This window comes from Ambystoma mexicanum, chromosome 5p (assembly GCF_040938575.1).
Source record: "Ambystoma mexicanum isolate Mex_15411 chromosome 5p, UKY_AmexF1_1, whole genome shotgun sequence".
In the NCBI taxonomy this organism is placed as follows: domain Eukaryota; kingdom Metazoa; phylum Chordata; class Amphibia; order Caudata; family Ambystomatidae; genus Ambystoma; species Ambystoma mexicanum.
In genome coordinates, this window is record NC_090930.1 from 1,180,170,534 (window position 1) to 1,180,242,622 (window position 72,089).

A 72,089-nucleotide genomic window follows, 5' to 3' on the forward strand; every position below is an offset into this window, starting at 1 on the left:
GTGGGTTTGCCTTCGCCCCAGGAGATCTCCTCCTTCTCATGTTCCACCTTCCGCAGAGTGTGTCTCTATGTTCTGCCTTTTATCCCTGTGGTGAGAGCTAATGGGTATCAGATGTATGTGATTAAAGTCAAGTGCCTTACTTTGCCTGACTCAAATAGTTGGGCATATCCAATGTAATGCCCGGGTGTAAGTCTGTCTTTACCCAGAGCGCACTGTCCATGTAAAAGTGTTTGTGTAGGGAAGGGGGGTATTTGAAGTCTCAAGATATCCTACCTGGTAGAATGGTGGATGGATACGGTAAGGGGGGAATACTGTGTCTGAGCATTGGTTGTCTCACCCCCACACCCTGAAGACCCCTCACCAAGGTGATCCTCCTGCACTGGTCCATCCCAAGGAACTGGATCAAAAAGTGATGACTGTTTCCTGGCCACCTGGATGACAAGTCCCCGGGGACTAGCTACTGAGACACCCTCACAGTGGGTATGTTTGTTTTTTGTGTGCTTGTGCAGAAGGGTTAGGGAGTGGATAGACATGGTTGTGCTTACGTTTAAACATCAACGGGTGGGTGGATGGACGGATAGATAAACCGACAGATGGATGGATGGTTAGGAGTGTGGCTGTGTTAATGCATTAGCATATCTATGAATGCATGCATGGATTCATGTATTGTGTGTGTGTGTGTGCATGCGTGCATGTGTGTGTGTGTGTGTGTTTGATTTTGTGACTGTTGCTTGATGATGAAGAAGCATCTAACTGCAGAGAAAAGGTGGTTTGTGAACATTGAACATATTTCTTTTCAAAGAAGTTTGAAAGAAAGGATAAACGTGGCAGTGATTTGCCCTGCCACTTTTCAAGCTCTGTTTGAACTGGTTCTACAGGTGGCACTTTGCTTTCAGGAGGCAAGACAGCAAAGATAGCATGCTAATACTTCTTGAAGATATGTACCCCTTACAGAGAGAGTTTTACATTTTTTTAAATTATTCTTTTTTTGTTTTGGTTTTTAATCACAATCTTTCAAATATTCTCATTAAAATAATAACATTTGATATAGATTAACAATATCATGATAATATAAGCGCATCACTTTACAGCCTTATAATCGCTACAATACCATAATTGCTATAAATTAATTATTCCGTGAGCGTACGGCTGAGCAGCACACATAGATATACACACATTTAAAAACTACAAAAAGATATTCATCAGATTTAAATTTAAGAAATGGGTTCACAGGGCTGGTTGAGCTCCCTCTTGATAACAATGTTAATAGTCCTCTACCCATGGCAACCAATTTGACAAAAAGCTACACAATACTAAAACAATAACTATTGATACATTTAAAACCACTTTTGTAAACATATTTTAAAAACACATTCTGAGAGACATTTTTACAAAACCTCCCTTAAAATTGCAACCCGATTCATTCAATTATAGTTGTGTGCAACCTAAAAACTGAAGGCTAGTAAAAGGTACTCTTTATGTTAATTGCAGTCGATGTTTCACAGGGCTACCACAAATTAACACTAAACCTTTCAAGAACTGTGCGACAATACTCACATTTCTAGGAACTTTCTACATATGTTGACCTTGAAGATTCCCCATGCTTCCTGTATAAGAGATTTGGGTACAAATTTTGGGTGTCCCCCCTTCATAATACTAGAGCAAATGTACCATTAGCATACTAGAAGGGATTTGTTGTGTCATAACATGCTTGTGCTGTTCATCAAGCATCACAATCCACATTAGTCGCCCGGCCCTAGATTACTTGCTTCCGTGCTTTCATTGTCAATATTTAATGCCAGGATATAAATGATGGTGGCAATATTTAAGGATATGTGCTTCACGTTAATAATCTTGGACCACATTTGTTGCTGAGATAAACTTACAAATTCACTGAAGTATTTGCAGAATAATTCTATCCTTAAGGAGCTTAACTGTGGGCATTCCACAAATAGATATTTTAATGCTTGAATTTGATCCATTTGGTTGCAAAACCTACATGTTCTGATACAAGTTGTGGCTTTGGAGCGGGTGGCAGCTTGTGCTCTTGTGGGGCATCAATGTAGGTGTGTGCTCAACAGTATTGCAGCATATCTATTATCAGGAAATGTCATTAAATACCTTGGCATTTGGTGAAACGGTTTCAAACAGAATTCTCAATTTTTAAAAATTGTGTAAGTGTTGCACTTATCCCAGGTAGCGCATCAATCCCATAGCCATAGTTCTCTTTTTGCTCTGTCGGGATTCTCGATAAGCAATTGTTCAGTGATGTCTGCATTTTTCATCAGTTTCGAACAGTAAATATGCCACATATTTAAGGATTTATCATGATTACCCAGTAGTGTGGCCGCCAGAACAGGGGTTAGATACGCCTCCTGAGATTTAATCATAAGACATTTTCTGAACAAGGATAACATTTTCCAGGCTATGATAGTCGCTATAGATAGAATGCCCAGTCTATATCAAATTATTGCAATTGGTATGCTTTTTGGTAATGATAGTATCTTTTTCCAGCACATGCCTTTGAATTGATCCCATTTTGGATGGTTCTCAGGGGGTTTCGCCTGTGCTCTGTATGTAATTACCGGAATCACTTTTTGATTGTAGAAATTTAGACCAGGACAATGTGAGAACCATACAAACTTATTTTTGTATTAATTTAGCCTGAGACATCAATATTTGCATTTTGAATTTCAGCCCGGCTTTGTATGGCTGGTCTATCAAATTATTATTCATTTTGACCAAGATATTTGTATTCTTTGACAATATTAACTGGTACGGTGTCAATTGTCCAGGTCATCTTGCTATTATTGTTATGCAATCTCAAGATATTATATTTCTGTGTTTAGATCACAAAATACTTGGTTACTGCATAAAGTGCAAGGGCAGTACGTTTTCTTTGAAGCCCTATGCGAGACTGATCGATAATGACTTCATCATCCGATATCAAAGAGAGGATACAGGAAAATTGCCAACTTTGGGTGGAAAAGCTTGAGACATGTCTAAAAATGTATTTATGTTTCTGAAATAAGAATTAAAAAGAGTAGAATCTAAAATACAGCCTTGTTTGAGACCAGAATATGTTTGAACAGATTTTGACAATAATCCACCATAGGTTAGTTTTATCTTAATGGAAGTATTCGAATAAAATGGATACAACAAGTTTAAAATATAGTTGGGCAGCCTGCCGCAATGAATTTTATCCACAATAAGTATCTCAAGACAGAATCAAAGGCTTGTTTGAAATCTTCAAATTTTCATCGCTGAGAACAGGAGCAAGTTCCCTGAGGTTCCCAATCCTTTAACAAATCCTGACTGATGGTGGTCCAACAGGTCCGCTCTTTTAAGCCATTCACTTAGGTCACGCAATACTAGTCGTGCGTGATTTTTTCCTGAAATGTCCAACAAGGCAATAGGACAGTAATTAATGGGATTGCTATGGTTCCCCTTCTTGAATACTGGAATAATAATTGACCCTTTCCAAGAAGGCGGAATCTAACCGGTAGGTAAAATATTAGCATATACAGTTTCTAAGATGATAGTGTAGCGAAGGAGTTAAGTACCCCCGCCTCAACCACTTTGCCTATATTGCCTATATGTTGGGTACCAGAGTGTGAAACTCGAGCAGTACCAGGGGAAGTGTCCATACCCAAGAGAATCTTGGAGGCAAGGTTCCTGTTGAGAAAACCATACCTGCCTCCAAGACGGTGTGATGGCTATTTGAATGAAAACCCAGAAGGAAAAGTACAAATCCACGAAAGAGCAGATTGGTGACGTCATGCGAGAGAAAGTCAATCTGACGCACCTAGAAGAGATGCAGACAGGAGAAAATGCGGATATTCCATAAGGCATCAAGAATGTATCAAAGATAAGCAACAACTTGGGCTTAAAATTAAGAGGCTTATGCTGAAGAAACGATTACATTATTAAAGTCAATTCACACCTTTACAGATGCAAAGTAAAGCAAGCAGACAAAGCTTGCATAAGGCTAGCGTTATGGTAAAATAGATTGTGGCAAGCGCCAATATAAATTCCAACGCTTTCTGTGCAACATATGTCATTACAAAAAACATTTTAACGCTGGCTCTGTCCATAGTAGCTGCAAAGCTAAATGCCAGCATTCCCGTATGAAAACATACTCATGTTTGCTTTGCGAATGCGATGGCAATAATGATACTTAACAATGTCCACGCTGGCTCTCCCAATATATGTCAGTACACAGACATAAGAACTTGCTTCTGTTGGCTTTGCCATTAAAAAATGCCATGCCACAATAAGGAAACATGCCCAATCTGTCTCCAATGTAGGCCAGTACAGACAAATGCATGATTCTCATAGATGTTCAGTACAATATGTCATGCCACACTAAGAAATAGCTCGGCTGGCAGCAACAAAATGCCAGTCTAGCCACGTAGGAATACTCATCATTCCTCCTTTATCATAGATGCCCGTTAAATAATCATGTCATGACACAAAAATAAATGGATAGACACGCTGCACCAAAATGCTTACCTAGGCACGTAATAACATATATCATTCTTACTTTATCATGGAAGCTCATTTGTGCAGTAGTTGCGCACCCCCGCACCACCTACCCCATGCCCTCACCCTCTAACTCATCCCACCAAAATCAGCTTCTCATTCCACCACAAGCTTCCACACAATCACACAACATTCACTCACTATTTACACAAACCATATATTCTCTGATTCATATGTGCACCCAGCAACCCATACATCATATACTTAATCATTCACACACACACATTACACACATAATACACACCCTTGCATTCCCAAAAGAATACATTGCAAGCAAGCAACACCCTCATGAGCACACATACACACACACAAAAGTATTTCTTTTTTTCTTACCCGTTTCCAGTCACCTGGCTTCCAAAGGACACCTCTACAGCAGTCCTCTGGCTTCATGCTCCACTGCACAGAAAGCAGCCCTGAAGCTCTCATGCAGTTTGCGTTTTCTAGTTCCTGACAGGAGCAGTGGAGCCAGGGCGACTCCATCTCAGGCCGCAAAGGAAATAATTATTATTTCCTTTGCAGAACAAGATGGAGGAGTTGGAAAGCCTCTATCTCAAGCCACTGAGGAAATAATACATGATTTCCCTCACGGCTAATGATGGAGGCACTCTTTAGCGCCTTCATCTCCTGTTGCAACACAAATATTGATTTCTTTTGCGGCACGGGTTTGAGGAGACTGAGTGTGTCCATCTCGCTCCACAAAAGTAATAATTAATTATTTCCTGTGCAGCGGGAGATGAAGGCACTCTGGAGCCGAAGCGCCTCCTTCTCTGGCTGCAGAAGAAATAATTAATGATCTTCTTTGCAGCTCAAGATAGAGGTATTCCAGATCCTGCAACTGAACTTCCTGCAGTCAATGAAGTATCTGCAAAACGACCCAAAATAATTAAAAAAATCAGAAGGAGGTACTGAAGCATGCAACCCGATAATAGTTGTTGCATAAACTGGTCGACCAAGGAGAAAGGGATATCTATTATTTGCAGAAGATACCCTAGATTAAGGGCCTCATTACACGGACGGCGGTAAGGGTTAACGGTCACCGTTAATGGCAACGGTAACCGTTAACCCTTACCGCCGTACTACGAGGTCCCTTTGCGGGTTGGAGGATTTAACGCCTGCTTCTTGCAGGCGTTAAAATCCAACCCGCTAAGGGACCTCGGAGCTAATTACGGCACCGCAAAATTGCGGTGCCGTAATTAGCGCCTTCCCCATTCCCATAGAGCCCTATGGGGCAGAAATGGGAATGGGGAAGGGCAATGGCGGAAAGGGGATTTACCGCCCCTCCAACCTTGGAATGGGGCGGTAAATCCCATTTCCGCCAAGGCGGTGCCGGTATTTTACCGGCATGAGCCATGGCGCTAATAGCTAATAGCGCCATGGCTCACCGCCTTCCGTGTAATGAGGCCCTAAGACATAGAACAGATTTACTCAAATGAAGCAGTGTCAGAAAGGATATGGCCTCTTCTTGGGCATTCATTTTTAACAGTTTTGCAACATTTTCCCTTGAGTCTGACCTTTGTAGTTTGTGTTTTAGCAGTTCTAGTTCATAATATCAATTGATGGCTCATAATCAAGGGTGCTGAAGTGATAGGTAGATCAATAGACATTTCTCTCTATCCTTTCCTTCAGATAGGCAGTACACCACTGCAATCTAAGGCTAGCTCTTTTGGGAGGGATAGCTAAGCATTTGTGAAATAATTATTTGTGAAATAATGGCATCTTCGTCTGCATCATTGACTCCAAAATCGTGGTTTAAAAAATGGCACGACTGCGGGGCTAAAATGTCCCTTAAGGATCCCCCATTCGGTGTGTCTGTGGTGCTTGGGATCAGATCATAAGATATCACAGTGTGGATCCTGCCTTTCAATGACAGTGAAAGCCCTGAAAGAACGTAGAGGGAAATTAACCGCAGCCAGGTCTCATAAATCCCCTTTGACGACTCTTTCGAAAAAGCAATTCCCCCGCCAAATCGAGGGGTGACTCTCCTCGTCGGAAGACAGCTAAAAGACGATCTCGATCCAGTAGTGGACTCATCATCGTCTTCACGACGTACGAAGAAAAGGCGTCACAGGTTGCCGTCTTCTTTGTCGAGTTCCTCCCCTGAACGGGTAACCTTCCCTACGAAATCGTCCTCTCCAGCTGAAAGGGAGGGATTCCACCAAAAAATGCTCCAACTCTTCAAGAATGAAGCCCGACCCCCTTGAAGCAGAAGAGTAGGAGCCATGCCCCTGTCAAGGAGAAACCCAACAAAGAAAGGGCAAAGGAAAAATCCTGTGCACCATCAAGCCTGGGTGTCCATGAGAAAATTCCTTGAGAACCTTTGGAGGTTCTGTCGAGTCAAGAGTCTATGCCTGTGTTGGCAAAAACTCCAACATCATCGACGTCAAAGGAGTCGACCCCCTTGCTGAAATAATGTTCGATGCCATGGCCGTTGAAACCGTCAACATCAATGGCGTCAAAAACTGATGAAAGTGACAAAGGTGTCGAAGGATGTCGATAAATCTAGGGAAACCTTCACTCAACTGCCAAGAAAAGATGTTTTCAAATCTTTCTCTTCAATATATGAATAGCATGAACCATCTGAGGAAGAAGCATGTCAATCTGGCTGAGGGTATGGAACACCAGGTGTTCCAGAGGCACTGATATCAGAAGAGTCAAGGATGAAGGACCTTTATGAGACACTGCAAACAGCAGGTAGGATAGATACATCCCCATAGCTTGAATTTGGCAGGTCAGACCCCTCAGAACATGCAGATGGGTCATATAGACAGCTAAAGACTAGAGTTATTGAATATTTAGAATGCAACAGGCCTGCACCACCTTACGAGCAGGATGACCCGATTGATATTTTGGATAAGGGACCTCAAGAGGACCCTATTTTACTTTTTCATGTAGCTTAATAGAGGTGGGTCACTGCCAACTGGGAAACACCAGAAGTAATTACGGCAGTTAATAAAAGGTTGTCTAATAAATACAGGACCTCTAGAAGTGATCCAGCTTACCTTTTTAAACATCCCACTCAAGAAATCCTGGTGGTAAATGCTGCCACCTCTACTTCAAAACAGACTGCTTACCCGACGATTCCCCCAGACAGGGATGAAAGACACTATGTTGCCATGGCAAAAAAAGTCTTGCCTGGTGGGAGTATGGCCCTTAAATAAGCAAATGCCACATGTGCACTGGCTACGTTTTCGCTTACCCTATGGGAATGTATAGCGATGGTGGCTAATCATATTCCCAAAGGGGAAGAAAGAGACGTTTTTTAACATTGTTAAAGGTGGGAAGGAAGCTATGTGTGAGTCCCTTTAAACTGGTCTCGACTTTGCAGACAGTATCAGCAGAGCAAAGGCGGTTAGCACAGTGATGCACAAATTTGCGTTGTTAAGAAAGTCTGGGTTTGCTTCGGGTGTGCAATCAAGACTTCTTAACATGACCTTTGACGGTACACACTTATTTGGCGAGGCTGACGAAAGCCTAGAAAAGCTGCAGACCTCCAAAGTGGCCACCAAATGCATTGGTGCTGCGATCAGACAACCACAAACTCAACCCAGTGGAACAGCTTGGAGGGGCAGGTCTTTTTTGTTTTTATTCCTCAGCTGGAAGAGCGAGAGGACTGTCGAGTCAAAGAGGTCAGAGAAGATTCCCCCATGGTGGACGGGGGAGAGGTGCGAAAACCGCCCAGGAAATGGCTACTTTGCCCTTAGCAACTGCATCAGCCACCTCAAAACCTCTCTGATGACTTAGTCCACAAGACCCCTGTGGGAGGCAGATTCTTATAGCATCTGCAAGAATGGAGGGTATTCATTCAGATGCATGGGCTTTGGAAACAGTAGCCCATGGTTACTGCCTTCCCTTTCTCAAAAGGCCTCATGATCATCCACCAGGGAGCTACTCTTTCAAAATTCCAGACCCGCTACTTGTGCAGAAAACGTTGACCCTGCTAGGGAAAGGTGCTATTGAGACCTGTAGTGGAAAGGAACAAGGGTTGTTACTCCTCTTACTTCCTAATTCCCAAGTAGGACTGAGGATTCAGACCCATCTTGGACTTAAGAGACTTGAACAAGTTACTCAGGAAGAACAAGTTCAAGATGTTTACCCTTTCTCAGATCCTTAAAACACTCCAGCTTCAGGACTGGATGGTACCATTGGACCTTCTGGATGCTTACTTTCATGTGGCTATCCATTGCAAGCACAGAAAATATCTGAGGTTTGAGGTTAGCGGTTCTCATTATCAATTTTGTGTACTGCCATTCGGGCCGACCTCTGCCTCCAGGGTTTTCACCATGTTGATGGTGGTTGTAGCATTGAGTCTCAGGAGAGGGGTGATCCACATCTACCCCTACCTGGATGATTGACTGAACAGGGCTCATTCTCCCGAACAGGTCATGCAACATCTCAGTAACACCTGTCACTCCCTCCACAGACTGGGCTTCACCTTAAATTTCGATAAGTCCCAAATGATACCATCTCAAAGGCTCCAATTCATTGGAGAGCTCTTTGATGCATCCTCAGGCAAAGCCTCGCCCCCCGAGGTGAGGGCTCAACACATTCTGCAGACGGTCATCAAATTCCAGTGTGCCCAGTGTCTTCCGGCTTTCAGCTTTTTGAGGTTGCCCAGCCTCATTGCATCCTGCATTTTCCTGGTGGCAGATCTCACTTGAGAATAATATATCTCCAATAGGCTCTCAGGACTCAATGGTCCAAATTATCGGGCAGGATGTCAGGCCTTCTTCAGGTTCAGAGCAGAGTCACACAGGATCTTCTGTGGTGGGCCTGCAAGGACACTATTCTGAAGGGAGAACCTTTTTGGTGCCTATAGTCGGAGATAACAGTAGTTACGGATGCCTCACCCACTGAGTGGGGAGCACATGCCAACAATCTGACAATCATCGGTCATTGGTCTTCATTGGAGTCCAAACTACATATCAATCTTTTGGAGCTGAGGGAAATCAGTCTAGTACTGAATGCCTTTCTGCCCTCTGTACAGGGAAATAATATCCTAATAATGATAGACAACACAGTGACCATGTACTACCTCAAAAAGGCCTGTGCAGAAAGGCAATGCTGCTCTGATTCTGGGCAATTCAAGAACCCTATCAGAGGTTCACCCAGCCCGAGAGGAGAACACGACGGCAGACACTCTGAGCAGGCAGAGCACAGTCTCCCACAAATGGGGAAGTAGTTTGGGAAGTCCTTCAAGAGATCTTCGCCCTTTGGGGAACCCCTCAAGTGAATCTGTTTGTGACCGGTGTCAACCAGAAGTGTGAGTTGTACTGCTCCAATGAATTTCACCAAGAGGAGCTCTAGGGCACACGTTCATAGTGGACAGGGAGTTTTCACTTCTGTATGCGTTTTCTCCAGTCCCTGTCATTCCTCACGTGATCAGGAGGTTGAGAAAGTTTGGAAAATCTATGATCCTAACTGCTCCGCATAGGGCCAGGAGGACGTGGTACCCTGAACTTCTGGACATGTCCATCTGCCCCCCAATACGTCTTATGCAAAGAGAGGATCTTTTCACGTGGGAGGAAGGTCGGGTTCTCCATCCAGAGGTGAAGACACAATATTGCACAGGCTTCACCCAAGATGTGCACTTAGCTTTATACTTCAAGGATGCCAAAGTTGAGACAAGATGATCAACTGTTTGTTGGTTATACAGGCCATAAATTGGGGATGCAGTGACAAAACAAGCCCTGTTTAGATGGATTAATTTAGGAATTTCTGAATGGTATTGGTTAGCTGGAAAAGATCCCCCTGAAGGTCTAAGGACTCATTCGACTAGGGGCATGGCTACATCCTCTGCTTTACAGAGAGGAGTCCCAATCCAAGACATTTGTGCGCTGGCCACATGGTCATCTTTTCATAGATTTATGAAGCATTATTTTCTGGGCTCTTCCTCAGGCCAAGAACGAGGATTTGGGAAGGCAGTGTTACATTCTGTTCACTCAAACCCATAAGGAACTCCTAAATTCTTACTCCCCTCTCCAAAATCAACCTGCTTTGGTAGTCTATCAAAAGATGAGCAATACAAAGGAGGACACAAACCATTCGAAGAACAAGTTACTTACACCTGTTAATCATCTTTCGGCTGGATGTTCCTCCCAACCGATCCTGCAATAGAATTTCCTTGTTTTTAAATGTTACCTTCTTTCAGGGCAAAACACTGTCTTACGCAAGGTACACCCAGAAAAAGTATTGAAAGTATGTATCAAAACGGAACAGAAGACAACGGTCGCTGCATGTACTTTATGTTCCAGTGATGACGTTGACATAGAGACGGAGGCCCTCGAGGAACATCGAGTCAACCATCATCGAAGCTTAGTGCCCCCTGCTGGAAACATTTTTCAAAAGCAGCTAAGGTTGAATAGGATATATTAAAAGATGAGGAATACGTGGGAGGAACATCCAGTCGAAAGAACATTACAGAGGTGGTAACTTGTTCTTGTCAGGCATCAAAAATGGTGTAATATAAATTTGCTCCATGTACAGCAACAGCAAAAACGTTATACAATCTCTTGTTAAAGGTGAAAAATACAGATATCTGTGGATGACGTTGTCCATAAGGTATGTCAATTGTGCATGTTTCATTTGAAAAGGTGAAAGGGCACCTAGTGCTAAGGTCCATAGTAAAGCATAAAGATTTGACAGAACGTTTTGCGAATTAAAATTTGAAAAAGAAAACATCTTCATTTATTTGAAATACCCCTGTCTTCAATTGCTAAGTTTCCTGAAACACAGGGGATGAAGCAGCAAGGAATAACACGGGAGCAGACATCTGTTGCTCAGCAAAGAGCCTCATAAAATCTGATAATGAATTCAGCACACCTTCCCTGACTCTACACACCGCAATGCAATATGAGATGAGTCTTTCATTGAATCAAAAGCAAGCAAATAGCCTATGACACAAGGCAATGGGGGTCATTACGACCCCGGCGTTAAGGGGTTAACAACGCTGTAAAAGGGTGCAGCGCCGTTAACCCCTTAACGCCTTACTACGAGGTCCCTTTGCGGCTCCCGACCTTAACGGCTGGTCTGGACCAGCCGTTAAAGTAGGGACCCGCAAAGGGACCTTGATGGCAATTACGGTACCGCAATTTGCGGTACCGTAATTGCCGCCTTCCCCATTCCCATTGAGCCCTATGGGGCAAAAATGGGAATGGGAAAGGGCCATGGAGAAAGAGGGAATTACCGCCCCGCCAACCTTGGAATGGGGTGGTAATTCCCCCTTTCTCCATGGCTGACTCCGGCATGGACCATGGTGCTAATAGCACCATGGTTTAGCGCCGGAGTCCTAATGAGGGCCAATGTAGTTGTGCTGCTGTACAGTTCACGGGGCAATCCTACCGAGTTGTATCGTCTTGTTAGGAACAACAACACTAGTAAGGACACGTTTATTACGCTGCCTTATTTGTTCGTGTCAAAAACAAAACTATAATAGATGCAAGTGTTTTTGGAGCAAGTATTCTTCTGTGAATCACACTTCTTGACTCGCTTCGCCCTGGGTTGCTGAATTGCACGTGTGCCTGTGGGGCTTTATCATAGGTTTTAAATCTAAGCTAATATTGAAGAGAAATAACTATAAGAGCAGACGGATCCTCTGAGGTGTTCAGTCAGCGGAATGGCTGCCATAATTCTGGATCAGGATTCTCTACAGCGCACGCTGTGTGTCTGCCAAGCAGTCCCACTGGCACCGTTTGTGTCGCAGCTTGCCAGAAGCCTCCTTGACGTAGAGTACAGTTTATCCGCACATGAAACGTCGTGTCATTAGGTCGCTGTTTTCCATCTCCCAGCCTTGACAGCTAATAAAAAAAACTTCACCTTTCATAAAGTAGACAGCCCAAATGACTTTAAAAAGAGCTCCAGAAACAGCTGTTAGGAAATTAGTTCCGATTTTGTTTTCAAATCTCCGTAGCAGAAATTAGCGACACATTTCATTCAAGGCATCACCAGGAATAAGCTCGATAAAGTAATTATAAAGTTTATGAAATCTGCGCGGCTCAATGAATATATGAATGTGCTTGATTGACAGGTGTCAGACCACCTCCCATTTAATGGCTCCAACTCTATGTCGACCAGATGGAAACTGCTCAGTGCCACTTAGGTCATAGTATTCACATTTCGTAGCTGTCAATTCTATAACTAAAAAGTTCATAGACAAATTATGAAATATAAGATAAGGAGGGGACCACCCAACAAACTGCTCCATCTGTTGGGGTAAGGGGACAGTGACTCCCATCCTGGGGGTGGGGAACACAATAGGGCTCAAGCTACCCAGTGGCAGAATTCTGCCTCCTGGTCCTTAGGGCTGCTGGACAGAAATGCCACAGCAGACAGAAAAACGGGTCTGGCTGACCTTGTTCGGCTTTGGCTCATAGGTGTCACTTTAGTTAGACCTAGGAGCTCCATGTGGCAGACATCATCCTAAAAGCAGACATTCCATTGACCACACAGTGTTTTGGTGTTTTATCTTTATGCTGGTGTGTTTTTAACTTGATATTAAATCAAACATATAGTGGCCCCACAACATTATGGGTTTAACACCCACCCTGCAGGAACAGAGGCAGACGTATTGAAATATCACATGCAGTAAAGGTACTTGTACTCTAGTAAAACAAGTTTAATTCCATTTACAACGGATCTATGTGATCACCTCGAAAAACAAATGTCGAGTCATTTCACTGCATATATATGCGGGGGGGAGACCCCGAAAGCCCCCCCTACTGCACCAAATGTGTCATTCTCCGCAACTACCCCTCCCCCATGTATACGCAGCAAAATGCAGATTTGTTTTTTAATTTTTTGCATTTTCGTCCTCAGCATTTTCACGTTCAGTATTTTGGTACTGTGCCTTTACAACCACTTTTGAGAATGGTAATGGCTTCTGTACAGTCGGCTAGTGGATCATAGCACACATGTACTAGAGAGCCAGTACATACGTTTCTGGACATCACAAAATAAAGCGAGTGAAAAGATGGGTATCAGAGATGTGCAATGTGTTCACCCCCTTTGGGGTCCATAAGCAGGACTGTTTTTTTCCATCAGTAAAGTGACATGCTTGCTTCACTGCAGTACAACAACGTTTGTACTTTAAGACAACGTTACCTACACCTTGGGGTGAAGTTAAAACTTTGAATGTGTTTGCAGCATTTTACATCATAATCAGGTGCTGTTTACCACAGCAGTGTACCGCGGGTGTACTGTATGGAGTAATACCGTAGATCAAGGTTCATAACATCAGGGGTGGACTGGGAACTAAAAGAGGCCCTGGAAATAATTACTGGGGACCAAAAGAGGCCCTGGAAATAATGTTCAAAGTGGCCCTAGATGACACATTTTCAGCAAGCCCAATGCTTTTCCTATGAGAACATTTGGAAATGCCACACAAAAGAGGCCCAGGGTGCAGAGGCCCACCGGGAAATCTCCAGAGTTCCCTATGGGCCAGTCCACCCCTGCATAACATGCAGGTGGCAAAAGCATGTGTTGTCATGCAAGCCTTAATCGCAAGAAGAAGTACAAGGAGGACCAACCGCTTCTTTTCCCTGTGCTTAAACTTGAATTACAATTTCGTATTACAATAAAAGAGGTTACACAGACAAATGTAGATTGTATACCCCGTTTCTTTACCTTGTGTAGCATTGGCTGAGGGAAGGCTGTATTCTCCAGAGTAGTGAGTCAGGAGAGCAAGCAACATAACAATGGCAGTACAATACATGTTCATTAAAAGGAATTTCTAAGCAAAGTCTATATAAATGTAGAATTGCTTACTAAAACACGATGAAAATTAAACACACTATAACTGCAAAGCACACACAACTGGCAGACGGCATATAAAACATAGGCAGGCTGGATTACTGTGAATTGCAATGCAGCGTGACATCAATACTAGGCTGTGACAGAATACCATCAGGTGCGCGTTTTAAAGCCCTACCGATTTTAATTTGTATTAATATAAAATGATTTGGGTAACTGTTCCTGAAAGGGAGGCCTGCTAAACACACATAAACACACATTCCCTTTCATTAAAGCTCTTTGCCAAAAGCTTAGTGCACCGATGTCTCTGTGATTCACCAGTATCCTGATGTCTGCAGCACCTGCTCTTCAGCGGCACTGTGCAGGTTCAAAGGGCACATGTACATCCCGACAGCTGCTGTGACCAAAAGGCACTGTAGAGGGTGCATTTTAACTTCTACACCTATAATCTAAAATAAAGCAATTGCCCGCCTAATCAGTCTGGTAGCAGGATAATCTATAAAATAAGCAATGCCTGGTTATAGTATGATGACAGATAAATGCACACAATTATTAAAGCCACAGCAATTTATATCATTCTAGGGTGAACCCTGTAATCCCATTCCAACTGATGTCGGGGCAGTGGGAATTCATTGCTAGCCTAGCTGTCTCTGGTTAAATCAGTGAGACAATAGCCAGGATCTGCCTCCATTGTTCCGCAAGGAGGAAGGGAAAAACATTCCCTCAAAGCCTAAGACTTCTCAGTAGGAGATCTACTGGGGTTAAGTGCTTTGAAGGCAGTACTATCATAACAAAGCCAACCTCACACTGGGGTGCTGCACTACATAGGGCCTTCTAGGTCAGCAGGCATGGGAAAGGGGAAGAGGTAGTGTAGCCAGAGATACAAGGTGGCCTGATAACGGGCTGCACCATCTTGGTTTTCTATTAGGCCTCTCTTCCTTCCTGTCCCCCAGCCCCTATTTCCTTAAAGACAAGGCACTCTGGGTTGGATGTCAGAAGACAAGGGTCACTGGTTACATCCATGGGGATTGAACTCCTTACAGCATTATTGCTTTGGCCTGATCCCCTGTGACAGTTGGCCTTTATAATGAAAGGGTCTCCTGTCCCTTCTTAGATTACATTTTGGACATTAGGAAAATGAAGAATACACGTTGGAACTCTTCTGGGAGTGCTGTCCCTTCTAGAGTCCTTTGGCATAGAGGTGGCCACAAAAAGCATCCAAGAAGCAGGAGAAAACTATGTTACCTAACCATTTCCTGGGAACAGTGGGAGCAAGCTGCTGTGGACTAAGGCCTCCAATGCTGGATGCTTTGGAACTGGGATCCCCACTGGAGATGAAGAAACCTCTGCAGCTGCCAACCAAGGTTCCTGGAGCAGGAGTGCAGGGCAGGAAGGATGCATCTTATCATTGAAGCCCTTTATTGGGACTCAGAGCATGCAGGTAGCCCAAGAGCATCTCTAGTCTGCTTAGCTGCTTCTACTCGGCTTCAAGCAACTTTGTCCTTGATCAATGCCCGTCAAACTCAGACAGGACGTGCAGTTCTGCTTTTGACAGTCTCTTTGACTTCAAACTGCTTGCTGCACTTCAAGCTATGCAGGAACTGGCTTCAATCATTGCCGCCGAATGTCTCGAGTAACCCATGTGCAGTTTTGACCTTCAACTGGAGTGTTGACTTGATCTGCTGGACCTTGTTGAACTTGCATTCAGGGATGCCAACTGAAACCAGCAGAAGCCACCACATTGCTGCCAACTCAATCACTACTCAAATTGTTGGAAAGAATCGCACTTTCACCTCAAACACTGACTGAACTCTTCAGGAGCCTGCACCTTCAAACTGACTCAACGCCATTCACCAGTTGGATTTCATTGACCTAAACCATCTCCACATTAGTTCAAGTGAAGCTAAAGGGCCAGGATGTCTAGCTAGATGCTGCTGAGCCTCCTAAAGGCAGGAAACAGTTACAGTTAAGAGGCTCTGTCTGCATGGTCCACCTTCTGGGACCCCAATGACTTGTAAGTTCCCTTTGCACCCTGTTCTTCCAAGTAAATCTTTTTCAACATTGACATTGCCGCAACTGCTTATCTGAACCCAGAATGCCATTTAATCTGCATCTTTTATGTTCCGTTACATGGGTTGGTTTTGCTTGTCTTTTATTTAGTTATTTGCACATGTATTGTTTAATTAAAAGTCTATATTTGTATTGACCTTTGATTGGCCATTCTTTTCTTTTGGAGTCTTTGTACTATTGCTGTTTGGGTTACTACTACTGGGATATAAACAGTGCCTTTAACGTTAGAAACACTAGCATATTATGTATTGCATACACTGCATTTGGACATGAGCTCCATGCAGGGCTTGAAAGCCAGTGCTCTCCACCAGCTATGCCAAAAAAGGCTACTCCCCTGCAGCAAGGTTTGGAAAGCTGAAGTGCTTCGGAGCTTTTAAGCTTTGAAGGAAGCTAAGGGGGTGGAGTAGCGTTCTGCATAAACCAGCTCAGGCACCTGATCTACTGGAAGGGGGGGTTGTAGAGATGGAAGAGGACAACAATAGTGAAAGCTGCTCCGACCCTTCTTCCCAGACAGTGCATATTGTGGTGTTAGTTTCTGTTAGGTTCCAGGTCTCAGCCTGGTCCCAGATTAGTCTAACTGGGACAGAGCTGGCTGGGAGAAAGATCTTTCTAGAGGATAATGGCCCTAGTCTAACAAAATCAGAGGGACTTTGTAATGCTGTGCAAACTGGAGCTGGAGGAACAAGGGAGACACACACACATAACACTTATGAGGAGGGGAATGTTTCCAGTGGTGGCACGGAAGAAAAAGCATAGGTGCCACATGTCCAAGTACTTCATCCTACCATATGATGTACAGAGAACATATATTAATTCTCTAGGAATAAGTCACTCATCAATCTTGGAGATGAACAAGCAGGCCCAGTTTATTTGCAAGAAAACTAACAAAATAGTGGTTCACCCGCTACCCTAGCCAACCCAACCCAGCCCTCCAATTCACCTTCCCTTATAGCTCCCCATGTCTCAACCCTGTCAATCCTGATGTAACGTCCAGTTGTTTATTCCCACAACCAAAGCACAATCACATCATTTCAAAAACAGAATGAGTCAGTCATTTCTTTTCACCACCCTCAGCTCATCTGGTGTCCTTGTTCTTCTGGTTCATTCAAATCCCGCTGCCCATTTCTGGTTGCTAACCGCTGAGGTGAGGGGCATAGGTCCACTGTCACCTAACACACTTCGGCCTTGGAATGCCTTGGAATAGAGCTCCATTGTCCATTGCCATTTACAATCGGCCTAAATCAAAGAGGGCGACCAGGTGGCCTTCGCCCAGTAATCTTAGCTGGATCAAAATGCTGAGCCTGGGGTTTTACTGTGCATACCTCTTAATGAGGTGGCAGAACCAGTGTTGGCAAAGCCATTAGTCTAGGGATCTTCCCTAAAGCACAGTCCACTGAGATTTAAATACAAATTTAAATATCTTGGGCAAAGGCATTGGGTCGTGTAATAATAAGGCATCATAAAATAGGTGACGAGGCCCTGAGTGGCCAGCACCCTCCTCTTATTAATTTCACCACCCTCCCATGGAGATGATGTCAGTTTTATAATCTATCACACACGCGAGAGCTGCCACCGTCGAAACAACTTGGACTGCTTTGAGGCACTGGAACTAGCTTTCCATCTCCAGGGTCATCTCTTTTGAGCCACCAGCCAATGGCTGGTATTGATGTGATTTAATCAATTAGCTCTTGTTGAAAAACCCATTTGTGTTAATGTTAATGTTAAAGGTATTTGTACCAAACACTGTCACCAATGGAATTGGTCCCCAGACACTCAGTCAGATCTGAATATAAAAGGTGGGGTGGATTAGACGGGTAATGAGGGAGTAGGAAAGTGAGAGAAGTGGTGTGCTGTTGGCAGCTTTAGTTCGTCTTTCTACCGTGCGCTGAGCTTTGGTGTGAATATTGGACCGATGCAAGACCTTGTGTGTTGATGCAGTTTATGTGTTGTTTGTTTGCTGTTGCGGTGGTGAAGTGCATGTGGTTCAAAGGGGCATATTTGGAGCATATTCTATCCATAATAATAATACCAGTGGTAAAAAATTCCTCACTAGACAATGTAGCATCAATGATGGCTATATTTCCAATTACTTCATCTGCTGGAATGTTGGCCAGTTCTCTAACTTTTTGAGCTGACACTTGCGGTCCATCTTTTATTTCCGCTTTATCCCTCCCCCCGGAATTATCAGGGAGAAAATGTTAGCAAAATGATCAAACCATTGGATATGACTAGTCTCCTTCATTAATACACAATTGCCTCTAGCCAATAACACATCCAAGCAATACCTTTTACATGGGATGGGGCTGTTGTCAATGGTGAAAGCCCATGATTCCCCATCATTTCAAACAATTCCTTAGTGTCTGGACATTCCTAATCACTTTTTAAGTGATATGTATTCCTCAGCGGGTTACCAGTTACATTATATTGAACAGATGTGAAAAGACTATATGCACGAATAACTGGAGAAACAGGCCTAGGAAATCCAAATCTGCACTTGTTTTTACTGTTCTCTTTTATTTGACAGTACTTTCCACACGTGTTCATTTGAAACCTTTCCACATTTTTCCATAGATCAGCATTGACATGCTGAGCAGAGATACAGCAAGAAACTTTTTTCAATACATTCCATCATGCAGCTATTGCAATATTTACCAAAGTGAAGAGATTCTTTAATCCGTAAAAGCATATTACACAGCCACGGTAGTGGCTGTGTAGTTATGGTTAAGTTGCTAATCCCATAGGAAGAGCACTTTTGGGTGGCTTATAACTTCGCTGTCTCTGGACGAATACTCACCAAACTTTGCAGAAACAGTATATGGCCCACTCCGAATTCATTTGCAAAGTTTGGTGAGGTTTGGTCCAGGGGGGGCAAAGTTATAGGGGGGTCCCATCATTTCTTTTTTTCCCATAGACTGAATGGGGAGAAAATGTGCCCACGCCTACAGCTCAAACCGCTGGACGAATTTTCACCAAATTTGTGGCAGGAGCAGCGGCTTGGTCCGAAAGCGTGCTTTTGTAAATTTGGTGAAAATCCGTACAGTAGTTTTTTTTTAAATGACCAAAAAGTAGGTCTAAAAAAATGAGTGATATTTATGTCCGCTCCGCGGACACACTTCCCTGTTTGCTCCGCTGACAGGACACTGATTGGCTAATCGACTCGCGTCATGTCCATGGACATGTGATGTGTTCAGTGATTGGATAGTGAAGAGCATGAAGTGCGTCGGATTGTTCCGATGCGCCCGCCATCTTGGATCCGCCGACAGCGCAGCGGCGAACAGAGGCAAAATGCAGTTTTGAGGAGTGTTTTGGTGTGCAAGAGTGCTTGGGGAGGTTTGGGGAGTAAGAGATGTATAATAATGTATTTGTTTAGGTGGCAGGTGCCTCTGATGTATTCGCCATGACCGTGCTGTCCGGGATGTCCGTAATTAGTCAAAATGAGGGGTGTCCTAACAATAACATTCTCATCCGTGCTGTTGCAGGCAAGTTGAAACTGTTCTAAGGACACGCGCGGTGTCCGTGGACATAAAAAATGCCCATATGGCACAGTTAACATGTTTGTTTCTATGGGTGTGATATGCTGCGGTGGTTGTGGCCAGGGCCAAGAGTCTTGAATGGACTCATGGAAACATTGGTTGGAGGTGCATGCAGAACGCTGTGGATTAGCTGCAGATCTTGGATTCCCTCATGTGGAAGTGCACTGACATGGAGTGTGTGGAATTAAGTGGCTGGACTTGGTACCTCTCTGTGCTTCTTTTAGAGACAGAACATCATCCAGACATAATTATAATTCATTGTGGAGGCGACCGTTTAGGACAAGTGTCTGTAATTTATTTGCAATTTGCAATGAAAGAAGGACTTGGGAATGTCATGGACATGTTTCCAAATTCCCAAGTAATTGTTTCTCGTATTGCGCAAAGACAAATGTGGCTGCGTTCTTCTTCATTTAGTCCACAAATGGAGAATGCGAGGCGTAATGTCAATAAGGCTGTTTGTGCCTTTCTAAGAGATGTTGGCACGTCCTCTTTTCACAATGAAAATATTATCTTTCGTAGCACATACATTTTTCACAGAGATGGAGTCCATCTTTCTTATGCTGGCAATCAGATTTTTCTGAGAAATGTACAAAATGCATTGCAACCATTTTTGGAATCATAGTCATCTATTTTGCAGTAGATGTTGACGATTTAAAGTTTTTCAGACACACAAAAACACCACCAAAAGGCTCTTTTCAGAGCCACCACTTCCTCCCAGAGAAAAGTGCATTTGTTTTGCTAGGGCAGCACCCTAAAATTGTATATGTCCTAGTACTGTCCGCGGACTTCCAAAAAATGCAGTCCCTGCACTGTTTATTTGCCACTTCTGTTTTTAAACTGTGAAAGACGGCTCTGATAAAAGCCTTTATTTTTAGATGTTTGTTCTATTATATTTTTTTGGTTTTTTACACACGACACACTAGGAGAGGAGGGGAAAGGAGGGTTAGGAAGGGACACCAACAACGGGGATAAGAAAGGGCAGGTGGAGAGAGGAAGATGTAGGGTGGGCCTTACTTAGGTAGGTAGCAGGTCTTCTGGTGCTCTGTGACCTTAGTCTCGAAAGCACTTTGAAGACTCTTCCGCCTACAGAGTACTGCATCGCAGTACATACACAATATTGTGACCCTCGAAAGGTAAGGGTCAATAGCATTGTGAATGGCCTGTGATGCAGCTGGAGGGATGCGCTCTCCCACAGGAGTGTCTCTGGTGGTGAGAGGAGCGGAAACAGTGGATGTGGTAGAGGAACTCAACCTACTACGTTGATCACAAGGTGCAACCTTGCGAATGGCCCCTCTGTGGAACGACGTTAGGTGTCGCTGCATGGATGTTGTACCAAAGCTGTACGAACCATGTCTCCTGCGACTCAGCACCATTTTGCACTGTTTGCAGGGGACCTTGTTCGCACGTGGTTTTGGTACATTACCATGAATGGTAAACAACCGCCACACCCAAGACTCCCAGCGAGTGCTGGTAGTAGGGAGTAACTCTACCTCATCCTCTTCATCTTCTTCATCCTCATTCTCTACATCCTCATGCCTGTTCTCCTCTGCAGGCCCTTGGGGAGGTGGTGGTGGTGGAGGGTTTGGGGGTGGTGCTGAGGCAGCTGTAGAAACAGCAGCCATAGATGCCAGCAGGGTTGATGAGATAATCTCAGCAAGAGCAGCAAAGGCAGCAAATGTCAATCTGCAATAGCCAGAAGTACAATGTAGATCAGCTCTGGGGTGTGGCCTTTAATAGGTATGGAGGGGTGCGCTTCGCGAACAGATCGAACATGCCAAAAAGGTTCAAAAAGTTCTAAAAAGTATGTGAAAAGGCAGGGTCATTGTCTGGGACATGTGCAATGGTGAATTTTTACTGTTAAATAATTTGGATTGTCTGAAAAAGTTCTTTTCAAATGTTGGGGAAGCGGACAGTGTCCGCAAATTAGGACACACGTTCAGCGTGGGTGCGGTCACATGATGACATCGGGAACACGTCCGCGAAGGGAACGGGTGTCCGCAGGACACCAAATGCACAGGAATGGTTGTACGCATGTGCGCAGGTGTTTTACGGACAGTGTTCGGGTTCTCAAACAAATTAAAAGTGCGACACAAGTGAGACGGACAGTTACGGACAGGCGCGATGTTCGCAGAATTTACGGGTGTGCTGCGCATGTGTGTAGATGTTCTGCAGACTGTACGCACAGGTATAGTATCCTTAGGACACCTCCATTTTGTTTAACTACGGACATCCCAGACACCGCGCGTATTCTTAGGACAGTTTCAACTTGCCTGCGGACGGTACGGACAGGTATAGTGTCCTTAGGATACCTCCATTTTGTTCACTTACAGACATCCCGGACACCAGGTGTGTTCTAAGAACAGTTTGTTCTTGGTTGCGAAGGGTACGGATAGGTATAGTGTCCTTAGGACACCCCCATTTTGTTCAATTAGGGACATCTCGGACACCGAGTGTGTTCTAAGAACAGTTCCATCTTGCTTGCGAATGGTACGGACAGGTATAGTGTCCTTAGGACATCCCCATTTTGTTAATTATGGACATACCGGACAGGCACGCTGTCCGCATGCACCTTAACTGCTTTTTTTAAAAAATGAGACTGAAAGGATTTAATTAAAAAACACATGATATTTTTTTTATTATATACAGATTCACAATTTATGAAAGAGAGGGGTAAGCAGAAACTGATACAAATACAGGGGAGTTAGGGGCTTGGAGAGGATGGATGGGAGGGGATCAAGTGATGGAAGTCTCATCAAAACGTTTTTCTTGGTGTTGATGGTTTGGGGATAGTTGACTGGGACATGGAGAGGGAGAACAGGTACATGTGGGAATGGTATTTATTTGTTTCTTTTATGTGGTGCTCCACAAAATGTTTCAAAATATTGACATTTTCCATGAGCATGTCCATTTTTTGTTCCATGCGCTGCAGAGTATTTTCCAATGTGTCTTTTGGTGTATTATTTTCAATGTTTGTATGGTCTGTTAAAATATATATATATATATATATATATATATATATATATATATGTTAAGTACACATAAAGTAATGATTATTTATTTGCTTATATAGAGAAGTGTCTACCAATAGTAACACTGTCGTCAGACATTTCCGCACATGGAACATTTTCCTCAAGCCATTCCAAAGTACTGGACATTTCTGTGCAAAAAACAAAAATATATTAATTTTAGTGTATCTAATACAAAATGTTTAGTAATATATAAGAAAAATGAAGTTTACTTACACAACAGCAAGAATACAACTTACCAGAAACTAGTAAGTCTAAGGTTGCTTCTAGCTGTGCAGTTTCTGTGAGGTAATTATGTTAGAGGCATATCTTTTTTGTTTTGGTATATTCCATTTTACTACTTATGATATTTAAATGGATGGTTGATGTGTTACATATATAGGTTCCACTTCTTATTTATTCTTACATATAATGTGTTTATGTGCTGCTTTTTGAACTTGTGCCGTGTTTATATAGTATGATAGAACAATTTAAGACATCCCCTGAGAGTTTGGTTAGTGTTGATGTCGTCCGATTCCGCCGACGACATCCCGACCGACATACACACAGTCGGTGAACATCAAAATCATTAGCAGGGGGTTCAATATGTTCTATGTTACATGTATATAAAAGTAAAGGATTCCTAGTAAACATCTATCAAATTCACACTATGAATATGTATATTCAGTAAAATAACATTTGATAAAGGGAGGTTATGGTTAAGTTGCGCTACTAAAAACGTATGAAATTCAGTAAAAAAACTTTCTTAAAGGGACGTTATGGTTAAGTTGCGCTACTAAAAACCTATGAAATCCATTAAAAAAACATTGTTAAAAGGACATTATGGTTACAAGTAAAACCAAAAAAAACCTGAAATTCGCCAATTATGGTAAGCTAAGCAACCATAACTCGTGCCACCACCGTGCACTGCTAAGACTAACACCCAGGACATCAAAGATGACATCACAAATGTAATAAATGCTACCTGTGGCTTCCTGCTTCCTGCCTGCTCCTTTTATTTGGATCTATGTGTATTGCTTACGGAGCATCAAAAGGACATTGCGTCTCATTTATAGTATGGCGGTAAGGCAACAACGGTGCCAGTATCGCTACCGGCACCGTTGCTACCATACCACCATTCTATAAGTTGGGCTCGCGGGTCTTGTTCTGGCTGCCAGGTCCGACCTGGTGGTCAGTGTGGCACCCGCGAGCCCAACTCGTGGATGCACCGGCACCGTTATGAATGGTGCCGGTGTATCCGAGCTCCCCCTTCCCATTCAGCCCTATGGGGTGGAATGGGGATGGGGAGTCCCGCATTGCCGGCACCTGCGAATGGGCAATTACCGGGTCCGCCGACCTCTGCATGATGCAGTAATTGCACATTTGCGGGTGCCGGTAAAATCACAGGTGCAGCGGCAGCAGTGCCTTTGTTACAGGCACAGCTACCGCCAGACCCGTAATGAGGCCTATTGTTTCTTTAAAATGGACTGAAAATCTTGCTGGCCACGACCCCTTTCTGGCACGCGCTTATCACCTGACTGCTGCGTGCAACCGCTTGCATGCAATAGAGCGAGCGCTATCGAGGAGTTGGCTGTGGGTTCCTGCTTCTGCCCGTTACCATGCTTGTTTTGTTTGGATCTATGTGTATTGCTTACGGAGCATCAAAAGGACATTGTTTCATTATAATTGACTGAAAGTAAAATACATTACCATCTCTATAATATCGTATTATTAGCACTACGTGCATTGATATATACCTTTTTATTTTAGATCTTGCTGGCCACGCCCCCTTTCTGTTACGCGGTTATCACCTGACTGCTGCGCGCAACGACGTATGTACAATTGCGCAAGCGCTATCAAGGAGGGCTGTTGGATGTTTGCTGGTTTTTGGTTCACAGCAGCGCTCAGCCGGCAGCCCCTCCTCGCTGGCCTAACGCTGGTGAGTGAAGCGACGATTCACTGCCCTTGGCAGACACCACCTTATACAGCCATATAATATGGCATGAACATTAACTTGCCTTTGAATTTGAAACAGTCTGAAATCTCAATTTTGTGAAATATTGTGTGATGTATAACTTGACTACAGCAATGCCTGTTGACGCAGCAAACTTGTTGAATCAATAAGAGCTGGGGCTAGCCGCCTCAGATGCGTCCAATATCACTACCCTACAGAGGGTTATCCATTATAGAATGAAGCGCTGTAAAACACTACCAATGGATGTTCGCAAACTATGGAGTGCGAATGTCACGCGTAGACCTCTTCATCCTACAGTAATGTCTGACAAAGAAGGGACTTCTCTTTTAACAGCAGCGAAAACTCCAGTCACTGTGTCAAACTTCCTCACAAGATCAGCGAAAAGTACAGACATTGCGACAAACTTATATAGCAATTCTGCAAATCTTTCTATTGCAGATGCTGATTTGTTGTGTATACATTTGCGAAGTTCTGAAAAGATTGATTCTACGGACACATTGAATGCCAGCCATTGTGTACCAAAATTTAAACAACCAGAAATGTTTTCAGACAACAATCTTAAAAGAAGTATAAGAGAAGTAATTTGTCACGCACCTGAGAATTTAACATGGCCAATGTTATACTCACAAGCTGTTACGCAAGTAAATGAAACTGTTCAGAATCTGACCACACCTGCTACTAATCATGTTGCGATTGTAAATTTAATTGAATTTGATAACATCAACATGAACCCGCAAGAGGAAAGCTTGAATAGTGAAACTAGTATAGTGTTTGACACACAACTTGAAGCACCACCTGCGGCAAATGGCTTAAACTTATCCCAATCACCCATCATGAAAATCATCCTCTGAGGTGTTGAGCTCTACACCCAACTCTTTTGCAAAGCCGACCCCGATGCCTTCCTTTGGCTTGAGACCCTCCTCTGCAATTAATCAAGATTTGACCCTGTCTACCATTAACAATGGGCCATTCGCCATAACAAAATGATATGAGACGCACCATGATTAAATGCTTAAAATATTGTGCACAAAGATAGACTGGGTCGCCCAAAACATGGTTCAAGAAAAAGCTCTGTTATTAACATATTGGAGTGCAGACTCACAAGAAACACTAGGTTGCGTGCACAGGAAGGTTGTTTGCCAGAGAAGTTACCGAATGGGACAGTTTTGCAAATTGAAGATGATGATCAGATCCCAATAGCCATGACCCGTCTTTATCTAGGTTCGAGCCTTGCCAGAAGAATATACCTTATGCTCAGATGTACAACCTTCTTTATATGAAGTTGACGACCGAATGACAGACACTGTTGCACCCCAGGAAACTGATAGGGAAATTCCAGACGGGCCACTTTTCAAAGACTTCAAGACTCGTAAAAGTTGGAAAATAAAATCTAGACTCATGGAAATGCACCCACGTAAAAAAAAAAACAAAAGAACAACAACCAACATAAAAGAAAAAATCAAATAATGCAAAAAAATATATCACCCATTGACTACACCGTCTTATAAGTCACACTAAAAAAAAAAAGTACCAGTCAGAATAGAGTCTTATTAGAGCAACAAAGTCCTCCTACTGAACATTCCAAAAGAAAAGGGAGTCTGCACTCAGTCGTTGATGAGGAAGCCTTGTTGAATTTCTCCACTTAATCATTGCCGCCTGACCATACAGAGATTGATCTTCAGGGTGTACGGGTGGAGGACATAGAAGGAAGTGGGCACTATAATAGAGAATATACACTGGATCACCTACGAATTAACATCCCAATTGAGAAATGTGATACTCGGTTCCTCACATTGGAGGACAAATGAAAAAAACATTAACAGGAAAAATAAATAAATCCACAAGGAAATCACTATATTCTAAATTTCCTCCTCAATGCTTATTTTCTAAAAAAGGTACACAACCCACTCACTTGAAGATGTCAGATCTGCTATCAGTGTCTATGTTAAATCGTCGCCATAATGACCCCTTTCCCAATCGATCAACCTTAATGGCGGCTTTTTATTCATTTCCAAATTTAGAGATCATTAGATCATGCGACATTGGAACTGTGCGGTTCCAACGAACTCGTAAAATGGACAGAGTCATTCTGACAATACCCTCAATGATCATTAAAGATTTTTTATGGACGGAGAGGGTTAAATTGATTGAAGCTGGCCTTTGATTGGAGATAATAGCCGAATCAGAGGCATGGAATGAGAGGCATTGAATGAGAGTCATAGGAATCTTCCTAATAATAGTACTCACAAAAGAGATTATAAGAGGGAAGATATCTTTGTAAACTGTAAAGGTGGTAGGAATACTAGAACTGTCCACTTTGATTCTGATAACAGGGAGGAGAATACATCAGACTGGACTTGGCTGAAGAAAGAGAGTGAAAGGACCCTTCTCCGGAATAAGAACTAATACCAAATTCAGGACCTCTCAACCACCATTAAATTGGTGAGTTTGAATACTCTGGGCCATAAACATTTGTTTAAAACTGGCGGCAATACATTTTTTGCTAATGCGTAAATTATTGCATTGCAGGAAACATGGTTGCTAAAAGAACCAATCCTGCCAGGTTATGAATTAAACTGTGTACCAGCGGTTTATCACAGAATAGGTAGATCATCAGTAGGATTGTTAACTACAGTAAAGTTAGACACAAATTGTAAACTAATTGTGCCTCTCCACATCCGTGCAGGCAGTTATCTTAAATAGTATTCAAGAACCAAAGAAGCACAGTCATATCACAATTAGCAATACTAAATTTGTATTGGACTCCGGCGATGCTGTCTGATAATTGTTTGTTGGAACTATTTGTCGATAAGTTAAATCTAGTTGAACTAGATGGAAACATAAACATGGCCATAATAGTCTGTCATCTAAACTTAAAATGTATAGGTATAAAGAAATCTAAATTAGCAAAGTGAGCCAAATGATGGTTAGACTTAATGAAATTAAGAGGCTACAAAATGCTAAATGGGTCAACAGAGAAAGATACCCCCTCCAAAGCACATATGGTCCAAGGACCAACTTAAACCAACACTGGACTATATTTTTGTATCTGACTTGGCTCTATTGAGATTAATAGATTTTGAAGTACTAACTGCGCCAACTAGTGACCATAATATTCTTATGACCACATGGGTCATGGACTGTAATAAAAAGACAGAGACACATACTAATCAGTTGGAAATTTGCGGTAGGAGCAAAATCAGACGGTCAGTATCTAATATGAGGAAATTGAATGTACTGCTGTCTAAAGATATGCACCATAACTCCAGACAAACATATGTTGATTATATGCAAATAATTGATTACATCTGTAAAAAAGGGGGATGGCCGCAAATGAAATATAGATTTAAATTTGATTTGGTACAAATTGAAACTTGCTAAGAGAAAATCAATAAGGAAGATAAAACAATTAAAACCTCAAAATTGGCATGAATTGATATTCAACTTATGCTCAAAATTTAAGAACCGGCTTCATTCATATAAGATGCACCAAAAACAAATAGCAGGAGAAAAAATGTTAAAAGCCTTGTGCTCCAAACAAAGCTCAGAAATATGGAGATTATTATAAGAGCCTCCTTCAGACGCTTTCCAAATATTGTGAATATTATCAATGAGCATTCGTGGGTATAAAGTTTTTGGAAATTGTTTGCCGATGTTCCCAATGATCTACCCTTGTTATCTAAGGATGAAGTATTTCTGGAGGTATTTAATTTCACAAGGACTGATTAAAAGATTATCCACCTCAAGAGCTCCTGGCCCTGGTGGGCTCTCAAACTCAACCCTAAAAAGTAAACCAGAAGAGTGGGCAGAGATCCTGTATTTGATTTTCCAAAAAATAAAATTAACCGGTTTAATCCCACCATCATGGAGAACTTCAGTCATTATACCTCTGTTCAAGAAGGGCAATAGGAAAGATCTGGCTAACTACTGACATATTGCCCTTCTTGATATTCCTGGTAAGATCTTTGCACGTTTGATCTTGATGTACTTAAAATTGTGACTTTAAGTTAATAGAAGGATGGACTTCTGCCAATCAGGATTCATAACGTGACTGGGAACGGTAGTAAACCTGACAATTTTGACAGCGTTAAAATTCCAAGCTCTATCTCGGAAACAGAATATGTTATTGTCTTTCATTGACTTTACACAAGCCTTCGATTCCATCTCACGAAGTGTATTGCCAGAATGCTAACTGTCCTCCAGCTCTCTTATACTCAGTACAACAACTCCACACGGAAACATCGGTTAGGGTGATACTTAATCAAGATGGGGAATTATCAGAGGAAATACTGACTAGAAAGGGGTTGAAACAAGGGTGTACTCTGGCAGTACTCTTATTCAACTTTTACATTCATAATATATGTACAACACTGGGTACCCACATTCCTTCCCACCAAAAATAGGACCCACAAAAATGTCTCACTTGTTGTTTGCCAATGATCTTGTTATTGTGGAATATAAGCCTGTAGGATTACAGAGGCAGTTGAATGTTCTGAGCTCATACGCACTAGAAAATCAGTTGCAAATAACTGCCACTAAATCAAATATCCTAATATTACCCGGCTAAAATAACAAGCAGAAGTCTAAAGAAAATTGGTGGATAGGGAAGGAAAAAGTAGAAATAGTTAATGAATATAAGTATCTAGGGGTCAATATAAATTCTAGTGTACGCAAATTACCTTAGAAGCTAGATATAGCGAACAAAATTAATGACCAGATATCCCAAGCGAAAATATTATCCACAACCCATTGCAAATTTTCCTGGAAACCCTTGCTGATCTTTCACACACAAAAGGTGATCCCAGTGGTAATGTATGGTGCTCAAGCTAAAGAAAACGGCAGACCATTCTAAATGGGAACAATTAGAAGCTACATTTTGGAAAGCAGTCCTGCATTTACCTAAAGGTGTGCCTAGCTTGATCATCCAATACAAACGTAGTTTGAGCTCATTACTATCAGTAGTCGACTGGCAGACACTGGCCCTTTATAGAAAACGTTTAAACCATGAAGAAAAAAAAGGCACACTAATTCCAATATTAGCAATGGCAACCTCAGAGGTTTATGGAACTAATTACCTTAATATTTGGAAAGATCATTGCGTGTCATTATTTAAAAAAAATGGAATAGATGAGAAACTACTTATAGAAAATCTGGTGGGTGTGAAACGAAAGCTAAATGAAAGTAAATGGATCTATTTATGGGCCGATTGACAGAAATACCATGTAATGAAAGTTGGCTGCTTTGGAATAATAAAATGGAAAGATACAGCAAAATATTTATTAAAATTCCCTGACCCTATACCCTATATATAGGCATGCCCTTCTATGAGTTTGCCTGAATCTCTGGCCAACAAAATCTGTGCTGGCAATATGCTGAAGAGATGGGGAGCAATCAAATACATATCGTTTCTGTAATAATTATTCAATAAGTGAAATCTTGAAACACCTGTTTACAGAATGTGTAGCTAAGAAAAGGCCTGCTTTTTTTAATTCTTTTATGGTTTTAATTTCTTATCATGTGATAAAATGTGGATAAAAATCTTTACAGTGGGACAAATATCTCTAAAATTAGCTACAGTGACCTTTTTAAACATTTTGAATCTTTGAAAGCACAAATTTAAGTATTGGTATTGTTAGATTTATTTAGACACCCTTACGAGATATTTTTATTTTGTAATAATTTGTGCTTATTTTTATTTTCTGTGTAACTGATATAATGTACATTTTGTAAATTTCTTTAATTTTTTGTTTTCTTAAATGATTGTGTTGTTTTCGATTGCTGTTATTTTCTGATTATTTTGAAAAGGTTAATGTTTTAACCAAATAAAATAAACACATTTTAATATAAAAAATGCTACCTTGTCAGAGTTTTGAGTAATGTTAAACATGGAATAAATAGGTAACAATTGAAAACTTACCAATCACTTGTGTTAGTAGGAATAATACATATAAAAATGCACAATGCATACACATTAGAGGCACATACAGGGAAATTAAAGTAAGGAAGAAAGAAACAACAGCTCAAAAAATGTTAATAACATTCAAGTTAATCATCATGTGCACATATTAACTGTGTGTTTGAGGCCTGCTTATTGCCCCATGCGTGTGCACTATGAACTCAGATTAAACTCTAAGGCAAGTCCTTTAAGAACATATAAAAAGTTTAATGTGTAGATATATAGCACCTTTTAAATGTTGGAAATTCCCATTGTAGGTAAAAACAAAAAAATAGCCTAATCATGTCAGTGAACAAAAACAAGTGGCCCAGATATGTGATGTCATCAGGATGTCATCAATGACATTTGTGATGTCATCTTTCATGTACTCGGTGTTAGTCTTAGCAGTGCACAGTGGTGGTGTGAGTTATGGTTGCTTAGGTTTCGATAAACGGCCAATCTCTGGCAGTTTTCGGTTTTACTTGTAATCATAATGTCCCTTTAACAATGTTTTTTCATTGAATATATATATATATATATATTCAGTGAAAAAACTTTGTTAAAGGGACGTTATGGTTAAGTTGCGCTACTAAAAACCTATGAAATTCAGGAAAAAAACTTTGTTAAAGGGACGTTATGGTAAAACCGAAAAACCCCTGAAATTCGGCAGTTATGGTAACATAAGCAACCATAACTCGTGCCACCGTGCACTGCTAACACTAACACCCAGGGCATGAAAGATGACATCACAAATGTCATTGATGACATCACATGTGCATTTACTTTTCATAAAAACTCTGTACAAGCGATTCTTATAATGCTGACCAAAAACTGTCAAGGATAATTGGGATGAATATCATGAGCTAATTAGTGCATTAAGCAATGCATTGATCTAAATAGCATTCTATTATGAAGTTCTATCCAGTATACTGAGCTACTCATGCAGAAACATAGGCAGTGTGTGCAGCATGCATGATGAAGGTGCCATATTCATAATCTTGCCATGTTGAATACTGAAATGATAACTGCTTTCTTATTAGAGTTTTGCGTACTGTGAAACATGTAATAAGTAGATAATAAGACCCACTTAATACATAATTATTACAGACAAAACACAAAGAGAAAACAACAACACATACAAATATGTGTATATACAGGGACAGTGAAGTAAACAAAAAAGCAGAAATAGTCGCAGAAAGAGTTCATAACCTAACTGCTTGTCTTTATGCAGAGAAACTATTGCTCTGTTTCAAAGCTGCTACTTACCATATCACATGATGTGACTGCACCCAAAGGAAAGGAGAGTGAGTATAATGTATACAAATATGAGCATATACAGGGAAGGTAGAGTAATAAAAATAAAACTATGAGAAAGTGCTGATAACCCTAATGATTATCTTCATGCACAGAAAGGATTGCTCTCTTTCAAGCCTGTGTCTTCCGCTATGTATATGTTTCATATGATGTGACTTGACCCTAAGTCTACAAATATAGTACCTTTTCAATTTTTACTTCCTGACTGTTACTGAAGAAAACTATGTGGCTTCTATATGTCCGTAAAGGATAAAAAGCGAGAGCCAGCCATGTGATGTCATCAGTGATGTCATCAATGACATTTGTGATGTGATCTTTGATGTCCTGGGTGTTAGTGTTAGCAGTGCACGGTGGCGCGAGTTATGGTTGCTTATGTTACCATAACTGCTGAATTTTACTTTGAACCATAACGTCACTTTAACAAAGTTGTTTCACTGAATTTCATAGGTTTTTAGTAGCGCAACTTAACCATAACGTCCCTTTAACAAAGTTTTTTTACTGAATTTCATAGGTTTTTAGTAGCACAACTTAACCATAACGTCCCTTTAACAAAGTTTTTTCACTGAATTTCATAGGTTTTTAGTAGCGCAACTTAACCATAATATCCCTGACTTCATATACATGTAACATAGAACATACTAACCCCCTCGTAGTGATTTTCATGTCCGCGGACTATCGCCATGTCCGTGAACATATCGAAAATCTGAGCGTGGTGAAAGTAAATTTAAATAGTGTGCCTGCCCATTTCCCCTTTGAAGTTGGATCTGAAAAGAGCCGGTTTTTTTTACAGATGCTTGACAGACACCTGTTATTTTGTATTTTTTTTCTTGTTTATTTTCTAACTTTACTCCTAAAATCTTCACATAACCTTCTCCAAAGCAACCCTTATATTCCAAAATAGAAAGGCATTTCCAGTAAAAGATAAAGAAATGCCATCTTCTTTAAAATTAACAGCATTACTGGCATCAATATTCTCATTATTACAGAAGAACATACCAGCTCTAAGCATGAAGGCGCAGATGCCTCGGTTGATGACACACCTAGCAATGTTTTGCTGAGGACAAAAAACATAACTATTGTCCCATATTGCCCTAGGTAGTAATCCAGAAAAAATTACTTTCGCATTTAGAAGGATCTTCATTACGGCTTGAACCAAGCATTCCAAATCAGCCAAAAAAGTAGGGGCACTGACATTGCCCAAATGGAAAACACCATAGTGCAAAACTACCACATGCGGACTGTTCATCGTGGCCATATCCTCACAAACTTGTACAATTCCCTGTACATTGCAATCAGGCACAGTGCTCCACACCACCTCCACTCCTTTCACATCAAAGTTCTTTGCAACATGCCTGCATTGAGCGTACTGTTGTAAACCATGCACAAACATATCTCCGAGCACCAACACCCTGACTTTCTCCACTTCTGCCATCTTCACTACACACAGTCTCTTTCAACACAAATCCACAACCTCGACATCTGATTGGCTGATCCGTACAGTCTTCTTTCCATGTTGGATAACGTCCTCAGAACACCCCCATTTTGTGAATTTTCGAACATTTCAGGACAATTATCATTTCATTATTCAACATATTAACATTACAAATATTATACTTTCATCTTGTACTCTGCACACAATGCTATGTTTCTCCATTAGTAGCTCAGTATACTAGATAGAATCCCATAATACAATGCTATTTATATCAATGCATCGTTCAAAGCACTAATAACGGTATGATATTTTTTGGAATATCCTTGACACTTTTTTTTGCAAATTAGAATAAAAATCCCTAGTACACAAATTCCATGAAAAGTACATACACATGTGATGCCATCAGTGATTTCATCAATGACATTTGCGATGTCATCTTTGATGTCCTGGGTGTTAGTCTTAGCAGTGCACGGTGGTGGCGCGAGTTATTTTTCATAGCTTACCATAACTTGCGATTTTCAGGGGTCTTTCGGCTGTACTTAGAACCATAACGTCCCTTAAACAAACTTTTTTTAATATCACGCAAACAATATACAAACATGGCGTGCAAAAACCAACTTCTCACAGATGGCTTTACACAGAATGTTGCAAAGTAAGAATTTATGCTCGTTCACAGTGAAGGTCAGCTGCTTCCATTTTTTTCTCGGGCCCCGGAGAGGCTCACGAAGCGGACTATAAGGTTGTATTGTGTTTTGACCTTGACAGACAGAGATTGTGATGAAAGACTTCTCTTGAAGGAGTGTTGCTAAAACGTAAGAGAAGATAAAGATGAAATTTCTGAAACGAAACCACTTTTATATATTATATCACTATGCGAAAGATCGTTCGCACACGCAGAGTCGTATTTTGGGACTGCACTACTCGTAGACAATGGAAATTGCAATTGTACTGTAAGTAACCCTTTAGATTATTTTATACCAAATATAATTACAATAGCGTAGCCTTAAAGACCGCTCAAGTTGAACTTGTTTGTTGAAAGTGGCATAATGTTTTCTACCGCGCACTATCACCGCCAAATTGATCCCCTGTTGTTTAGAGGGCTCTGAAAAAGGCAGACGACACAGGGTGGGTTAATAGAAATAATTTAACTGGTCTATAGGCGGTCAAGTGCTCTACTCGCTGTGCCACTTCACTGTAGCCTGTCAAGTGGCACAGCGAGTACAACGCTAGCTTTGACATCCGTGCACACCTTGCTAACGCAAGTTCGAATCCCAGCAAGGCCAAACTCAGCCTTTCATCCTTCCGTGGTCGATAAATGAGCACTGCAGGAGCTATCTTCCTCCACCTCATATTCCTCAACCAATACTGTAACCACAGAGCCTACTTCTGTGGGACACAAAATCCCATCAGCTACCTTGCAAGCAATAAATGATTCTGTTGATTTTTTTTAAGACAACAGTCCCCTGTATATACTACAACACATCATTCTGCAGAGGGAAGCAATTTTGAAGTGCTTTTGAAGCGGTAATCAAGGTCATCAGAAACACTGACCCCTACCTTAGAAGTAACACATGTGCAACATCTTCCCCTGTCCACCTGCCCCTCCATATTAGTGCTTGGTGCCTCTTCCCTCTTTTCACTCCCCACCTTTCATTCTGTAGCTCCACATGCCTGGTACACTTTCCTCCAAAGGAAATGTTCCACAGTGCCTAGTGTACAATGTTTTTAATTACATATAAAACATAACATTAATAATAATCGGTGATGGAAGAATTGAGATACACTAACAGGGTCCATGGCACATAATTCTGCAGGTGTCATGTGTACTATACCTTCTTTAGTTGGATTGCTTTCTCAAATCTGCTCTGCAAGATCATACCAGCTATCAGCCATTCTCAGCACAGCTTAAAGCCGCAAACCTAGTTTGAGGACCCAAGTTTCGGAGCATGGATATAACCTCAGAATGTGTTCTATATGAATATGTGTTAGTTCCTCTCATGGTGACAAGGACATTGGTAATTTTCCTTTATAAAACTTCATTCTTTTGTTGTACCTGTTTCAGCATCTCATTTGAAGAAGCATTTTTACAATCTAGTCCCTGTCTGAAGTGTATGAGCAACAGAATATCACAGTGTTGAAAATGCACTTTGATGCAGTAAGTGAAAAATATATTAATGGTGTGGAATCTGGAATCTTCAGAATGCATATGTGTACAATGGAAACAATGATCTTTTAATGTTTTTTTTCCTGATACTGACTGGTGCACCTTTTGTATGATTCATTTGATATAGTTTAAGACTGTCACTTATCACTTCTCGAGTGTAGGGGATGAATAGTGTAATGCTCATACAAATTATTCACTTCTTCAACAGTTGCACACTGAAAATGACCTTCACTGTTCTTGTTTGTTGATTCTACATCCTTTATAGACAAATCTGACACATTCAGACTGGCTTTATACAGGTCATTGTGATTCACTCGAAACTCTAAAGCTCCCTTTAACTTTGCTATATCTATAAGGTGTTGCCAAACTTGTTTTTCCTTTGTAGCAATGCCATTTACTAAACCAAACAAAAAATCATTAATGTCACTGTTCACTCACAGAGTGTTTTTGTTCTCTTGAAATTGAGAGGCAAATACACAACATTGCCTTACACACCTTTCTCTAATAACTTTTAGGAAGTTGTGATGTCTTTGTTTCCAGTCTACCAATAACCCGGATTTGATGAACAGTATGCAATGCAATCACTTCAACTTGTTCAAATTTTGAAGCAAAACAGGAATTTCAGGCACTACCATGTTGTTCAAGAGGCTTCTTGCAGTAATGTTTATTCTTTGGGAATCACTCAAACAGTGTGTGCATAGAAATAATACCTCACTTCTATTGAATCACTGTTCTACAAACAAATACAGACAAAGGTCGTTCCAAACATCTCCTACAGAGTGTTTCACTATCTCTTCAATGTACAATTATTGTGCTTGTTTTCTGTAGAATGTGTGTCAACAGGAAACACAAACAAAGTCAGTTTTTCACTTGAAGAAGTTTCAAAAATTGCCATTCCTTTTCCATACTCATGAAAAATTAGATCATTTGAAAGAGGAGGACCATCATGTCCACTTCCTAGAAATGGTTCTACTACAAACACATAATCTTTCTCACATTATTTTCTTTTTTTTAACTAAGTCTCATTTCTTTATGTGCAGTAATTCTGTTGATAAACTTTTTCTATTGCCAGTGCTACTTGAAATGTGATTGATTCCATTCAGCTCTGTAGTTGACATGGCTTCTCTCTCACTTTGTACATTGTCAACACTTGATCTTTAGCACATATTGATAAATTAGGGACATAACAAGTTTGCACAGAACAAGACACATTAGTCTCCACATTTTTAGATTTAGAAAATGTACTTCCCTCCAAATGTCGTTCCATCTTGCATGTTGCATCTTGCATGTTTATCGTGCATCTTTGAAGGCATTTGTAATGCATACTGTAGGAAAAAAACATAATTAGTAAAGACATTTCACTGCTTCATCTCTACACCTGTAGCATAAGGTAATTAACATGATTAAACATTCACCTCATAGCAATCCATTCTAAATACTATATGAAGGAGAATAAAAAATGTAGAAAAGGGATATTTAGAGCACATTACATAGTATGAAGTGGACATAAAAGGTGCACTATGCATCTGGTGCAAAGTTAACTTTGTTGCACAGTACATACTAACTCACAGCTGCAGCCACATAACTCTAAAAACTACAGCCTGAAGCTAATATGGCTTTTTATGCCCCAGTAGGGGAGTGCACATGGCCAGTAATGTCCCTGCCAGCCTGAGCCCTCGGTGAGGGCTGTGGGCTGTTACCAACCATGTCCATCTCCTGCCGGGCTGTGAAAGCCATGCGTATGCCGGGGTTCATCCGGGGTGCAAATGACTTTCTATTTTTTCCTCTGCCATAAGCAGCGCCAGTCACTGACGGGGAAAACAATGATTCCAAGGTGGCTACCACCATAGGGAAAAGGGACTAAATCCCTTTTCTGTTTCTATGGCAGCCAGAGCGGAAGGTGTGGCCGACTGGAGCATAAAGCTCTGGTCCTACAGGTAAGTGTGGAGGAACTCAGTGGGGAAGGAGTTGGGATTGTTTAAAAAAAATTGTGCCACCCGATGAAGTGCCTCGGGTGGCTGGAACAATGGCTGGGGAATGTATATACTTGTCTGCTGTTCCAGCCACCTGATTGGCCAATGGCCCTTCCCCGGGTGCAAAATGTAGTTGTCCTACAACACATTAACATCTATACATGCACACACAATGCTGCTCTGTGGCCATTTACAGATTTTGGGTGAGCCTTGCCCTCTCAAGCAGTACCATGTATATACCTTGTTCTAGCTCCTAGGTCTCTAAATCTAGCCTCTGCCTACCTGGTTATCCCTCATATCCAGGACCTGCTTTCTGCTCCCAGTCAACGAAATTCCATTTCAATCCCTCTATCTGCAAAATAACTCTGATACCTTGATACGAAGCATTACAGATTATACTATTTTTCAGTTATTAGTAGGCAAAGATAATGCATTTTCTATGTTCTGCCATGCGAGCATATCATGTAATCTCCACACATATAATTAAACAGTACTTATTGTGTGCACATAACAAGCAATGTTGCCACATCAGCGTATACCCTTTGGAACATAGAAACCTTGTTTTTAATGTGGTTCAACTATACATCTGCACATTTACTGTTATAGCTCTTTAGCAATACATGAACATTTCTTTTTACATGGTTAGTGATAACTGAAAACCGGAGAAACTGATAATACTACCTTTCTCTTAGTGTTAGGTTTCTATCAATCATACTGTATGATATTAACAGAGTTTGTAATATTAGTATATGCTAGGCCTTCTGTAACATTCTATGCCTACTTGACATCAAGTGTGCGCAAAAGGAGCGTATTTCAGGAACCTAGTAAACTTGTTCATGGTTCTGTAGTTCTTTTTGCTTCCAAAGGATTGTTGTACAACTTTTGAAAACCTTCACTTGGTATTCTTGCTAGCAAGAGGTTATTGCTGTTGTACTATTAAAGCTATGAAAAGCTGCAGATTGTACTGTCTTTAAGAAATTAATACATATGCTAATACAACTGCACATTAGAGAGCAGCAATAAAATGCTACTTAAATTCACATAGCTACCCACTCCTACTGCACACATATTCTACACTACAATTCCCATGAACACTCACCATTCAATTACTAACAGAAGTTGATAGACATTCCGAGGGATTTATGTCCTAAATTAGAAGCCACCTTTTATGATCTGTCCTAACATCCGGAGTCGTGATCAGACGCAAACTGAGTCTACTGTCACTGCAGTGCACTGTCAGCTGCAACTCCATAATGCTGTACAGAAAGTGCAGAATGGCGGATAGCAACCCAATTTACAAAATGATCAATAAAGAAATGCAAGGTGACAGATGTGAACTGTTGACAAATTGGCAAAAGGAAAATGAACTCCTACTAGACACAATCGCTTGTGATGAAGAAGTGCTTATCCGAAACCCGTGCAGGGTGCTACACAAAATTAAAGATCTAGATATGGGCAAAGACGATAGAAACAGCGGCCAAAAATAAACTGATGTCGCACCTACCTCACAATACAAAAAAGTTAAATCAACTGCAAAATCTGCCAAGAGACATCGCTGAATCACAAAGAAACTATTCGACATCTGTTGCTGGTATGTTCAGGAACTCGCTTGATTAGACTACGATACCTAAGCAATTTATTTGTGATCTCCACAGGAAGAGACATGGTGGCACAGGCTAATAGACAGAGACAGAACTAGTTGGCAAATTGCAACATCAAAAATTCTTGAACATATTGTGAACAACATGTTCCAACGGAATCCACCCCCCCTCTAAAGGTGAAACTTCACAAATAAATGACAAAATGATGCAACTTTGACGTCTAGCATCGCCCAATTCACAGTGTAAATAGACACTGGACACCAAAATATCTCCAGGATTCAAAACGGCCACTACCTTCAGATATTTACTCCTAGTTAAAGTCATGGGAAACCAACTAGCACCAGCACCTACTTTGGACTCCCGTGGCAAATGATGACAACCAAACCTAACTATGCACTATTAACTGTGTATATTTGGAAAGGTAAATGTAAGAAAATAAGCAATACACCAAATGAATTTGTAGAAAACATTACAAAGTATACAGTGGTCAAAGAAGGTACCCTATGCATCAGGTGCAAGGTTACATTTGCTGCACACTGCATACTAGTTCACAGATGCAGCCACATTTCTCTATCAAGTGTGGCCTCATGCTAATGTAGTTGTCCTATCTCAGTGACATGTACATCTATAAATGCCCACACAGCACTGTTCTGTTGTCACTTAAAGATTTCCGTTGGGTCTTGCCCACTCAGGCCCTACCCTGTGTATGCCTTTGTAGAGCCCCAGCCAATAATCCAAAAATCCAAGCAAAAAAGAGCAGACCCAAGTTGGGAAAAACACAGTTTATTGCATTGCAATCGATTAATTATGGTTATATATTATTTTAGTCTATATGGTCCATTGCAGACACAACAAAGTGTTGCAAATAGGTCAACAGATAGCCTCTGACATATCTTTCTTTAATCCTCCTGTGGAATATGTTTTGCTGATTAGTTTTGGTCATTAGGGATGGAACGGACACACCTTCATCTTAAATCCTTACATACCTGCCCAACTTCAAGAAATCTGAAACTAAATTGACATTTAATTTATATCATGTCTACTCATGGGAACATTAAACATATGTTTTGTAAAACTGCAAATGTATTCTCATCATACGTTACCAACAAATTGCATAACTTTGTGAAAGAATAACTAAAAGCAGGTGAATATACCACATTCTTTATTAGAGATAATTTTAAGTCTTTCAAGCGGTAGAAGAGTTTACATAACCTATACCTGGACAGCTGTAATCGGTTGTACTAGTTCTGGCTTTTTGACACATCTCACTATGGATTCTGCTACTTGTTGTCCCACATTTATAAAGGGGAAGTAGCATGTGATAAAAGCCAAGATCGCGTGTCATTGTTCATGGGTCGGGCCATGGTTGGGCCCGGCTGGTCTTGTGGGGTTGGGTGTCTCGGTCATTGCTTGATTTGTTAGGCTCATCTCTTTGTTCCCCAGCCCTTGAGCTTCCAGTTGGTTTTCTGCCATTTTCCGCTTGCCTGAGCTCTATCAGGGCTAAAAGAGATTCAGTAGGCTGGTCCATGGCTCGTGTGCAGCGATTGATCGAGATCCGAAGCAATTATGTTGTGTTGTCAGAGGAACCGCCATCCTGTCTCTGGGTCCTTGAAAGATTGCCATTGCTTGTCGACTTGCAGGTGCCATGTTGCCGGGAACTTGAGGTAGTGGCGGTAATTGGTGTTTTTCATGGCTTCAAATATCGGATTGAAGTCTTTGTGTCTCCTCGATACTTCCAGCAAGTAATCGTTGAAGATTCGAACATCAGCTGATCCTATTTTGATCAGGGCGGCTGCCCTGTACGCTTTGAGAATCACCACTTTGTGCTGGAAGTTGAGGAGCCTCATGGTTATGGTTTTGGGTCTTTGCTCAGGTGGAGGGTTCGGAATTGGGGCCCTGTGCACCCGCTCTATGGGGAGTTCTCTGGAATTCTCCATTCAGAGGAGGTTGTACATGTAGTTCTCTGGCAGGCCCACCACCCGCAGATTGTTACGTCTGGAGCGATTTTCCTGGTTGTCAAGTTTTTCTCCTAGTGTTTGGACCTCTCTTATGACTCCGTCTAGTTCATTGCCTGTAGCGGTTCGCAGCATTCTATAAAGAATTGTATACAGCATTGAAGACCTCCACAACCCAAGACATAGATTGCTTCCTAGATTCTGTACAGATCCCAAAAATGCCACCGGATCACATCCCCGCGCTAGATGCACGCATCTCAGCAGATGAGATAAACAACGCAATATCCGCTCTGGCCACGGGCAAAGCTGCGGGGCCCGACGGACTCCCAATAGATTTTTTACAAAGAACTGAATGGGGAGATCGCACCCAGGTTAGAAGAAGTCATCAATGAGGCAACCATCACAGGTCGCCTACCCCACTCCATGCTCGCGGCCAATATAGTGGTCTTCCACAAGGAAGGGAGAGATCCTGAATTATGCAGCTCCTACAGGCCCATATCGCTTATAAACGCAATGCCAAACTTTTGGCAAAATGCCTCTCAAAACGCATAGAAAACAGCCTCCCCCACATAATACACAAAGACCAGACAGAATTTATAAAAAAAGAGGCACTCCCGTGATAACGTCAGAAAATTACTTCACCTAATAGTGGGAGAGCGAGACCCAGAGGACCTGGTCCTAGCTGTCGACACCGAAAAGTGCAATGGGAATTCATCTTTAAAGTATTACCATGCTATGGCTTCCCCCTGCACCTGATCGAACTCATCAAGCTGCTTTACACGGGTCCCAAGGCAGCAGTGGTGACCAATGGAACCACTTCCTCCGCCTTTGCACTGCAATCTGGAATGTGCCAGGGATGCCCGTTATCACCACTATTATACGCACTGTTGATAGAACCAATAGCTATCAAACTTCGGGCAGACGAAGGGTGGACAGGCATCATACAGGAGAGAGAAGAACACCGCGTATCTCTATATGCAGATGGTATGCTACTATACGTCAGTAAAAGCCTCACATCCCTAAACTACATCTGCTCCATTCTGCAAGAAGTGGGTCCAATGGCGGGATACATAATCAACTGGTGTAAATCAGAAGTCATGCCACTGCGCCCAGACATCCCTTGGGATAAGGGAGGTGTTTCCCGTTCTTCCTGCAGCTACATCACATCAAATACCTCGGCATAAATATTAGCGCTTCCCTGGCTGACATCAGTGACCTCAACTACCAAAGAAAATAAAGGCCATATGCCAAGACCTTAAAACATGGGACAATTTGGCCCTATCCCTGACAGGTAGAATAAACGCCACAAAAATGAACTCTTTCCCCAAACTCACTTACATAGTATCAATGATCCCGTCTCCCCCGCCCCCTGCCGCACTGAAAGAACTAGACCGGGCAGTAACTAAATTCATATGGAAAGGAAAGAAAGCTAGACTCTGCCTCTCAGTCCTGCAAGCCACCAAAGCAAATGGCCGCTTAGGAGCACCCTCAGTGAAAGCATACTATCAAGCCGCGCAGATCTGTTGGATCAAACGATGGCTGGATGATACAGATGAAGCCAGTTTGAAGCTAATGGAGGTAGAACTAATGAAACCACTCAACCCAATCGAGGTCATGGCCATACCCCCAGGCAAACTTCCCATGCACCTCAACAAACACCCAATACTAGGACCTGTGATTATCCAATGGCACAAGCTCAGGGCAGTACAAGGGATCCAAACCGAGCATTCACCTCCCTGGTCTAGCATAAGGGCGATCTAATTCTACAGGCATGAACAGAAAATCCACCATAAGCAAGACACAGACTGGGCCAACACCCGGATAATGGACATTAGTGACGATGGATACCCATTCCAAGAAGCACAAATCAAACTGGGTCTCAACAATGGGGACTGTCTAATATACCACACCATCTGCACATCTATCCAGCACCACACGGCACAAAACCCGCAATCACTAACTCCGGCCCCATGCGAAGTAGAGATGCGGAAACATATAGGCACACCACCGTAACTGCGCACCTTCTACCAAATGGCGATACCGGGAAACCAAGGGCGAAACATAAGCAAATCAAAGACATAGAGGGAACCAGGGTCGCACTTACCCCGGAGATGCTACTTAAGGGGGAAAACACCGGCAAATTGCATGCAGACCCTCAAAACGCAAACTAATAATACTATTTGCAGCAAAAAAACTACTGGTCATGTACTGGAAGGCAAAATCCCCTCCCCCAAATGCATAACGGACCGCACTCCTAGCGAAAATATTCAGACAGGAACTGGTGGAGATGGGGAGACAGCAAATAGGAGGTCCCACCAAAGCAGCAAAATTCTGCAAACTAATAGACAAACACATACACTAGGACAAAACCGAAGCCGAAACCTAACGTGTGCTCCCCCTAGCATAAAGCAAGTATACCAGAACAACAACTATGGACCAAGAACAACCGAGGCCACCAATGATACAACACGATATCTCCATCTGGAAGACACAAGGACTAGGCATAAGCTATGAATATGGGGAGGAGAGATGCCGAAAGGGAATGGACCACAAACGCGGTTAAATAGGTGAGAAGGGACAGGCAGCCAAAACCCAAACACCGGAAAGAATATAAGCATCAAGGTACAATACCAAATAGGAGAAGGTAGCAGAGCCTCAAGGGAGGACAACAATTAAAGAGAGCCCAAGAGAAGGAGCGAGTGAAAAAGGACATCATGCACCGAATGAACCCATGCACTGTTGAAGTATTGAGGGAATGTGGTTGAAACTGTATTTGATATCTTTGCACTGTCACATGTTTAAGAAATGCCAAGAAAAAGATGTTTTAAAAAAAAAAAAAAAACATGTAAATGATCGAGAAGTGATATTATAGTAAAAGGTGAGCAGTAGGTTGACATTATTACTTAGTTAATTCAGTGTCTGCATGCTACATGATAGAAGTTAAAACATGTACGACTGCAATCAACTGAATTTGCCACAAGGAGTCAAGAAAAGTCAAGAAAAGTATAGTGCTTATTAACTAAAAGGGGTTTGCATTGCCTTGTTGAACCGACTTCCCGCAAAGTGATTGCACATTGTATCTGCCAGTTAGTTACCTTACCTGTTTTCTTAAGACTTGTGACCTGATTCGTTGTTTATATCCGGACAGACTGCTTAGTGGATGAGAGTCTCAATATAAGCACTTTAGCAGCGAGCAGTCTTTATAATCAAACTTTCAGGCTCTACCACGCACACGATTGCACGCAGATGCTGACAGACATGGCCAGGTCGGAAGAGGGGAGAAGCAGGTGCCCGAGGTATGTGTTTTCTGAATTTTGAGAGTGTATGTTTATGTATGTGCGTGTGTGTGGGGGGGGGGGGGGGTGGGCGGTCATTTCAGAGCCGTTCAACACTGCAACTGTGTGTCATTATAAAGTTTAGTACTGAAAATGTATCCAGAAGCAGGATGATCATAGCAAAACAGATGCACGTCTGGCTCGAGGAGTTGGGTATTTTGCACAAAAATGTAAACGCCAAAGCAGATAATACAGAGAAAGACATTGGGCCTCAATACACGGATGGCGGTAAGGATTTACCGGTACCAGTAAAATACCGGTACCGGTAAATCCTTACCGCCTTACTACGAGGTCCCTTTGCGGGTTGGGGGATTTAACGCCTGCTTTTTGCAGGCGTTAATAACCAACCCGCAAAGGGACCCAGGGAGCTAATTACGGTACCGCAATTTGCGGTACCGTAATTAGCGCCTTCCCCATTCCCATTGAGCCCTATGGGGCGAAAATGGGAATGGGGAAGGGCAATGGTGGAAGGGGGAATTACCGCCCCGCCAACCTTGGAATGGGGCGGTAATTCCCCTTTCCGCCAAGGCGGTGCCGGTATTTTACCGGCATGAACCATGGCGCTAATAGCGCCATGGTTCTCCGCCATCCGTGTAATGAGGCCCATTAGCTTAAAAAGAACATTTAGTGAAACTCAGGCTGAATGTGTCCAACTTCATAAAGAATTTTCAGAATCAAAACCAAACTGTGAATAAATTGGGACAGAGAAAATATTGCACAGGAGGTATGTGATTGCAGTATGGAAGCTAAGGAGACAAACAATGCAATGGATGTGCTGCCTAATTCTATTAACTGAGTAGCTGGAACATGCAGCATACAAAACAGAACAGGATGTCCCGGATTCATATATATTGATTACAGGATTGACATTAGAAATGACAGAACACATGCTGGGGATTTTCAATGCGATTGCTGCTTACGGTGGTGAGCATTTCGTCATAAAATAAAAAAAGGATGAAAGCACATTCCAATGTTAAATGTAATGAATGACAAATTATTGGAAGGCGAAATCGAAATTCAAGAGTTAAATTAAAAATCAATTGCTTAGCAGAGAAGAGGGAAAGCATTAATTCGAACTCTGTGCCGTAAAAGAGGGCTTGCTAACTGAAAGGAAACACGTCATTGCAGAGGATAAATAAGAGAACAAAGGAATGACGATTACACTAAAAAATAAACATCTTTCAGAGTCCAAAGGTGTGTTATTTTGTATTGAGCAGTCATCTGAGACACACCATGTCACTGCAGCAGTGAGCGAATGTGCCTCAAGGAATACATCTCTGAGAATATAGGCACTCCTGATGCCTTTCTGGAAGGATCCAGAACTTGGCTTCCTCCGGGGAATAAACAGTATTGCAATCTTCTGGGAGAAGGGGATTGGAAAGCTTTTTTATTTTTTTGCAAAGCAATGCGTGTGGTTTCACCGTGAAGTTGTGAGCTTGCAGCTCATTGTAAAGAGCAGGTCCTCATCCTATTTAACAGTGGGTCAGTACTAGCCTATATAACACAATATCCATGTCAAAGTGAAAACGCATGTCACGACTGATGTCATTCTCTTTCCAGAAGCATTGTACAACGTGATGCCTCTAGGGCAGGAAAACATGTGTCAGAGAAGTTCGAGTAAAAAGGGATATTCCAGACAAATGCTTTAGTTAGACAGGAACGGAATCCCTCTGCTGAAAGGAGTGATTACACCAAGGATAAAGGAGTGTGACCTATGAAGAGAGTGGGAGCTACATTTCCATTAGGTTTGGTCACCCTACAACGTGCTCTTTTACCTTCCATCATAGGTCACATTTTGGCTAAGAGCCTGCCTCACCTGTATTTAACTTTGCTGTTCTCCTTATGTCAACTTTCTATTATAATAAATACATCATTGCATTACAGATAGCTCCGGTTGTCAACACATGCAGCCAATCATAAAATAGCTCTTATGATTGAAGGCAGCCACAGCAATTACATGACCTCAGTCTTACTGAAATGGGAGTAAGAGCATCACAGCCATGCCTGCCAACTACCAGTGTGTCATGCTTTACTATAACCTCACAAAAAGACATGGCACTTTCATTATACTACACATGCGTTGTATGCACACCTAATGGCTAGGTCTTGATCACTAGATCAGGGACAGTTCAAACCACCTGAATTTCCTATGGTTTGAAGTCCTACGTGCATTTGACGTTTGGCAGAGATTCTGAGAAGTTTGAGGTTCTCCTTGGGTCAACCACCAGAACTCTGCGGAGGAGGGCAGGCTGCTGCCAACCCACACAGTGCTCTAACATATCCCCCACTTTACTACTAGGGTCTAGCAATGGAGCATGTGAAGCATTTTTTTTTTCCATTTCTAGCACTCTGTAAATATATATTTAAAAATGGGTTACAATTCCGGGAGTGCTGTGGGGTTGACGCACACAGTGTAGAGGGAAGAGTAGGACTGTGGAGTGCTCTGAGGGAATTGGGGAAGCTGGTTCATTCCCCCAAAATGCCCACAAATATTTGAGATACACCACACTTTCAATATCTGTGGCTCACATTTGGGGGGTTTCACGCTGCACTACTCATTGCTTATACATAGATCCCTTTAAAAAGCACTTTTCGGTACACTGTTTTTGCACTGCCTTCACCAATCTGCCCTCAAAAGCAATCTTGATATGCAGGTCTTTTAGGCAAGATATCTACAAGGGATGTATTCTCGAAGCTTCTTTAATCCTTCAAAGGTCACACACGCACATTAGGCCCATTTATGCGACATAATGCATAATAAAAAGGAATCTGTTACAAAGTTTGTCAAAGGCGTTGAGTTATCTGTCAAGTTAATTTGCAGCATCCAACCGCTGGAACAATAAACCTTAAATATTTGATTTGAAGACAATGGTCTCAAAATTCAGAAACATTTTGTTAGGTGGAATTTCCATCTTGTGTGATATTCCTCTCACCCGGTGGGTCGCCATCACTTTTTCTTGCACTATTGGGAGTTTAATGACTCTCATGAGTGAGTGGGAACCTTTTTCCTCACTTGCTCATTCTAGTTTTGCACAATGGGCACCCCTTTTTGGGTTATTTTGATTGAGCCTACTTCCCTTCATCTTTTTCTATGCCATCTGTAATGTCCTATTGCACATCACAGCACCGTATGTGTAGTGCTGCGGGAAGCTTCCTGAGCTTCTCTTTTTGGTTTAATCATTTTTCCTTGTAAGAACTACTGTTCCCAATGATAGGGAGATAGTTTTTTCCTACCTACACTTTTCGTTGTGAGGTCAGCACACCCCACCTTTGTAACCCTTTTCTCACTTCTCCTGTAACTTTCTAGGTACAGTAACAAATCCATCTGAGTGACTGGTGGCAGTGAATGATTTTCTACAATTTTTGTGAAACTTACATTGCAGGCTGCTTTAGCAACTGCACTAAGGCACACATGGGACACCATTTAAGCAACATGGTTCCTGCCCTCTTTTTTCCCTACTCACTAAGGTTTGTTCTTTCTTGGTACTTCTTCTGCCGTGCTGGGTGGGGGAGTACCTTGTTTATCTTTTGTCTGCTCTGGGATCCCTTTGTGAAGCCCGCCCAAGGGTGCCAGTGTGTCTTGAAGGACAGAAAGCTGGGAGGACATGGAAACTCCTCAGGTCTTTATTCTCAAGTGAGCCTGCCTGGATCCAGTTCAAACTGGGTGACTGGCTGTCCCACTGGGACAGCCCCCACCTAAGTTTGGATGGACGTATGAAGGTTGAATGACTGGATTCCTGCATAAAAGGCAAGGGTCTTGATGCTGAAGCCAGAGTCGACCACTGGAAGAAACATTCCAAAGAGGAGAAGAAGAAAGACACATGCTGCAACCTTCGGAGACCACCAGAGCCATCTGAGTGACCGCTGTTGCTCCAGCCCTCTGTTCCAAGTAACAAGGAAGCCCCAAACCTGATGATTCCCTCCCTTAGACTGGTGGGAATAACCATTCTGAAGACGACCTGCATTTTGAGCCATGCCACAACGAGCTGCGACCTTCACCAGCTGCAAACCACCAATACTCTGGGAACTATGGCCATAGTGCGTCGCAACGCCTTCCGAAGATTGAATCCTCCCTGAACTTTGGTGGACTCCTTCCAGTTCTCCAGAGACAATATTCTGCTCAGTGAAGTCCCTTCTTTGAAGTACCGGACCGAGAGAGCAAACTGAATCGACTGGGCGGTAACCGTTCTTCACTGATGCTTTGAAAAGGGCACCAAAATCACAGAACCAGGAAGAATTAATTGCTGAAGGCCTCTCCACTCGACTGCTGCTGCAGGATCCATTCCAGCATCCCTTCTTCAGTCTGCCTGACCAATAATCCGGTGACCAGGTCTGCTGCTGCTGCATTGTGGGGCCATCATGCTGCATCCTCTTCTTCACGTCAAAGGTACTGTGAAATTCTTGGAAGAACTTACCTAAAGTTGCGCTGCTGCTCCTGTGTTGCTGGAGTGCTGATTCATGCGTTTGGGAGTTTTCCCAAACATGTTCGCCCAGGCCTAAAGCCTGTGTGCCTACAGGGAGCCTTCTTTGAAGTCCCTGAACACTTCTCCCCAACAAAGAAGTGTACTTACTTGCTTCAAGTTTTCTTCTGGAACTCTTGGCTTTCTACTGCTAGTGCCTAATCTGTTTCCCCCTGTCCCCCAGTCTGACGCAAGTCTTACCTGCTCTGTGTTGGTCTTGATTAATTCATTATTTCGTAAAACAGTGAGTCTTAGTTTAATTGCCAAATTGCTTTTACTTACCTTGAATTGCTGCCAACTATTCTACAAGTGTCTGTACAAGTAATGTAATGACCAGTATTATCATTCTGTTATTGTTGGTTGATTAATAATTTTGCTAACATGAATAAACTCTTTCCCTAACCTGTATTCTAACTTAAGGTTTATCCTCGAGTTGAGGTACTACTGCAAAAGTATTACTGTATATATTTATAAAGTTTCTCTTGCTTTATTTGTCTGAACTGAAAAGTGAACTTAGCACTGCCTAGTATGATTAATAAATAACTATATTTATATATAACTGCAAGTGTGCAAGTGTCTTCTTGACTGTTTGTGCTCAAAGGTCTTTGTACTCTACTACAGCCCTTCTCCCTCCTACACTAGGCCTGATGGTTCACCCATTGCTTCCACACCGTTTGTGTAGTTCAGGCCTATACAAAGTGTTGGAGCGCTCTACATAAAGGAGAGTCTTCAACAGTCCCACCATAGGTGGACTTTAGTAAATCTCCCTAACACATTTCAAGACCTGCTATTTCAAGAATGCCTTCCCTGATAAAAAAAAAAACATGCACAAAAAGCAAGAAATAAATGTAACCCATACAACACTTCATGTACAATGATCCAACAAGATACGTGATTCCAACCTCAAACACAGGTTTTGTATTTATATTTTGTGATGGTCCAGACATGTTGCAAAAATGTCAGTGATGATTCAACTCAGCAGAGGATATCTGATGGTCAGCTCTTTCAAACCATGCTATGTGTTAATGACTTATCCTGACAATCTGGAAACTTGAATTGGCCAATCTAGTGGCAGATGTTTACCAACCACTATCTTGTACTTAGATGATAAAGAAATAATATCGTCCCTACATGCATGATCTGTATATCAGAAATGTATGTGTTTGCACTTGTATTTCTGTTGTTTTTGATAGGTTGGCCTCGACCAGAAGTGCTATAAAGGGAACATAAATATACACAGTGGAGCAATTCCTTATCAGGGTTCAATTACGAAGATGTAATAATTTATTGGTATCATTTTGTTCAAGATGGTTTTCAGAACGTGGCAACCTTGTAAAGATTTGTGAAGATGCCATCTGACATCGAGAGATTGAAGAGCAGGGAGAGATGAGAGTAGGTCACAGGATCAAGCTCTTTGATCGTTTGGGGCGGAAAGTGTTTTTAGGGGTGCGGGATGGGTAAGCTAAGCAAAGGATGGGTGTCACCTCAGCAGGAGAATTGAGGGAGAAGTGAGAAAGAGCAGAGATAGTGGGGACTAAGTGTGTCAGATGGAAGGGGGAGGGATAGAGGGGAGGACAGGATGTCACACATTAGGCGATTTAAGAGGAGATGTAGGAGACGTGTTCTTGGAAGAGGCAGAGATGGAGGTGGAAATGCAGTGACGTTTAGGAGGATAACCATGACCTTGGGGGGTCATGCACAGCTGGTGAGTGTGTTTGCAGATGGAGTGTTTAGGCAGCCACTTGGCAGAGTTTAATAGCTTGAGACAGTGTAGAGAGATGGCTTTGAAGGAGGTCTGACTTCATAAATGTGGGAGCTGCGGAGTCAGGGTAGACTGTTCCATTGGCAATAGATGAGTGAGGAGACAAGAGTGGAGGAAATAGAGATGGTGAAGTGGATGAGTGATTGATCTGAGGGTGCATAATTGACAGAAGCAGAGGTCAAGAGAGGAGGATAGGAAGAATGAGGTCTAGGGAGCCACCATTAATTTGTTTGGGAAAGCTGTGCACATTTTCTAGAGTGTGTTCTGAGAGAGTGGAGTCCAAAAAATTGATTGTGGTCAAGTTTGGCAGGTTGAGGTGATCCATGCTGAATACAGTGACATATTCTCTCAGAGATTTGAGTTGTCAGATGAGGTTTGCAAAAAAAAGGTTGAGGGTGGGTTGTATATGAGAAGGATAGTGAACAGGGAAGAATTTATTTTCATAAATGTATTGTTTGATTGTTAGGAGCTTATACAGGAAGCAAATACTGTTTCAAAGCGCCCACAGGCAACAGGGAGGGGACAAGGGGATGTGAAACAATGAAGCAATTAATATAGAAAGAAATATTAAATACAGTGGGTGCTGGACGAATGGATAGGTGCTGTGGTGCTCATGGGTGAGCAATAGGTGAAGTGCAATGAAGGGTAAGTGCGAACCTCCAGGGGGCAAGGAGGAGCCGAAGAAAGCCCTTAGGACAGACCAAAGCTGGGGGTGATTTGGTGTGGGAAGGCATGGCCCCAATAACGCATAAGGGCCCTGCACACCAAAGAAGCAACTGTAAGCAACAAGCAAGATGTTCTACAGAGGTGTGTTCAAAGAAGGGGGGTTGAAGTCAGCAGGCAAGCAGGACCAATGGTGTGTCTTTGCCAATCATTAGACAAACACCAGTGCTTTTTATTTAGTGAAAGCGATTGTAAAAAGGTATCAAAGTCAGTATTGGAGGTAGCCAAAGTAGCAGTTTGGGTTCCATGTCATATCATCAACAACCTTTTTTTTCGACAGGTTTGTTCTGAAAAAACTCATTGGCATTTGTTTGGTGTTATTTTTGGGGGGTTCCCCCATAGCCCGCACTCCACCACCTATATTTTACTGTTCCCGACCCCTCTAATCATTTATATGCCCCAAAAAAATTCAATGGGCCTCATTACGACCCAGGCGGAGGACCATGGTGCTACTAGCACCATGGTCCATGCCGGTGTCCGCCATGGCGGAATGGGTAGTTACCAACCCATTCCGAGGTTGGCGGGGCGGTAATTCCCCATGCCGCCATGGCCCTTCCCCATTCCCATTTTTGCCCCATAGGGCTCAATGGGAATGGGGAAGGCGCTAAGTACGGTGCCGCAAATTGCGGCACCGTACTTAGCACCAAGGTCCCTTTGCGGGTCCCTACTTTAACGGCTGGTAAAACCAGCCGTTAAGGTCGGGTCCCGCAAAGGGACCTCATAATTAGGCGCCAATAGGTTAACGGTGCCGCAGCCTTTTACGGCGCCGTTAACCCATTAGCGCCTGGGTCGTAATGAGGCTCAATGTGTTTTTTCACACATTTATTTCAGAAAAACACCCATCGACAAAAACTATTATCGATGATTGGACATTGTACGCCAGATTCACGATGAGTGATTGAGATTTTGGTGGCAGCCATCACAGAGAGTTTGGGGTGATGAAAGTTGAAGTGAGCAATAAGAAAGGACGTGTTATTACAGGAGAATTGTGAGTTCCAGAGGCTGTAGGGAAGTTTAGCACTCCCTCCTTTTCTTAAATGAGATCCCTCACCATTGCCATATCCAGACTTGGCACCCTAGGCTTTTAATCTTACCTTCTTAGCAGCAAAAAGTAACTGCAGAGAGATATCAAAATACAAACATGCAACACCCTTATGCATTACAATATCTTAAATCATCAAATGAAGCTAGATTGATGTGAGCAAGACACAGAATTATTCTATAAAATCACTTTACATTGAATTTGTATTTCATGTTTATAAGGGCTAGGGTGCAGTGTAAAAGAGTGTGCAATTAACCTAACAGGTGCCTTAACCTAATCTATTGCATCATCATAGGAAATAAGCATTGCACATTTTTAAACTCACAAAAACAAAAATAAACATGAGAACTCTACTTTTTGTATTCCCTTGCACCATTTGCAATTGAGAAAAATGGGTGAGCTAACAACATAAGAGAATCCAGCTTTGTTGTTTTTTTTTTAAGCAGAAGGTCCCTTTTCCTCTAATTATTCAGTTTTCACACGTTGCAAAATGTATTAATTGAACTTTTGAGGTTGTTTTCATTGCAATTAAATTTAACGAACAAGATAAAGTTCTTTTTGCATGGGTGCCTGGCTGCATGCAGAATGTCTTAATTAGTGCATCAGAAATATGAGATATCACCAATCAAACAGAGCACATATATACTTTCGAAACTCCAAGGTAGGACTTACCATTCAATTGGGTCTCAAAAGGCTTGTGCCAGGCTCAGGTCCTCAATCAGGAATCTATGTGATCGATTTTTTTCCACCGATATATGTAGGGCCTGCCAGGGACTGTCTATTCAACCCGTATTCTAACCGAGATGAACAACTTTCACTGCCAACCAATGGACTAGAAGGCCCAAAAATAAGAAAAAAAACACCCAACAAACGTTAACGCCTGAAATCAGAAAATCAGAAAAAGTTAAAGAATGTAATTAGTCATTACTAGGAATAGCTGACATTTCAGAGGACCTGCTATTATGCAATCCGACACGAGCAAAAAAGAAACTATATCAACAAGATTGGACTCGAACCATCGAATTATGCAGGTCATATAAATCATATAACGCCAACCCCTTTATGGAGAAAAAACTGCGACAAACAGAAGCCTATCTTCAAAAATTCCCTAGCCCAGCACACAGACATGCTTTTCCACCGTGATGCACAACAAAACGAGAGCCTCCAACATCTCTTGACGAAATGCCCAACTCCAGCTGAACAACAAACTAGATATCAGAAGCCACATTTCAAGGACTTCAGAATACTGACCCCCGCCCCTCCAAATTCTATGGCAACATTTTTTTCAATCACAGAGACATATGGTTCAAATTGCCATTGTAAAATTCATTCTAGCCCCGAATCCTGGATAGGAGGAAGCCAAAGATGACCAAGATGTTAATTCTGTGCTGATTATGTAATGATTTAATTACTTTGTTCGCCATTTGCTTTGGTTTTAAGAACCATCAAGAAAGTAGTTCATGACATCACGGATACCACTATTCTAATCCACACCTAAGGCTCTCTTGCGTTGTCTTTTGTTATCTACATGCATTTCTAAGAACTGTATTCACAATTTAAATAGATGACCTTTTATTGTAGGAATCATTGTAACAGAAAATAATCTTTAAAGGTTGATTTACTCAACCAAAACAATAATAGAGAATATAAATTAACACCACTGTTCTTGTCTCATCTTCCTATATATTTCTATACGTTATGGGCACATTAACCTTAAATCAGCATGGCTTTCTCAAACAGTAACCTTTCTGTATTCCTCCTTATACTAACAGACCCCCCCTGCTCTCTTTTAAAACACAACTGTAAATGCATCAATGCACTTTTGGAATTAACCACTTTGTTAGTTTGCCCCAGGCATACTGCTAACATCCTCAATCCCATTCGCAATCTTATTTGAACAAAACTGAAAAAGCATTATAGTTTTCTGACAATGTTAACACATTTGTGGTGGTGTACACATGTTAGTACGCTGACCAAAGCCCATACACCCAATCAAGCAAGACTTCTATTTAGCGTGAATGCACCTACTGTGGAAAACGAATGTTCCCAATTGAATTTTCCAGCAAGGATTGGAAGAAGTGCAGTCGGAGTTTGAGTAGAGGGAGGGCAAGAGTGGGGAGTCTCTTGAGGGGGATGAGAGGTGTGGATGAGGTTTGAGGGGGTACGGTGGTGGTGAGAGGAACAATGGGGGGCTGTTATGGAGTTATTGAGATTATAGGGGTGGGGAGAGAGCGTGGAGCAGAGGAGAGGTGGGATGGTTTATGGCGATATGCAGAAGTTCCAGTTCACAGGAAGGAAGAGGTGGGTAGGGCAGGGTAACAGGAAACACCAGGGTAACACTTCGGAGTTATAGGGGTGATCGGGATGGGGAGGGAGTGCATCAGGGAGAGAAGCAATGGAACAGAAGCACAGTCCTTTTCTGCCCCTGATGAATCTTCAAGATAGCCATATTTTGCACTTAAAAGAACAACAAAGCTAGCCTACGTGTCACACACATTAGATCAATGAAGTTAGCAAATAAACCTCACCTAGATGAAAAACGAAGATAGCCAACGCATTGCACTTAGTAGATTTTTAGGGTAGCCATAGTGTTTCACTTAAAATAATACTGAAGCAAGCCAATGCGTTGCACACACTAGATTTATGAGGATAGCAAATAACCACACTTAATGAAAATACTTAAATAGCCAATGTATTGCACTTAGTAGATTTTGCGAGTACCCAATGTGCTGCACCTAAAAGAATGATGAAGCTAGCCAATGTGCCACACACAAAAGATAAGATTAGAAGATATTGAGGACAGCTAATGTTTTGCTCCTAGACACATTGTGAATCCTATATGTAGCAGTTAGAAGAGCTGTGAAATTAGCCTATATATTGCACTTAGAAGAACTATGATGGTTAGCCTACATATAGCAAAGGAGAAGTATTGTGACGGTAACCAAGCTATCGCATCTTGGAAAGGTGGAGAGTAGCCAATGATACTAACCACCCCTGCTCGTGCTCCTTTCCTGCATAACTCCTAAATACCACACATGGCTTACGGGCCAGCCAAAATTACACGCAAAACACACAAAACACACATGCAACATAACACACATTTGCAAACAGCAAACAATCCCTGACGTTGGCCCTCACCCCTCTAGATACAACCAGTGGTCGAAGGGGGCAGGTGATGGGGGTTGTGGGGAGTGGTGGCATGCCAGCAGGGATCATAGTTCCACTACTTCTTTTCATGCACTTCGACCACTGGATACAACAAGCCAGTGCACACAATCAAACTCACTTAGAAAACAGACTTGCACAGGACGCCAGTGCCTCCTGGTTCCTCAAGCATCAACAGAAGCGCACAACTTCTATCCTATTCCTCTTCCCTCACTAACCCACCCCACCCCCTTTCTTACAGAGCCACGTGAGCACCTGGAGACGATGCCGATGGTAACGGTAGGCAGTATAAAACAACTTAACATAACATAACAGTTTATGAAGGTATGCAAAGGCTCCAAGAGAGAGGAAGAGAGCAAACAGTAAAATGAGCAGCAGCAAAATGAGCAGCTATGTTGTCATGGTTTGGGAAGGGGAGGATTTAAGGGGTGGGAGCAGACCTGTGGTTGCACAGGGGTTGTTTCTCACTGTGTACTGTGTCCGGTGGTAGAGAGTGAAGAAAGAGCAGGGGGTTAGGCTCATGCAAGCCTACATAGATGCAAACAGGAGTCTCCCTTAGCCTTGATGCCTCTTGCAGAGGACACCAAGTAAGCAGCGGGCATGTTTAGCGGAAGGTGTGCCACCCTGTTTTAAGGTGTGGCACAAAAAGAACATTGTCATTCAGAACGCCAGGTTGAAATATATTTCAACGTTTAGAGCTACCAATCTGCAATTTTATGTTGTGTACTCCTGCCTTGATTCCCTTTCCATGACATGTCTCCAGAGAATAGATTTGTCAGAGGTGAAGATCGGGGGCAGAAGGGGACTACATAGAATATTAGAAATATCCTATTCAACGTCGACAGTAAAAATAAATAACTGATGTCCTGCCACCTCCCCCATTGAGCTCTTACCCTCCCTCTCTCTAGCACCCAAAATTATTATGCCTTGTTTCCTGTCACCCATCCTCATCTTCTCTCTCCTCCTCAGATCACACCTCTCCTCACAGTACAATTGTAATTGGTTATTTTTCTAAGCACAGTCCTGGGGATTGAACCTGTGTTATTCTGCATTGCCTTGCTTCCAAGGCGAGCGCATTACCCCTGAGCTATCCTCCCTTCTCTCACTCCTTTGGATCTGCGAAATTGATAGGCTTTCAGAACTGCACTTTGCATGGTGACAGGACAGACCAGCCTTTTGCAATACACAAGCTGCAGTTCTGGCAGATTCTCAAAATTGCTGCACCGGTAATATTAGGTGATTGTCAAGTCGTCAGGCTGGGACAGTGGGCCTCCTCCTCAGGGTGTACAGAGTGGCAGCAACATAATATACTCCAGTGTTGTGTTGTGAAGGCAGTGGATTGCGAAGTCCAAAATCCTCTGCTATGATTTTAAGGTATGAGGACATCGCAATATGGTAAAACGATTGTTCCTAATGGCCATCAATGGAAGCCATACGCAAACACAGACATCGAGTTTTTCGTGTGTCTTCTTGTGAGCTCAGAAGCACCACAAGATGGATCCTCCTCACACAGCACTTAGATACAGCTTCATTCTACACCTGTGTCTTTCATAGAGTGCAGCAGAAGCACAAACAGCTGCATAAGGCATGTGGACGAGCAGCACAAATCTGAAGCCTGATGGTGGAAGCAAGCAGACGAAGTTGTGCTATGATTTGGAGGATGAGAAAAACAAATCTGAATGGAAGGGTGAACTACTGCATGCATCAACGGAAGTAACTCTTCACTTCCTTCTCTCTGCTCAAAAACAGACTGATAAGAAAAACATAGCTAATTGCTACCTTGCTAGCTCAATACAGTCCTTTCTGCCTATGATCGCCTCTTGGAGACGCTCAGTGATGGCAGAACCAAGAACCTCACACCTTCCCACATATGTGAAAATAAGAGGTGTCATCCTAGGTGCAGTGACAGCCACTTCAGCTGCTAATCGTAAATGGCAAGTGCAACATTACTTTCACAAAATTAGATTTGGGTGAGAAGAAACCCCCCATTAGTCATCTTAGTCTGAGGCCTGATTAACTGCCCTTCCCCCAATGGCATGCAAGATCTGTACTTACGCCATGCTTATGTGCATACAATATCTGTGCAGGAAGCGTGCACTGCTCAGAACCAGTGGTGCAACAAGAGCAAACCCAACAGTGATAATCCAAGCGCCACCCAAGCACAAGACTAGCCAAGATAATAATCCAATAAGGATATACTGAGAATGGGATCTTTGTCTGGGTTAGTGCAACCCCTAGGCACTCCTTAATCCCCGAGGCACGACCAGTACGCATCATTAAATTACCAAATACTGCTCCTGAGCCCGATTCAGGTAATGGCAGTGGATATGAAGTAAAGAGCTTGACATAATGAGCTCCTCTGTCAAAGTCATCTTGCTTTAAACAAGCTCCTCAACAAAAATCATGTCTGTTTTAATAGTGCATTTTATTATTCCATAAACCACTGTGACACAGCGTGTTGTATTTATTCTTCTCTAAAGACTTGGCCCATGGATGCTCAATGTCCAGCCTTTAATGTCATCTTGGCACCCAGTAGTTGTTATGCACTTTTGCATTATCAGTAGCGACACATGAGTGAAGTAAGATTCTTTGTTTTCAATAACTTGCAAATAAATAATCTAGGTTGCTCTTGGGTACACGAGGCGGATCCTTTTCTCACACTTGCAAAAGAAGCAATACAAGGACTGAAAAATGGCGGCTGCAGAGAGTGCTGTCAATGGAGACAAATTAACTAACAGAAAACACGTGTGTCAAACGAGATTATTTAATTATATCACTGGTCATAGTCGTTTCCTGATTCGTGGAATGAGCAAAGTATTGCTTTACTCTTGAAACCTGAAAAATGCCTAGACAAATATGTCTTTCATAGACATATACATTTAACGACACCAACAATGAAAAGAGGAAATTTCACTTTAATGCACAAGCAGCTATATGACACACTAGGATCAAACAATTATCACAGCCATTGTTTGGACAAAAGCGCAAAATCTACTACCGGTCTTGACTGCGACCACTGGATACAACAAGCCAGTGCTTTTTTATCACGTCGGAGAGTTTATAAGGAAAACTATGAAGAAGACCATCTTTGGAAAAGGGATTTCTTTGCATGTGTACACATGCTCTTTGACAAGATCCATAACAGCTGTTCATGGAATGTCATTAGAGACAATTCCATTCACACGAAGTTTTATACAAGGAAGCTCTCTCGCTTCCTACTATTTGCACTATATCTGGAAGTGCCATTCTACAAATATTCAACTAATTCACGTTCAGGTGGTATGACATGCTAACAAAGGAATGTTCAATTTACATTGTAAGACAAGTATCTTATTCGGCTGCATACACCAATACGCCAAGGAGAAAAGCAATATGTATGCATATTCTTAGAAATTAAAAAATAACACAAGAGATTTAAAAAGAGACTTTTAATATAGTACGAGAGGAGAACGGTATGTAATGTATTCAACTGTGTGGTTATCCAAACATTCAACACATGTTCTGATTTATGTTTATCTTGGTAAATAAGTTCTTGAAGAAGGACTTTAAAAAGGGGATACATTACATTTTACTTTAATAGGCTGACTGAATTGGAGGCAATAATTGTGTTATCTGGCTTACTCTTCATTTCCTTTCCAGATAATGTCATGATTACCATTAGAGGCATTAACTATTTAGTAAAAACACTGAAATAATGGTTAATCAATGGTAAAGATTGGAGGGGGGTGTCTGTATTTCTGCCCACTATATAGATGGGGTAGAGACACAGAGAATGCATGTCAGGGCTCTCAATTGGTAATGTTTGAAGAACAGCCAGGATGAGACTCAAAGAAGGTGATACAGGCTGGTTCTTGGGTATAGTGAATCCCCAAACCCCCCACAAAGGAAAGTCAACACACTATGTTAAGGGATAGCTCAGTCCTTTTATTACCATAAAGAATACAAAGCCAGGTAGTTATTTGCAAATGAAGAAGACTCACTTTTATGTGACATCTAATTAGGTAACTTGACTTAATATTAATATATTATAGGGTCTGCAGTAGCAGCTCTGTAGTTATGGTTAAGTTGCTCAACCCATAGGAAGAGCACTTTTGGGCGGCATATAACTTTGCCCCACCTGGACAAATTCCACACATTTTTTAGTCTATGGCTGTGTTGGATTGATTCTGCAGAGTTTGGTGAGGTTTTGTCAAGGAGGGTGATGTTATAGCGGGGTCTCAAAATGTGTGGTTTTTGCCAGAGACGCAATGGAAAAAAAGATTTACTCTTGCCTACAGCCCGAACCGCTGGATGGATTTTCTACAAATTTGCAGCAGGGGCAGCAGCGTAGTCCTGAAAGCATGCTTTTTGTGCAAATCGGTCAGGTATTTTAAAAAAAATGCCACAATAGTAGGTAACAATAAATGAGTGATATCTGGGTTCTGTCCATGGACTTACTTCCCTGTTCATTCCACGAACAGGCCCCCGATTGGTCCAGAGGGCAACGTGATGTCAGGGGACATAAGACCCACCCACTGATTGGATGTTGAAAATGCGTGAGGTGCATCATATTTTTGGAAACGCCTGCCATCATGGATCCTCAGACAGCCACCGGTGTCCACGGACAGCGCAGTGGGGGAAAAGTCTGGTAAACACATTTTGGGTTATTTGGTGGTGGAAAGACGGGCTGTGACGGGTGGTGGAGTGGAAAAAATATCATATGGGGTGATTTTTGCATGTCGAAAAAGGTCAGGCAGGTGTTGTAGCTGTCGGTGGACACCGCAGCATTTTGCGGACAGAGCCGTGAACGGGTGGCTTGAACATACATTTGATGTTATTTGATGGCTGAAAGAGGATGTAAAATGGTAGGGAAGGGGAAAGTAGTTAGATACCTGTTGGCATATTCTAACTGTTAATTGTGCTATAGTTTAGTGCCTAAATCTGGGTTGAAGGAATATTGAGTAGGCATTTGTTAAATTTGCTGGTAACCTATGTTTTGGAGTAACAGAGGTATTCTTACATTCAAACCAACAAATTCCTTTTTTGAAATTTGCAGTTTAGTGTCCTGATATGGTGTGGCACCAGTGTGGTATACATTACCTACTGTTGTGAAGGTTTTATTTCAAAGAGATACTTGCCCATATCTGGAGCCTGTAAGCTTACAGTGACTTTTGGTACCCTATGCATTGTACCTTAGAAGCATTAGTATGACATATTGGCTATGTGAGTTTATTTGTATGGTGGAACGATTGTCTGAATTGCAAAAAAGGACATAATATGCCATGATTTGCATTCTGCAGAAGCTGGTGAAATGGAATGGATTCAGAATGTGTGGTCTAGTGAAACATGGTTGCAGAGAGTGCATGTATATTTCCACATGTATGACATCTTGAAGATATAATTCTTCATTCATAGGGTTGTTTTTGGTTTCCATTAGTTGTAGTAAGTACATTAGGAATTCTTGTGGATCTTCCTGTGTGTTTATGGTAACTTTTACAATTCCTGCACAGTAGTCCAGTTCTTGCCTTACACCTGAGACACTAACAGGCCGATTCATGGAAATACAGTCAAAAGTATCGCACGCGGCTGGCGCAGAGTGTTCCCGTGCGAATGTCTGCGCCAGCCGCGTGCGATAAAATCCATTTCAGCGCACATCGTATTCATGGATTAATCCTCCTAAACAAGCCGTGGCGCAGAGTGTATTACAGGGGAGCGCGAGAAGTTCTACACGCGATTACATCATGGTACGTGTATTTCAGGGGTGCGCGGGAATTTCCACACGCGATTCGGCCCGTGCGAGCAGGGTACGCGTATCTCAGGGGTGCGCGGGAAGTTCCACACGCGATTCCATCAGGGTACGTGTATTTCGGGGTGCGCGTGAAGTTCCACACGCGATATCAGCAGGTTACGTGTATTTCAGGGTGCAGGGGAAGTTACACACGCGATTTCCGCAGGGTACGTGTATTTCAGGGGTGCGCGTGAAGTTCCACACGCGATATCAGCAGGGTACGTGTATTTCAGGGTGCAGGGGAAGTTACACACGCGATTCCAGCAGGGTATGTGTATTTCAGGGGTGGGCGGGAATTTCCACACGCGATTTCAGCAGGGTACGTGTATTTCAGGGGTGCGCGTGAAGTTCCACACGCGAATTCCGCAGGGTACGTGTATTTCAGGGGTGCGCGTGAAGTTCCACACGCGATTTCAGCAGGGTACGTGTATTACAGGTGTGCGCGGGAATTTCCACACGCGATTGGGCCCGTGCGAGCAGGGTATGCGTATCTCAGGGGTGCGCAGGAATTTCCACACGCGATTTCAGCAGGGTACGTGTATTTCAGGGGTGCGCAGGAATTTCCACACGCGATTCCATCAGGGTACGTGTATTTCGGGGTGCGCGTGAAGTTCCACACGCGATATCAGCAGGGTACGTGTATTTCAGGGTGCAGGGGAAGTTTCACACGCGAAATCAGCAGGGTACATGTATTCCAGGGGTGCGCGGGAAGTTCCACACGCGATTCCATCAGGGTACGTGTATTTCAGGGCGCGCAGGAATTTCCACACGCGAATGGGCCCGTGCGAGCAGGGTACGCGTATCTCAGGGGTGCGCGGGAAGTTCCACATGCGATTCCATCAGGGTACGTGTATTTCGGGGTGCGCGTGAAGTTCCACACGTGATATCAGCAGGTTACGTGTATTTCAGGGGTGCGCGTGAAGTTCCGCACGCGATTTCCGCAGGGTACGTGTATTTCAGGGGTGCGTGTGAAGTTCCACACGCGATTTCAGCAGGGTACGTGTATTTCAGGGTGCAGGGGAAGTTCCATACATGATTCCATCAGGGTACGTGTATTTCAGGGTGCAGGGGAAGTTACACACGTGATTCCAGCAGGGTACGTGTATTACAGGGGTGCGCAGGGAGCACCACACGTGAATTGCACATGTGGGCCCTCCCAGGTGTTCCCTCTACACCCTCCACGGCCCCTGCAGGTGGCTCACACCACAGGGGCCTACCCTGCACATGCCCTGCAGGCACCCCATCCACCATGGCCATGCCCCCCAGCCAACCCACATGTCAATTTGCACTACTGCCCACCAACGCATGTCCCCCTGCACCCCCAGCCACCAGGGGCAGCCTCCACCAGGCCCCCACCCATGTCTCCCACCACCCCCACCCCCCCAGTCATGAGGGGCAGCCTCCACCAGGCCCCCACCCATGTCTCCCACCACCCCCACCCCTCCAGTCACCAGGGGAAGCCTCCACCAGGCCCCCACCCATGTCTCCCACCACCCCCATCCCCCCAGTCACCAGGGGCAGCCTCTACCAGGCCCCCACCCATGCCTCCCACCACCCCCCCAGTCACCAGGGGCAGCCTCCACCAGGCCCCCACCCATGTCTCCCAGCACCCCCACCCCCCAGCACTGTGGGGCACCTGCCAGCAGGCCCCCTGCCAGCAGGCCCCCACCCATGTCCAACTCATGTTCCCCACCACCCCCACCCCCCAGCACTGTGGGGCACCTGCCAGCAGGCCCCCACCCATGTCCAACTCATGTTCCTCACCACCCCCACCCCCCAGCACTGTGGGGCACCTGCCAGCAGGCCTCCACCCATGTCCAACTCATGTTCCCCACCCCCCCACCCCCCAGCACTGTGGGGCACCTGCCAGCAGGCCCCCACCCATGTCCAACTCATGTTCCCCACCACCCCGACCCCCCAGCACTGTGGGGGCACCTGCCAGCAGGCCCCCACCCATGTCCAACTCATGTTCCCCACCACCCCCACCCCCCAGCACTGTGGGGCACCTGCCAGCAGGCCCCCACCCATGTCCAACTCATGTTCCCCACCACCCCCACCCCCCAGCACTGTGGGGCACCTGCCAGCAGGCCCCCACCCATGTCCAACTCATGTTCCCCACCACCCCCACCCCCCAGCACTGTGGGGCACCTGCCAGCAGGCCCCCACCCATGTCCAACTCATGTTCCCCACCACCCCCACGCCCCAGCACTGTGGGGCACCTGCCAGCAGGCCCCCACCCATGTCCAACTCATGTTCCCCACCACCCCCACCCCCCAGCCACCATGGCCAGCCCCCACCAGGCCCCCACTCATGTCCCCCATCACCCCCACCCCCCAGCCACCATGGGCAGCCTCCACCAGGTCCTCACAATCCCCAATCATGTGCGTTATGGTCAGCCTCCACAGCCAAAAAGCCCTACCAAGTAACCCATTCACCCACATGGAAATTGAAATTACATGTTACACCCCCAATGTCCATAAAGCAAATGAACCCATGTCCGTCACACACAATGGTTGCAATTGAATGGGAAAACACCCAACATGACATGCATGAAACCAATGAGATGATACCACACAAGTATGAAAACAAAATTGTATTAAAAAAAAGCAAATGAAAAGAAACAAACTACAATGTCAATGAAAAAAAGAGAAGCTGCATGTCCGTTTTAAAAAAAAAATACTACAAATCCAAGTCCAAAAAATTTGTCAAAAGTCACATCAAAAATAAAATCAATCCAATGAAGAACTATGTACAAAACATCCAAGGCTCCATGAGCCCAACTGAACAAAGGAAACCTACAAAAAACCCTAACTAAAATGCAACTATATACAAAAAGTGGAGCAGTGTCCGTCGACTCCAAATCATAATAAGAAAGAAAGGAAACCTAAAACTAAAGAACTATATACAAAGGCGGCGGGAAAGTCCAGCGGCTCACTCCGTGGTGTTCCGGGCCAGGGCATCATCGAACTCCTGTTCGATGTCCCGGAGGCGGTCCTGTTCCATGGCCCGAGGGTCCGCAGGGACGACGCCGTCTCCTCCTCCAACCCCCTGCAGATTGCCTCGAGTCACTCGGCCCGCCTCAGGGCCCTCCGCATGGAGTTCTCCGCCCTGGCCATTGTGAGCCGCGCCTCCGCACCTATCTGCTGGCCCAACCGCTGCCACACAGAAGACACACCCCGTCCTGGGTCAACCTGCCCTCCGGCCGATGCCTGCCCCTCCGATGTTGAAGGCCCCGAGCCTTCATGGCTCCCACCACGTTGCCGCTGCTGCTGTGCCTCTGCCCATGCACTGCCTCCTGCTGCCTGCACATCCTCCGCCGGCTGGGGTGCAGTTGTTGATGTGGCCACCCCTGCTGGACGTCCGACTCCCGACTGTGGCAGGGATGCCTCCTCCACCAGCCTGGCCGCACCGTCAGAGGCAGCTCCACAGGGCACCCAGGTGACTGATGGGTGGGAAGATGGCACAGAGGATGACTGGCGAGTAGGGGGACCAGTTGAGGAGGGGGTCGGAGCAAGCCCCATCAGACGGAGGAATCCGGCCTGGGTGACCTGTCCCAGCAGGCTGACGTGGTCAACGAGCCATTCGAGATGACGTGCAGTCTCTCCATGAAAAGACTGCAGGTCACCTCGCATGGCCCGTTGACGCGTACAGACGTGCGTGGGCATTTCAGCGCGCGTGAAAAACTGCACGTCCGCGTGTAATACGTGGAAAGGGCCATGCGCGTAAGCGCGTGTGGAAACTGCACGTCCGCGTGTGATACGTGGAAAGGGCCATGTGCATAAGCGCGTGTGGAAACTGCACGTCCGCGTGGAAAGGGCCATGCGCGTAAGCGCGTGTGGAAACTGCACGTCCGCGTGTGATACATGGAAAGGGCCATGCGCGTAAGCGCGTGTGGAAACTGCACGTCCGCGTGTGATACGTGGAAATGGCCATGCACGTCTGTACGCGTCACATCACAGGGGCGCTTGCGCTTGAGGGGCCTTTTGTCCAATGAAAATGCGTATGCGTGCAGAGGCGCTTACGCGCTAAGGGCCTTTCCTCGAATTACACGCTGACGTGCAGATTTTTCACGTGCCAAATCACTCCGTATCAAGCTGGCCACGCGTAAGCACACGGAAGACCACGCTCCTGTCCAGAAGGCTGAACTACTGCCCCCCAGAGCCCCGAGCACGCTCCCACCTGCCATCTGCTGCTGCCTGACTGCCTGCTGCCCACGTGCCCTGCCATTTGCTGCCTGCACATCAGCCAGGGGTGCTGTTGCTGTGACCACCCCTGCTGGAACCGAAGACTCCCGACTGGGATTCCATCGCTCCACAGCCCAGCCCCAGGACCCAGTTGCCCACCCACTCCTGCCTCTGGGGTTGTCATGTCGGGCCAAACACCATCTGTGACCACTGACAACCCCCGGCCAGAGAGGCAGAGGGGCACCAGCTTCAGTGCCACCGAAGTTGGTGTCCTGGTGGAGCAAGTCCTGGGGCAGTATGATGCCCTCTTCGGAAGTTGCCGCGCTGACAAGGAAGGACGGACTCGGATCTGGACTGACATCGTGACTGCCATCAACGCGGAGGGGGTGGCAGTCCGCGACTTACAACATGTCAGGAAGCGCTGGGAGGACTTCAGGTCCAGGACCCTGAACAAGGCCCGGCGCCTCTTGAAGGCAGCGGATGCCAAGGGGCGCCGGGGCCACTTGTCGGAAGAACAGATGAGGGTCCTGGAACGCATATCCCCAGCGCTCCATGTCCAGGTCCTAGAGAAGCAGACCCGTCTGGAGTCGAGCGGTGAGTGTACATGCATCCTGATTGTGAGCAGTGCGTGTGGTGATTATTCAGTAGTGTGCAGGTTGCACATCTGTTTGTATGGGGTCGAGTATGGGTGGGGGTGTACAGGGCCGTGGGGCTGACACATGCGGGGGCTGTGCTGTGTGAGACATGGATGGTGCTTGTGTGTGTAGGCTTGCATGCCAAATGCAGTTGTGTGGGCACACATGTATGGATGAATGTGTATGTAAGTAGACATGTCCGTGATGTCACGCATGCATGTTGTTTTCGGCTGCATGTATCAGCACTGTGTACATGTGCATGTGTGTGTATTTGACAAGGGTGCAACAGTGATGCAACATGGATGCATGTGACAGCGGTATGTGGAAGCCTGATTGGCAGATGTGACATGGATGCCCGTCTGAACAGTGCGACACTTGGCAGAGGTGTACACATGCATGCAAGTGTGGTGGTGTGTGTACATGTGTGGTGCACTTCCTGTGTTGCATGTGATGTCTGGCTCACCTTTGGCTGCTCATGCTGTTGTATGTGTGTGGATGGTGGTGGCAGTTGCGATATGGCTGTGGTATGGCTCATGTGTGCGAGTTGTAATGACGTGTGTGTTGGGGATTGTGATGACATGTCTGAGGTTTGCCAAGGCATGTGCAACTGTCATGTGTGTATGTGTCCATTGTACAGTGCCCTGATGCCTGTGTTTTGTTTCTCCCTGTCTGCAGCGTCAACTGATGAAGAGGGCGGAGAAGGTGCTGTGGAGCACAGCGGCGGGGATCCCACCGCCAGCCGGAGATGCAAGGCCCGGCTCCCCTCCCAGGTTGTCATCTCGTCGGGGAGTGAGGAGTCCGGTGCCGCATCCCAGGCCGCAGCTGCCGGGGGGAGGTCCAAGAGGCGGAGGTTGGAGTTGGACTCCTCGGCAGCAGAAGGGGCAGCTGGGAACCCACAGGGCCCAACAGGGGAAGATGGCACGGAGTCATCCAGGTTGGTGGGGGGTTTGGTGGAGGAGGAGGCCGTGCAAGCACCAGAGACGGGGTCTGGAGGTGGGGATCCCACTGGTGCTAGTGGTGCAGTGCAGGACCAGGGACAGGAGGCAGCACAGGCCGCCGCGGAGGTGCCTGTCTGCAATCCTGTCCCCGATCCTGTCCCTGCATCATCTTGCACCAGCAGGGATGCCTACGTCCAGACCCGTTTTCAGGCAGGGGATGAGCTCACGTCAACTGGCCTTCCTCTGCCTGCGCATGTGGCTATCCAGGTCCGGGTTGAGCCTGTCCTGGCTGGTGTGGCGTTGCGTCAACGGGCCATGCGAGGTGACCTGCAGTCTTTTCATGGAGAGACTGCACGTCATCTCGAATGGCTCGTTCACCACGTCAGCCTGCTGGGACAGGTCACCCAGGCCAGATTCCTCTGTCTGATGGGGCTTGCTCCGACCCCCTCCTCAACTGGACCCCCTACGCGCCAGTCGTCCTCTGTGCCATCTTCCCACCTATCAGTCACCTGGGTGCCCTGTGGAGCTGCCTCTGATGGTGCGGCCAGGCTGGTGGAGGAGGCATCCCTGCCACAGTCGGGAGTCGGACGTCCAGCAGGGGTGGCCACATCAACAACTGCACCCCAGCCGGCGGAGGATGTGCAGGCAGCAGGAGGCAGTGCACGGGCAGAGGCACAGCAGCAGCGGCAACGTGGTGGGAGCCATGAAGGCTCGGGGCCTTCAACATCGGAGGGGCAGGCATCGGCCGGAGGGCAGGTTGACCCAGGACGGGGTGTGTCTTCTGTGTGGCAGCGGTTGGGCCAGCAGATAGGTGCGGAGCGGCGGCGGGCGGAAGAGGCGCGGCTCACAATGGTCAGGGCGGAGAACTCCATGCGGAGGGCCCTGAGGCGGGCCGAGTGCCTCGAGGCAATCTGCAGGGGGTTGGAGGAGGATACGGCGTCGTCCCTGCAGACCCTCGGGGCCATGGAACAGGACAGCCTCCGGGACATCGAACAGGAGTTCGATGATGCCCTGGCCCGGAACACCACGGATGAGCCGCTGGACTTGCCCGCCGCCTTTGTATATAGTTCTTTAGTTTTAGGTTTCCTTTCTTTCTTATTATGATTTGGAGTCGACGGACACTGCTCCACTTTTTGTATATAGTTGCATTTTAGTTAGGGTTTTTTGTAGGTTTCCTTTTTTCAGTTGGGCTCATGGACCCTTGGATGTTTTGTACATAGTTCTTCATTGGATTGATTTCATTTTTGATGTGACTTTTGACAACTTTTTTTTGGATTTGGATTTGGAGTATTTTTTTTTAAAACGGACATGCAGCTTCTCTTTTTTTCATTGACATTGTAGTTTTTTTCTTTTCATTTGCTTTTTTTTTTAATACAATTTTGTTTTCATACTTCACTGTGCGGTATCATCTCATTGGTTTCATGCATGTCATGTTGGGTGTTTTCCCATTCAATTGCAACCATTGTGTGTGACGGACATGGGTTCATTTGCTTTATGGACATTGGGGGTGTAACATGTAATTTCAATTTCCATGTGGGTGAATGGGTTACTTGGTAGGGCTTTTTGGCTGTGGAGGCTGAGCATAACGCACATGATTGGGGATTGTGAGGACCTGGTGGAGGCTGCCCATGGTGGCTGGGGGGTGGGGGTGATGGGGGACATGAGTGGGGGCCTGGTGGGGGCTGGCCATGGTGGCTGGGGGTTGGGGGTGGTGGGAGACATAAGTGGGGGCCTGGTGGGGGCTGCCCCTGCACTGCTGGGGGGGTGGGGGTGGTGGGAGACATGAGTGGGGGCCTGGTGGAGGGTGCCCCACAGTGCTGGTGGGTGGGGGTGGTGGGGAACATGAGTTGGACATGGGTGGGGGCCTGCTGGCAGGTGCCCCACAGTGCTGTGGGGTGGGGGTGGTGGGGAACATGAGTTGGACATGGGTGGGGGCCTGCTGGCAGGTGCCCCACAGTGCTGTGGGGTGGGGGAGGTGGGGAACATGAGTTGGACATGGGTGGGGGCCTGCTGGCAGGTGCCCCACAGTGCTGGGGGGTGGGGGTGGTGGGGAACATGAGTTGGACATGGGTGGGGGCCTGCTGGCAGGTGCCCCACAGTGCTGGGGTGTGGGGCTGGTGGGGAACATGAGTCGGACATGGGTGGGGGCCTGCTGGCAGGAGCCCCACAGTGCTGGGGGGTGGGGGTGGTGGGGAACATGAGTCAGACATGGGTGGGGGCCTGCTGGCAGGTGCCCCACAGTGCTGGGGGGTGGGGGTGGTGGGGAACATGAGTCGGACATGGGTGGGGGCCTGCTGGCAGGTGCCCCACAGTGCTGGGGGGTGGGGGTGGTGGGGAACATGAGTTGGACATGGGTGGGGGCCTGCTGGCAGGTGCCCCACAGTGCTGGGGGTGGGGGTGGTGGGGAACATGAGTTGGACATGGGTGGGGGCCTGCTGGCAGGTGCCCCACAGTGCTGGCGGGTGGGGGGTTGGTGGGGAACATGAGTTGGACATGGGTGGGGGCCTGCTGGCAGGTGCCACACAGTGCTGGGGGTGGGGGGGGTGGGGAACATGAGTTGGACATGGGCGGGGGCCTGCTGGCAGGTGCCCCACAGTGCTGGGGGGTGGGGGTGGTGGGGAACATGAGTTGGACATGGGCGGGGGCCTGCTGGCAGGTGCCCCACAGTGCTGGGGGGTGGGGGGGGGGTGGGGAACATGTGTTGGACATGGGTGGGGGCCTGCTGGCAGGTGCCCCACAGTGCTGGGGGGTGGGGGGTGGGGAACATGAGTTGGACATGGGTGGGGGCCTGCTGGCAGGTGCCCCACAGTGCTGGGGGGTGGGGGCGTTGGGGAACATGAGTTGGACATGGGTGGGGGCCTGCTGGCAGGTGCCCCACAGTGCTGGGGGGTGGGGGTGCTGGGAGACATGGGTGGGGGCCTGGTGGAGGCTGCCCCTGGTGACTGGGGGGGTGGGGGTGGTGGGAGACATGGGTGGGGGCCTGGTGGAGGGTGCCCCTGGTGGCTCGGGTGCAGGGAGACATGCGTTGGTGGCCAGTAGTGCAAGTTGACATGTGGGTTGCTGGGGGGCATGGCCATGGTGGATGGGGTGCCTGCAGGACATGGACAGGGTAGGCCCCTGTGGTGTGAGCCACCTGCAGGGGCCGTGGAGGGTGTAGAGGGAACACTTGGGAGGGCCCACACGTGCAATTCACGTGTGGTGCTCCCCGCGCACCCCTGAAATACACGTACCCCGCTGGAATCGCGTGTGGAACTTCCCCTGCACCCTGAAATACACGTACCCTGATGGAATCGCGTGTGGAACTTCCCGCGCACCCCTGGTATACACGTACCTTGCTGATTTCGCGTGTGAAACTTCCCCCTCACCCCGAAATACACATACCCTGCTGATATCGCGTGTGGAACTTCACGCGCACCCCTGAAATACACGCACCCTGCCAAAACGCGTGTAAAACTTCCCGCGCACCGCTGGAATACACGCACCCAGCCAAAACGCATGTAGAACTTCCCGCGCACCCCTGGAATACACGCACCCAGCCAAAACGCGTGTGAAACTTCTCGCGCACCCCTGGAATACACGCACCCAGCCAAAACGCGTGTGAAACTTCTCGCGCACCCCTGGAATACACGCACCCAGCCAAAACGCGTGTGAAACTTCTCGCGCACCCCTGAAATACACGCACCCAGCCAAAACGCATGTAAAACTTCCCGCGCACTCCTGAAATACACGCACCCAGCCAAAACGCGTGTAAAACTTCCCGCGCACCCCTGGAATACACTTACCCAGCCAAAACGCGTGTGAAACTTCTCGCGCACCCATGATGTACACGCACCGAGCCAAAACGCGTGTATGACTTCACGCGCACACCTGAAATGCACGCACACGCTCCCCCAGGCACAATCGCTGAGCTGTGTATACGGTATTTTTTAAGCGCACATTCTGGCGCACATGTATTGGGACGCTACCGCCTGCTTTCTGTGGCGTACGGGTATGGGCCTGTGCGCGTCTTTGGCCGTGCGCTGTTTTACCCGATTCGATTCCATGAATGCCTGTTGTAGGCGAGCGTCTGGGCGTTCCGCGCACTTGCCTCCTGGTCCTCCGCTGTGACGCCCACATTTTCACGAGTTGTTCCCCATTCCGCCTGTCACGCCCCGTTTTCCGCCTACTTTTGGGATGTGCGCCGCGCTATGTGCGAATTCGCTGTGGCTTTATCGCACAGCGTTAGATGACCTGTGCGCTAGCATGCGACGCGCACTTTTTCAGCGCATATCCCACATTTTGCTCGTGCCCGTGCTTCCATGAATGGATGTGCGCTGTTTTCTGTGCGATATTCTGCTAATTTTTCTGTGGCACTGCGAATCGCACATTTTCGCACGCGTGCGCCGGTTTTTCCGCGCACATTATTTCCATGAATCGGCCTGTAAGTGTTGTCAGGGTTATTTGTGGCATTCCTGTGAAGGACAAGCATTTACAAACACAACTCATCCGCTCCATTTAAGTAAATGTGAACAATTGGTGGCAATGGAAAGAGAAGATTCATTGTCACATTAGCATAACAATTTACTCCAGTTATGCTGCTGAATATAAATGGACCAGAGAGTTCTGTTTGTGGATCATTTGATGGGCCTGCAGATCTTTGTGGAGAAAATACATTTTTGTCTTTCTTTTCTGATGGACATGCAGTTGACTTTGTAATAGACAGTTTTGTGGTTGTATTGTTTGATGTAAAAGGAGTTGGTCATTGTTTTTTTAACTCTATTGTTGGGAGATCTGCTATAACATCTGTTTGTATTACTTGTGTTTTTTAGGTACAGGGTTAGTATCTAGATGGGGGA